The 72,089-nt window shown below is 37.6% G+C and overlaps 2 protein-coding genes and 1 long non-coding RNA gene across 3 annotated transcripts; all 3 read left to right on the top strand.

The window, feature by feature from the left end:
- Window positions 1-14,875: 14,875 nt before the first annotated feature.
- On the top strand, window positions 14,876-27,149 carry LOC116184579 (protein FAM240B-like). The gene is made up of 3 exons (XM_031507323.3): window positions 14,876-15,035; window positions 22,528-22,672; window positions 24,079-27,149. Exons 1-3 carry the CDS (start codon window positions 14,891-14,893, stop codon window positions 24,155-24,157), a joined length of 369 nt encoding a protein of 122 aa, XP_031363183.2. The 5' UTR covers window positions 14,876-14,890; the 3' UTR covers window positions 24,158-27,149.
- An 11,872-nt stretch (window positions 27,150-39,021) lies between these two features.
- On the top strand, window positions 39,022-48,557 carry LOC146763894 (uncharacterized). The gene is made up of 3 exons (XR_014951453.1): window positions 39,022-41,061; window positions 41,702-41,855; window positions 46,008-48,557. It is a non-coding gene; the product is annotated as an uncharacterized LOC146763894 (long non-coding RNA).
- Window positions 48,558-63,004: 14,447 nt separating this feature from the next.
- LOC116184626 (protein FAM240C-like) lies at window positions 63,005-71,773 on the top strand. Its single transcript, XM_031507440.3, has 3 exons — window positions 63,005-63,144; window positions 68,908-69,056; window positions 71,507-71,773. Exons 2-3 carry the CDS (start codon window positions 68,911-68,913, stop codon window positions 71,637-71,639), a joined length of 279 nt encoding a protein of 92 aa, XP_031363300.1. The 5' UTR covers window positions 63,005-63,144; window positions 68,908-68,910; the 3' UTR covers window positions 71,640-71,773.
- Window positions 71,774-72,089: the final 316 nt, after the last annotated feature.

Raw genomic sequence — 72,089 nt, 5'->3', positions numbered from 1 at the left:
ATAGACATACAACCTATGAAGTTCCAAATTAAAGGTCTGGGTCTGGCAGACTATGACAGTAATTTTCAACCTATCCACACAGAGTTTTCTGTCACTGGACAGCAAACAGTGATGAACATTAAATTCCTTTGTAGGCATGGCACATAATATCCTGCATTTCTTACCAGCAATGCATCTTTCTGCCTTTCTCTACAATGCAGTGTTTGTATCTTCCCAATAAACAGGAAGATTCCTGTGATCCATCCTACTTACAAATCATTGCAAAAGGTTATAAACAAGAATAAATCTCATATACATATGAGAAACAAAGAAACAGATAGTTCTGTCTTCTATGCTCACATTAAAGCTCTTGTCAAATTCTAGAAAGTTTTGTAGGGAAAATTGTGCTTCATGTTTTTGAATCACCAAGTTTAACTCCTTTCAAAAAGTATGAAAAGGAGTATCAGGAAAAATTAATTAAAGATAAAGTGGTACAATGCTAAAAAGACAATATTTGCAAGAGCATCTTTATGCACAACAAGCAGGGAGTCAGGATCAAAAATAAAAATTGGTGTTAAAGAACCTTCCCACCTGACTCTGCACTCTTTTAAAGAGTGTTTCTTGGACAAAAAACTTTTAAAAAAAACCAAAAGATTATCGGACTTGTCAAGTCCTATTCTTATGCATCAGTCTTGTTCTTCCGGTCCCAGCATTATATTTCCTCTCCTCAAACTTGTTTAATTGAGCACCAGTACTGAAGCTACTTCTTGCAAAATAAGGCAATCTCTCCTGGAAAACAAAGTGTCTGTACACCTTAATTAGCTTTGAAGGTATGCTATGTAGGCCATGTCATGTTAAAATGGATTGAGCTCTGTTTTCCTTTCGCTGGTGCTAGTTGCTAAATTGTGCCAATAACATTTATGATGCATTTTGGTAACAGAGACAGAAATTTCTTATTGCTTTTAGCATCAGTCTTTAGTGGAGATAAGAAATACTGCAGCATGCTCCTTGCTCTGTTCCTCACAGAGGCTGTACCCAACTCTGTGTGGACACTGTGTGGAAAAAGACTTGTACAGATATTCTGTGCAGTACATCTCCAACAGTGCAATAACCTGAAACAAAAGCCAGTTAAGCATTCTTATGTGTGTTCATCTTTTATCTGAGCATACATGACATGCCTATCACTACCAGTGCTAACCAAAAACAACTGCAAACGTTCAATTGTGTTAAAATATATGGAGGCCAAACTCTGGTCCAACAACTCAGGGAATACAGGAAAGGGAATCACCCATGCAGGTAAAACTGAGTAGCAAATACGAATTCCAGGAGCCAAGTATATGTACCCAATGCTGCAACTTTCTCAAGTCGTTTGAGTAGACAACAAGATCACAGAGGCATGTGCCTATTGTCCTCTTTGTAGTTGTATCATCCACAGTCAGACAGGTCCACTCACTAATCTATCCAAAATGTTCTTTTCTCATTCTATTGTTTAATTCCCAGATAGACCATTTTTGCTAACAGAGGGATGTAGCAGAGACATGAAGCAAAACTGAAGGGGAGCCCACAGTTATATAAACACTGCTTTAATATTAACAGCTTAGTTAGAAAGATTGTCTGTGTTAGCTTTAAAAGAAGACAATGTAAATACTAAATGCCAATGGGAAAAAAGATCTCCTGAATTTCCATTATAGTATCAAACCAGTACAAAATCCCATGGGAGCAGGAGAAAAAGATCATTATTTACTTGGCAGTAGTGACACCATTAATGAAATATTACATAGCATTTTGTCATCTTCTTTTTGTAAATTATATTGACATTTATAGAAGTCTCAGGAAAAAAAATAGGTATGATTTAACATATAAAAATAGATGCTCTAAAGAAAAATGTAGACAATTCAGTTAATTATGGAAGCAAGAATTATGAGTAACTTGTTCTCCCAGAGCATCACATGGGAAGATACTCAAGCCCAAAAGTTTATTGAATTGACAGAGCCATTTTCACTGTTTTACACAGAAATACCCCAATGCAGACAGTGTAGCTTTCACCAGGAGACAAACATGCCAGTTTAAATGTTACACTTAAACTGGTTAACATGCAAGTTAACCAGTTAACATGCAAGTGTTAAGAATTTAGATTCCCTTAGTATTTGCAGAAAAGCTGTGTGTTAAAAGTCTATCAAGCCAATGAACTGTCACTGTGGCATGACTGTTGGGGTGTGTGTGGTGTGTGGTGTGTGCTGGGTGTGTCCAGCAAATAAGTGCAGTTCTGGAGCAGGCTTTTGTGGCAGCAGATCTCTGGCCACAGGCTTTGATGTCACAATCAGTGGAGGTTCCACAAGTGAAGAAAGAGAAATCCTGAAGAAAACAAGAGAAGAAGATGAGGCATTATTAGGTAGCTGTGGGCTGATTCATGGTAAAGAGTAACATTAAAAGCCATGTACATGAATTGCAATCAGCACCATTGTGTTAAAACACAGCTGTATTATTTGCAGTGTGCAGCCTCTAGTGTGCCTACAAGCCCTGACTGAGGGTGAGATTTTTCTGTGCAGGGCTCTGTACAAGTGCCCAGGAATAATGAACCTGTCCTCAGCAACTGATACACTGATGGATTCTTTTCCTACAAAGGAACTGCCACTGCAGTCTGGCTCCATGCTCCAAGGCAAATCCTTAGCATGCATACACTCCTACTTCAGTCATGTTTCATCAGTCCTGTTGGTTTTACTGTTTATTTTCCTGATTATTTTCCTGATTTTTTTTCTTTTGTTTTTGTTTTTGTTTTTTGGTTTTTTTTTTACTGTTTATCTCCTCTTTTCTACTGCTCCTCAATAACATCGGCATAGGCACCAGTCACCAGGAGATGGCATCATTAGAAGTTAACAACACTGACTCTCAAACTTTGCAGTCAGTTACAAGTGTGAGACTGAATGTAGCACTAATGACAGGATTCCTGAGCCTCACAGTACTGATAAAAACATTCCCAAAGCAAACCATAGCAAGTATTTGAATGCAAGGTGTGAATTTTTAAAATGTAATTTTCAAAAGATGAAGCTGCTATTATCTGCTGCTTGGGCTACTAACCATGTATATCTCTGTATGAACTAAAGCTGAGCATATTGTCAACACTTGGCAAAGACTGTTCTTACGATGGAATCCATGACAGACAGCTTTTCCTAGGCAATTAAAAAAAAATCTTGGGCTTGTAAAAGGAGCATACAATTATATAAATGTTTTCACAGACAACATTTATAAAAGTTATGGGAAATAATATAAAATTGTTAAAGTGTTTTTCATATCACCATTCTAGTCATGTTAAATCAAAACTTGCAGAAAGTGAATAAAAGTTATCTGACCTACTGCAGGGATGAGTAGTGATTTTTGTATCACTGTGCAAAGTCTTAGAGAAAGTGAAATAATTGCCTTTAATCTTACTGTTCTATCAAAGAGACTAAGGAACCCACTTGCTGGGTTAAGTGTGTCAGAAAGACAAATTATACCAGCTCTGTGTGCATGGATTCCGAGGTGTTGAATACTAATTTTGAAGGAATTTTATCAGATAGCCAGATGAAAAGAAGTAACAGGGACTTGTTACTTTTCAAGAGTATATGCTTTCCCTGGCTGCTGGCAATTAAAGTTTGACAGCTTTTCAAGATAAACATATAAAATAGGCTTGAAAATATTTGTTTGTAAAATATTCTGGATTTAGGAAATTTTATAGAGTGGAGGTAGAAAAAAGAAACGATGGTATTTTGATAGCATCATTTGGAGACACCATAAATAAGTACATGATGATAGCTTAATTAAAGTGCTTCACAGAACTCAGTCTTATAGATTGATGATAAAGAGGAAAATGTGTCATTGTGTGAAATAACTTTCCCAAGAGATAAATTAGTTGTCTGTGGCATTTATTGTTTTTCCTCAACATTCTCATGCACTGACCTTGATGTTCTGCATATGTAATTATCTTAGATATAATAAAAATACTTCTTTAATAATTCAAAATATACTGAAACAGGCACTGTCATATTGGCTGCCTGGTCTCTTTTACTGTATCTTTCTGCTCCTGAATACTGATAAGAACTGCTGCTAGGCAAACTAAAGGGTTGCTTTAACCTTATAAAAAGCTATGAGTAAATAGCTCTGCCTGTGAAAACACTTTCAGGAACTAAGAGTAAAATAGTTATATCAGTTAAAATAGTATGTCAGCTATGCCAGTGTATCTCAAATCACAGAATTATTAAGGTGAGGGAAAAACATATTATGCTCTGGGTGGTGAACTTTCTTTTAGTGAGCTGATGCAATGTCTGTGCTTGATGCCCATTTTCCAACTTCACACAATATCTTTAAGGGTACAGCTAGGCTAACACCATACCTGTGCACCCATTTAAAAGCAGGCAGCACAAAAGCCTACAGGATTTTATCTGTTCTTCCAAGAATCTTTCACATACTGCTATAATACTATCTCACTACCTATTTGTTCTCTCTGTGCCACAGTCTACCTGCAAACCCACATACATCCCACAAGTGCCACCCATTCATTTCCAAACAGCATAGTCCACTCATCTTCAATTTTGATATGTGGAAGTGTTTTCTGCCCAAAATGCTTCTAGCTGTCACATGGAGCTGACATGTTCACAGGTCTGTGAAGGACCATGTCCCACAGAGTCTGCCCTCTCCTACAAATTTGGATTAAGTTTAGAAGACCCAAGATCTGATTTCTACTCATCCTATAAAGAAAAGACACCAAGAAGAGCCAAGGGACCTGAGTTTCCAGGACAGCCTGAAGATAAAGTATGCAAAGATCAGTTCTAAAAGCCAAAGAGCCAGCTCCAAGAGTTGATCAAACAAGAAATTTGAGTAACTTTTTTTTTAAGGTCAGGTTTAAGTGGCAATTTAGGAAAGAAAAAGTGCAGAAGCAATAATATATTTCTAAACCTAGTAAATGCTACTCCTCATCCTTAATCCAATCAACAAAAATGTAACATAACATAAAGGAATTTTTCAGTTATGGCTGAAAATTGCAACAGATTATTTTATATATTATAGGTAGGATGGATTCATTTTGGTTGAAGGGTCTGTTTCCCCACAGGATGACTTGCAGGATATTTCTTTGGTCCCCTTTTTATTTTTCACCAGTATTTGTGTTTCAAGAAGGAAAAAAAATCCAGAATATATAACTAATATGGTTTTTAACTATTTTTTAGTAATCTACTTAACAAAATCACCCAAATTTCTCCTTGCATAAGTGGTTGTGGTGACCATGTGCATGGAAATTCATCCCAAAGATAAATCCAGAAAGGAGAGGCCAGTTCATATGTACCTGGTACATATAGTATGTGGTGGAATTCTGAAGCATCCCTTCTTGTTTAGTGAGGTCTAAAAATGCTGAGATATACACAAAACACATAGGAATATATTATGGGTACAGGGGTGAAGTCACAGGGGATAGGGCCTATGTTACTTGAAGAAGGAGTCATTAACCTGTGTGTTAGGTTTACACATAAAAAATATTTTTTATTGCCTCACATTTTTTGCCTTGGTGCATGCAATCACCTGGGGCAGCTTGTAAGAGGAGCAGCTCAAGGACACAGGCTCACACAGCTGTTGGTAGATAACTTCAGCTCCAGCTAATGGTGAAACCATGGCAGAAAAGGAAGAAGTGGGCATATAAGAGTAGCCCCTTTGCAGATAGGTAATAGGAGCTCATCATTGTAAGGAGGAGGTACTGCATATCAAATTCCCCAAAAGTCTCAATGTCCTTGGAAATAAATGGTGAACTCTCTTAAAATCTTTAAAAATTAAGTTTCAAAATAGTGGCAGGACTATTGAAAAATACCTACAAAGGATGAAAATAAACAAGATCTGGTTTTGTGATGAGAATCACAGATGTCTCTCAACTGCCTACACAAGATCATGAGTATGAAGTCAAATGGGGGAGTAACAAGGGATTCAAGCTGCACTCTTAGCACTGGCAGTGTTCTTGTCAGAGGAACCATTGGTACTGATTTCATGGGGCTTACTTTATACTGAAGGAGGTTTCTATTTCAGGCCTATTTCTTTTATAGGGTCATTGGTTTATGTAGTTGCCTTAACACCAGCATGTAAGAGGGATTTTTTGACTCTGCATCAACAGTCTCCTTGGTCCATATGGCTTTTCATTTTCAGACCAGCTAAGCACTCGTGACTCACCAATGTGTGTTCTGGTTGCTGACCCCAAGATCCCAAGTATATTTACACAATTTGTGGCACAATTTGGAAAAAGGGCAGATGCAACAGGAGAACAACCCAATTAAGGACTTCTCAGAGATTTCCACACTTTCTTGTTTTCACCCTACTAGCCCAAAGCACTCAAGTTAACGCACTTCCACTAGGAATTTCTACAATCATCCAATACCTTCATCCATGAGGCAGCTCTCTGATAAGAAAGTCAGTGACTGATTCAGATGCCTGACATCTACTTGACAGACATGTACAGCAAATGCACAGCATTAATGGTAGCCAGAAGACAACAGATGTATTATGCAGTCCAATAGGGTCAGAGTCTCTCATCCCATTAAAAGTGATATTTTCCCAGAAATTATTGATCTGGTAAATTTTTATGTACATGTACAACATAACAGCTAGAAACTTTGAGCTAGCCTATAGGAAGGACTAAGAGAGAGAGAGAGAAAAAAAGAAAGAAAAACATACTTGCTTTGAACATAAAGCAGTACAGCAAACATATTTGCTGAGTGGTGAAGCCCCGTGGGTACTATGTTGTCCTGATCAGAAGTGACAATGACACAAATGCTGACAAGAACAATCTTCCCTTCAAGATAAAAAAATTCTAAACACAGGCAGAAAGCAAAAAGTATATTTCCTCCTGCTGGTTATAGGTCTTGTTTCAGACATAAATAACCCTTAAATACTTAGAAGTTCCTAATTTTGCTGGTTCATTTAATAAAGTTGTTAATTCTTCTGCAAATGTAGCAGAAGAAGATTGTCTTTATCCTCTATTGTTAGATGGAGTCATAGAATCTCAGAATCTTTGTGTTGGAAGGGATGTTCAAAGCCATCTAATCCTATGCCCCAGCCATAAGCACTGATACCTTTCATACTATATCAGGTTCCTTAGAGCCCTGTCCAGCATGATCTTGAATGTTTCCAGGGATAAGTCATCTACCATGTACGTGGGCAATCTGTTCCAGTGTTTCACTAACCTCACCATAAAAATATTCTTCCTGTATTTAGTTTGAATATCCTGGGTTTCAGTTTAAAACCATTACCCCTTGTTCTTCCACAACAGGTCCTACTAAAAAGGCGTTAAGGTCCTTCCCTTGCCCATTGATGTAGTCATTCCATCACAGAAGGCCACTGGTCAGTCAGGAAGGACTTGCCTTTAGTGAAGTCATGCTGGCTTTCTTGACTCACCTCCCCATTCTCCATGTGCCTAGGCACAGCTTCTAGGAGGATCTGTTCCATAATCTTCCCAGACACAGAGGTGATTCTGACAGGTCAGAGGTGATTCTGACAGGTCATCTTCCTTTTCATCTATTTTAAAGACTAAGTGCATTGTCTCTCTTCTTCCAGTTACCTGGAACTCCACAGACTGCCATGACTTTTCAAATATCATGGAGAGTGGCTTGGTGGCTGCATCAGCCAATTTCCTCAGGGATTTTCTGAGATATATCATGTGAGGTCCCAAAAACTAATGTATGTTCAGGTTCCTCAGGTGGCCATGAGCCAGAGCCTTACTTACAATGGGAAGGACTTTGTTCCTACAGACCCTCTTTGAAGTCCACTGGTGGCAGAGGTGTAGGAAGAGAGAAGGCCATTGAAAACTGAGGCAAAAATGTTGTGGAATACCTCAGCTGTCTCTTCATCCATTGTTACCTATCTGCCAGTCATCCCAGTCCCATCAGGATTGGATCCATCCAGACTTGTAGTTAGAATAATAAAAGGCAGATTGGCATCTTCTGTCAAAGCTATTCTTGAGCCACCTCCTGATTTTCCCCATATCTGAACTGTGTGCTTCATCCACCAAGATCCATTAATCTACACTATGCAGACAACGAGGTGCTCAGCTGCAAAGTAGCAGTTGACACAAGAGGGATGCAAGCACAGGCCAGGAACAGCACATTTAGTCACCACCACCATACCCCCCCACTAACACCTCTGTGTACACAAGGAAGGAAGACAAGATGATAGCCCAGGGAGCAAAGGTAAATATGGGGATGTGCTTTGACAACACACCTAAACAGACATGACTCTGAAGAATTTTCTAATATTCAATCTGTATTCAGTTCCTGGAAGGAGAAGTTATTTCTCGGTAAATCAGCTCTATAACAACTCTAGCATAGGTCAAACTTGTACCGAAGAAATTTTGTTTTCAAGTGAAAGACTTTGTAAAATACATTCTGTGAAGGTTCTCATAGTAAACACTAGGGATATAATAGCTCCTTACCTGAATTTGATTGATATGTCTGACACAGTAAACATTTTAAAATTTTATCATGAGTACCTGTGTACACAATAGACAAGGAAAGAATTTATTCTGTTCATGTTCAGAAAAATGTTGGTAGCTGATGAAACGTATCATTTCCTTTTCTTGTTGCATTTAAGGTTACTGTGGTACTCTTTCCACATCTATGAACAAAATGTTCAACTTCTGATACAAAATATAAGGCATTTAAATCCATACTTAGAAAGTAGCCTAAATGGTCTAATTTGCCATAGCAGTCACACTTAAAATTATTTATCATCGAATCTAATTTGCATTAGCTATATACGTTAATGCAAAGGAAAATAAACAAAAGCCCCCCCAGCATTTCTACTGTCTTTCATCCCTCCTTAAAGTCATCTGTTTCACAGATGGCAGATCTATGTCTTCAAGCTGGTTGACTAAAGCAGCAGAACTTCTGCAGTGTTGGGGTTGCCAGAGTCTGCTACAGTGTGATGGCCCAGGCTGTTGTGTAGTCAAATGATCTTAATCTGCCATGACCTAGGTTTTACTTAACACATACCTGGTGCCTGTGTAATCTTGCCAGCAATCTTTGCTCAGTGAGGATGTATTAGCAAGAGGCTTTTATAATGCCAGCCTCTGGCAGCTAATGGTGGTTTCAGGTGTGTGTTTTAGAGAAACATGTTGGTCATAGTCTTTCCTATCTGAATTACTTTTCCTTGCTGGATTGAGTGCAAGAGTTAAACCAGATTTCTTTCCAGGAAGCACACAAAAGACAGAATGGGCTCTCAGATCACACATTCATGCTCAAACTCTTTAACCAGCCAGAATAAAGCCTGGTTTGATTTTTTAATGGGGTGCTTTCTTTTACTGCTTCTTGGCTCCAGTTAAGAGCCAAAAAGCAGCAAAAGGCAGCCTGCTTATCATCTTGTTTAACTGTCATGGTGAAGCCCTGAGACACAGATCTCTGATACATTGGTAGAAGCAAAGTAATTACATTTGTGCTTGGTTCTAAGTAGAGTTTGAGTTAAAAATGGGATTCAGCTGGTTCACAGCAAGGGTGCAGCTACATTATGCCTGATGTATTCACAAAGAAAGTGCAACCAAAGATTTATCCACAAACCATGAAAATCAGTTTTAAAAGCCTCTATCATCCTTCTTCTTAGCTTACTTTACCTTCTTCCTAAGTAAAATAGTTCAAATTCATCCAAAGATGGCTTGAGCTTCTGTAGAGAAAACAGTGAAGTAGCATTTGCCTCTGTGACTTACAGAGTGCTAGAATCTTTAAGTTCTATGGGATATTAAAAGATTATAAAAAGTCATGCAATCAATACACTGCCCTAAATTTCTACTTCCCTATCATCAAAGTATTTGACATCATCACACAGAAATTAATACCAACAGCAAAATCCCTCTGAACCTTCGTTAATTTCTTAGCAGTAAGTTTGACATCTCCAACAGCTCCAGTTCAACCCATTCAACTATTTCTATCCAAAGCACCTAAAATTTGGATGTATATGAACTATAATGTTGTAAAAAAAACTTTTAAGATGCTGTTTACTCCACTGAGATATTGTTACTCTCCACAATTTTTCTGCCCCAACGCCAGCACAAACAATATGTGCACTGGAGCAGGATCTGCATTGGCTGATTTTAACAGAGGATCAAAAATCTCTTTCTTGAACTCATTAAACTGATGCCTGAGGGTGTCTAGAACAATTTTTTCCCTAACTCCTGTGTCATAATAAGATGGGAAATCATCCATGTCAAAATTGCAGGCAAATTCAACACATCATAGAAGCCTTTCTGGACAGGTCACTATAGAATTTCATTTGGACTGGAAGGTAGTGTCCAACACATAGAAATGCTAGGACAGAGCAGGTGATGCCAGCAGCCTTTTCCTTCCTTTATAGTAAACTTCTCCCCTGCAGAGCATAGAGTCAGGCTAATTATGCTTCCATAGGGAGCATCTGTGTATCTAGCAGCTCTACTGTCTAAACTTCAGCTTGATACAATTTAAACTGCTTGGAAAAGCAGTCCTGGAAAAAAAATAGAAGCATGGAAAAGCTTCAAGCAGGCAACTAATAAGAGCATTACGAAAAGCCACTAGTGCATCTTACATATCTAATTTTTCTGATTGCAGAAAGGCAATATCATGATTACAATACATTAAGCAGCCTCTCTAAATGTTTCGGGTGTTGTAACTGATGCCAGTAAGAAGTTTCATTCAACTAATAAAACACGTAAGCTCTTCATTCTGCCACTTTACTGACCTTGAGATTATCGTATAAGAGGTATTCATAAAGAAAACAATTGTGTGTCCTAGGCATGGATGATAGGATGCATGCAGCATTGAGAATGCACTCAGAGGAAAAATCCTGTTTAGATGAAAGGTATTCTTGTATGTGAAGTGGAATTCCTGATTTTTTTTAAATGGTATTTAAACAAGTCCCAACCACCTAATCCAAGGCTTGTCCCAAGAGAGAAAAAATGAGTTTATAAACCCCAGTGGATAACTTTTCAGTTATCCAGTCATGACAATTTTTAGTCCAACAGTCAGTGTCATACCCATCAGGCAGAGTTAAAACCTTCTAAGCAGGTGTGTTTTCTCCAGATGTACTCTCATATGCCAACACAACATAGCAGTGTTCAAACCAATTCATGTGCTACAGGGGGAAATATCGTGTACCAGGATGGTATTGGCTGCAGGGCAGTCCATCAGAGATCATCCTGCCTGCTTTTTCACTCTGGAGTACTAGACCTGGTAAAGAACTTCTGGTTATTTTCCAAGGCAGGTTTTAATAAACTCACACTGCATGCATTTACAGAAGCATGAAAATCAGTTAAGAATCAGCTTTTTTGGGAAGGTAGTGTGTTGGGTTTGTGTGGCCAGGTTTCAGCATCAGCAAGGGACACAAGGGTGGCTTCTATGAGAATTTCTATATTAAGAAGATCCAATTCCTGTCAGCTTCAAAGATGAAGGTGCCACTGGCCAGGGCTGGGTCAATTAGAAGTGGTGGTAACACCTCTGGAATAACATAATTAATGGGAAAAGAAGTTATTGTGCAGCTGTAAGTGCAGCCAGAGAAGAGCAGAGTGAGAATATATAAGAACAACCCTGTAGACACCAAGGTCAGTGCAGAAAGAGAGGGAGGACCTGCTCTGGCACCAGAGCTGAAATTCTGCTGTGGCCCCTGGTGCAGCCCGTGGTGAGGCAGCTGTGTCCCTACAGCCCAGGGAGGTCCATGGGGATGCTGAGATCCACCTGCAGCCCATGGAGGAGATTTACATCAAGGCAGGTGGGTGCCTGAGAGGAGGCTGTGAACCTTTAGAAGGCCCTTGCTGGAGCAGGGTCCAGGCAGACCTGTGGAGAGAGCAGCTCAGACTGGAGCAGGTTTTCTGGTAGGTCTGTGGCCCTGTTGCCTACCCTTGCAAGACTGCACCATGTGATCCAAGCTGGAGCAGTTTGTGGATGACAGTTTCGCATGGGAGGGATTCACACTGGAGAAGTTTGTGGAGAGCTCTCTCCTGTGGTATGGACCCCACTCTGGGGCAGGGGAATGATTACTCTCCCTGAACAGGGGCACAAACATGTGCTGAATTGACTGTAACCCCCATCCCCCATCTCCCCATGCTGCTGGAGGGAGGAAGTAGAGTTCATGAAGAAGGGAGGAGTAGGGGAAAGATGTTTTTAAGATTTACTTTACTTTACTTTACCCCTATTTGAGTCTGTTTTACCTGTGATGCTATTTGCTGAGTGATCTCTCCCAGTCTTTATCTCAGCTCATGAACCTTCGTCATATTTTGTCTACCCTGTCCTTTTGTGAAGGAGAGTGACAGAGAGGCTTTAATGGGTGTCTGGAATCCATACAGGGTCCAGCCACTACAGAAAGACACCTAAACTGATCAGACTCCTACTTTCCATTTCAGTAATAGGCTCCCTTCTAGAAACTGTGAAGTTTGAAGAGGGCCACTAAAATTTCTGTGACCTGTGCTGCTCCTGGACCAATGAGGACATTGTCCAGTAGTGACAGAAATCTCTCTTCACAGCTTTCTAGCTGCCATTGCATCAATCCAGAATAAGAGGGATGTGAATACTAGGTGCACAGTGAATACAAAAGGAAGTTACCCCAACAACATGGTGCAGTATCTGCTTAAAAAACTTACCTCTCCTGATTTTATTTCCTCTAGCATCAAAGAGAAAAGAAGCATGAGATGTTTACTTATTTGGCAAGATTCTGTGAAATGTCTTTTCCTTTCACCTCCTCTCCTTTAGCATCAGGTCTAAGAATAACCATAGAATGAAGGGTCCAGGGTGACAAAATACAGACTAAATGTAGCAGGATTACTTATGCAAGAGTAAGACCTGACTGCTGCTTTTATTTCCAACTCTCCCGCACATGAACAACAGCACACGGTCAGCACACTAAGACAGGATTTGATTCTTGCAGATAAGTGATATCTCAAATGGCCCAAAGGTCTACACTCCATCCATTATTTTGCAGATTCTTCTGTGGTCTCTGCTAACAACACTAAGCAGGTGCTTACAAGAACTTCTGCATACTAGACATGAGAGCTGTTATCCAAGAAGTTTCTGGTAAGCAGCTGTAAGATATGCTTCTGAAGTAAATAAGGGTTGAGGTGCACAAACAGCCTGAATAGTTTTCAGGCTATATATAAAAGCTGCCCTGCTTTTGAGAGTGAACTATGTTTTTCCAGTCACCTCTCACCTGAATGCTTTTCACTTATGAGTAGTCCAGCAGAGTGCTAGTTCTGTCCAGGATTTCTGGATGCACCATTTGTCTTTCATAAGAAGTCACTGTGAATGCACAGATGAAATGTTCATTGTAAAGATAATCAGCAAGTGTAATAAACAATGTACCTAATCTACTGCAGATGACCAGAGCATGTGCAATGTCTTATCACATTTTGGCTGTCCTTTACACAGGGCATCTAAACTGCGCAAATGTCAATGCTTCTACAGAATATCTGACCAGAAACACATGTTCTGGTCTGATGAAGCCTGAACATTGAAGTTCCCTCCTGAAATTTGATTTTTGCAAATGTTTGTGGAAGGTATCAACTACATTAGAAACAAAGCAAGCCCTCAAATTCATTGCAAATTTAGCAAGATCTGCTTAGTAAAAAGGAAACATTACTCAAGTTCTGAGTTAAATAGCAAGGAAGCAGTTCTGTTGGTCTGCAGCACCATGGTGGTTAGCACCACTTCTCCATCAAGTCTGGGCTTCAGCTTCTTTCTATAATACCATATTATTTTTAATATTCACCCAGCAGATTGTAATTGCTTGTGATTTCTAAAGCCAGCCAGAATTTAAGCTATTTTTCCAAAAATAGAGAAATCAGCTTTACCTATATTATGTTGTTGTTTTCTTTTTTCAATAACACAATGTATAATGGTCCTAAAGCTCTGAGACCATACTTCCATTGTTATCACATGTGTGGAGGGACAAGCTGATTTCCATGTTCTTGTATGATATGAGGTGGAATGACACACTAGAGAAAGTTAATAGATACTGTCTCTAAGGAATTATAAACAGTATTTCTATTTCCAAACATTTATTTCCAAAACCTCATCAAAATGTATTGACCAGGTTTTGGAAATAGATGAAATATTCCTTTACAGAGAAAGGCTGTAGCTGCTAGGTTTTGCACAGGGTTTTTGTGCTGTAAAGAAAACTGCAGAAAAAATACATAAGTAAATATGAGCTACAGAAAACCTCCATCTAATGGCTGCTGCTTTTGCTACTTGGGGCTGAAAAATCACAACAAAAGAAGGTAAGATTAAAACAATCAGCAGTTGCATAAGAACTTCTTAAGCCAGCATCACATATGGTACATTAGCAATGTAGATGGATTTAATGAAAACTGAGATAAGTACATGCATCTGTCACCAGTCAAACCCACAAAACATTTTCCTCAGAAAATGAAATGTAATGATATAAGCATTCATCTGTAATAGACTTATAACAACTCTAAATGGTAAAAGTAGTGCTGCTTTAATGCATTTCATGAACTAATGCTAAACATACAGGCAATTCCTGTGACAATTGCCTTGAAGAGAACAGATTTTGTGATAGGTCATAATCAAGCACACATCCTTAGATTAAACAACACCAAAGTAGCACATACTTCTGTGAGTCACCTTGTAATGCAAAACTGAGTGTGATTTGTCACACCATCTCAGCCTCCATTACAGCTAAGACAGTAGTGTGGAATTTTTCAAGCTTCATAGGAAGATTATTAAAATGGATAACACTAGCAGGCATTTTAAAGAAAATTCTCATCACTTGCCAAGTCATGCTCTTTGAGGTATCTGCCAGTGTGGGAGGGATGCATGGTCTCAAGGGGGCCTGTGTTTCACGGTCATCTCAGGCAGGGGGCTGCAAAGTTCATTAAATGATCTTATCTCACTGTTGGTTCTGTTCAAAATAGCCTTGATATGATGAAGGATTTATGTTACCCACACTTCAAATAAAAAGTACCGAGGGATGCATTTCATTACTGCCCTGTGACACTGGAGAAGCCACGGCTGCAGTGGCAATATTCCTCGTTTGTGTCACACAGAGAATTTATTTGCAAGAAGAGTACTGCTCCAAAGGTAAGAAAGTATTTGTTTTTTTAGTGAGCTTTCCCTAATAATGTCAACAATAAATGTGTTCGTTCTCTAACTTTAATTCTCACAAGTATATTCTAGGAAAGATGAGAGTGTGAGGAAAATGCCAGGGAAGAGTGCCCAGTTTAGCAGAATTCTAAGGAAGCTGAGTAGCATTGATACAGAAAAAGTATTGACAGATAATTTCCATGTCACAGTCCTGAATAAAACACCAAGAGATATAGCTGTACATTCTCAACTGATGGGCTAATGCTAGCCAAGGTTACACACACACTCACACACACACACACACACACACACACACACACTCACTCATCTATCAAAGGCTTTTAAACTATGATCTGCTGCCTTGAGGCATTTTAATTCAATGGTAGACACCTTCATAGGAATCAGGAAAGGTTTCTCTTGCATGTTTTCTCTGAACTGGATGATCTAATAAAGGACATGAGCCCTGGGCAAAATTTATCTTCTTTGATCCTACACTGAGTCTTCCTGTACTCAAACAACAAAGCAAAGTGCATTCAAGATCCTTGACCAATAAATATTAATTTATGCTATACACTTTATATTATTAATTTAACAGTTCACAGGAGCAGGCTTCAAATGTATCCAGCAGTCGGGAAAGTCTAATGATCAGAAACAACATTTGATCTCATGAGCAAACCACAGCCACTTTAAATATGCCTTAGATACTGAAAATTAAAAGTCAATAAAAGTCAAATATATAGAAAGCTCAGGAGAGGCTCTTGGATATTTATTTATTGCATACCACTTTTGAATACCTGTTCACTTATTGCTCACCTCTGTGGAGCTGCCACCACAGCCCTGTTTGTGTGTGCTGGTGACAGGATGTATGGGGAGGCAGGCAGCCACCACAGAAAACAGATGCAGGGAGTAGGAAAACCTGGGTAGCAGAGGGGGGAAGAAAAGGTAATCCAGGGATCAGTAATACCTGCATGAGTGCAGTTATGGGCATCACAATGTGAAAAAGACATTAAACTATTAAATAGCATCCAAAGGACAGCAACAAGGATGGTGAAGGGTCTGAGGGAGAAGCCCTATGAGAAGCAGATGAAGTCACTTTATTTGTTCAGCCTGGAGAAGAGGAGACTGAGGACAGAACTCGTCACAGTTATAACTTCCTCATGAGGGGGGGAGGAGGGACAGACACTGATCTCTTCACTGTGACCAGTGACAGGACACAAGGGAATGGTATGAAGTTGTGCCAGGAGAAGTTTAAATTGGATATCAGGAGAAGATTCTTCATCCAGAGGGTGTTTGGGCATGGAACAGGCTCCCCAGGGAAGTGGTCACACCACCAGCCTGACAGAGTTCAAGAAGGATTTGGACAACTCTCTCAGGCATATGATGTGACTCTTGGGGCTGGTCCTGTGCATGGTTGGGAGTTGAACTTGATGATCCTTGTGCATCCCTTCCAACTCAGCTTACTCAATCACTCTATCAAATGCAGCTCCAGCAAGAAGTGGAAAGAGATGTTCCAGATGGAACAACAGAGGTGAGGAAACCAACCAGAAAGGTGTTTGAAAGCACAAGTCCAAATCAGTCAGGTTAGGTGGGAGGACTTGCGTGGGTGATGAAGAGGATATGAGGAGAAACTCAATAGATATGGTGCCAGGAAAGGGAAAAACAAAGGGACCTTTCACGGAATCCCTTAGCTGCAGTCTGAGGGAGAAGAGACAGTGCAGAATGGAAGGCAGAAAGTAGCAAAATATAAAAAAAACAGGCATGGGAGCAGAACTAGGACAATAATAAATAAATGGATTACCTAGATGATAATAGAAGTATTGGCTCCTTAAATGTTTTGTTCAAAATCTTTTAAGAATTTTAATCTTCAGCCAGATAACTGCTAAGCTCTCTAGTACAGAAAATCAAGGCATAGAATCAGTTCCCTCCAGTTTGATAATTCCATTGCTCAGATGTCTGATATCCAGAGAAAAGTGAAAGCAGATGAAAAGAACTGAAGCCCATCAGATGAGAAGGACAGAATCAAATATAATACATGGCAATCAAATGCATTGACATTGCTACAGTGTCAATACACTATAGCAGTATGAGATGCAAAACCCATGTAGCTACCACAAGCCTTCTCTTAAAATGTTTGTTTGTTCAAATTTGCTACCAGTGGAAATAATTTGAAGAATAACTCTTCTCCCTATTAGAGAAAAATAGGTTCAGATCCATCACTTCTCACAGAAAAGCAGTAAAGGATTGTGTGAATTAGGAGAAAAGATAATGGTTGACTAGAGATTGCTACATACTGTTTAAGTGAAATCATTTTCAAATATTAAAACTGTTTCATTTACCTGTTAGAAATAATTTGCTAGATGCACACCTGTAACTCCTACTAGCATTGCTCAGTCATGTGTCAGTATGGCTGTCATTTTCATACACAGAAAATTCCCAATATGTGGAGAAATCAAATTAAATTGATTGAAATTTATACCCAGAGAATAACTCCCTGACTGAACACACTCTGGTAAGAGCATGTGTTTCAAATTTTGCCAAACTAGGAAATACTAGTGGCAGAATAAATAATTTACCTAGAATTCCCTCACTTCATAGCAAACTCCAGATAACACTGTTTGTGAAAGAAAAGCACAGATTGGTAGCAATGCTGAACTGCAAATGAAAATAAAATTGTGCAGTACACATGGGAAGTCACACATTTTTGCTGTTGAGATACACTAGTGAATTTTTGGAAGAGACTGGTACAGTTGGGGACTTGTGAGCACCAGAAGACCACAGCAGCCTTCCACATCCTCAGGCTGGTGCTCCAGACCATCTCCTCCCACACCTGCTCACAAACGAGGCAGAAAGGAAGAAGATGCTGTGACAGCAAGATGTGGGAAACCTCTCTCACAAGTTGCTCACAAGTGGCACTCATAAGATAAACTGCACTGTGCAGCATGTCACACAAACAAAAGGGTACAGGGCATTATATTTAGTGCTCTCTTCTGCCTCTGAAGAGTTTTAACCAGAGTCTGGAGACCCAAGTTAGACTTGAATCCAGTATGCTTCCCTAGGCAGGATCTCAAAGGAAGCATCAGTCAGTCCTTTGAGATGTGAATTACAGCCAGCTGCAAATGCAGAAAATAAATGACATATCCTAGACCCAAGGAAAAAGAGGGAAATCATGAAAATGATCACTAGTCTTCTTTTCCAAAATCAAAACATATTTCTGATTGGTTTTACATCAAACAGTACCATTAGCCTAGACAGTATTCTTTCCTATATATATAATTCAATTTTTATCATTCTATGCATATATAATAATAATAGTCACAAAGCATGGTCCAAGTAAAGTCAAAACAATAAATTATATTATTTCCAGGGAAATGCATAAGACCCTGAAAACTCTGACTGTGCCTTTTAAGAAACACCAGAAGGAGGAAAAATATCTCTCCTGACTCATTAAAATTTTTATAAATTTTAAAAGTACATTTCATATAACAATGTGTTTTACTAGAGGAAGAAAATCCACACTTTTCTTTACATTCTTTCTTCTGGATAAGAAAGAATTTTCAATTCTCTACATGAAAAAGTGTTTCTGGTGGTGTAGTATTTTCTCAAAAAACAGTGAATTTTAGCCTCAAACTATTGATATTTTTTCTTTTACATAGAAATTGAGATGTCATATCAAATTGATCTTACATTCCTCTTTTGTTCTACCAATATAATTTCTGAGTTCCAGCTAATAGTACTAGTGTCACAGCTTCCCCAACTTTGTAAGACCTCCTTTAACTAATTGAGGCTAGATAATAAAAACCTGCTCTAAAATTATTAAATCTAAAAATAAGCAGTCATCATTATCATGCATTGGACAAAGCCTTCCTAGAGGTTATCATGTCATTCCTTTCATTTGAGAGTGCCTACATGTGTCCATTGGCTTGCAACCATGCCTCTGTCAGAGAAGCTTACCAGAAAAAGCCTCTCATTATTTGTCTCTTGAAGAATTGTCACTGGAGGCTTAAAAAAGCTTATTTAGTCCTAGCTGTGGCAGGGCAGTTTAAGTCAGAACTAACTTCAAGGTCTATAAAAGTGCATCACAACTGCCAGTGTGTTTCAATAGTACATTTCTGCTCACCTGTTGCATCTGACTGAGATTATTTCTTCAGGCTGCTTTGGAGGCCACTTCCATGAAATCTTTTCCATTTTTCTCTTTCCCTATTAAATGAGGCACCTTATCCTAACTATTCTGAATGAGGCTTTGAGGCATGAAAGTAAACTGCTTCCAGGTGATAACTGCTGCTGCGAAGTCATGATACAGGTTTAAGTCCTGTTACATTCTGAAAACAGCTGAAGTAGGAAAGAAAAATATGAGAGGTAGAGAAATAGTGATAGACTAAGTCTGATATCCCTGACTGCTCACATGCACTGAAAGTTTATGGTTTATATAATGGATGGCAGGACAGAGGTGAATTCAAAAATCTATGCAGGTGGTGCATAAAGGCAAAAGAAACTATGTGAGTTATTTCAGTGGAGGTATTGTGCAGTTCCTACAATCACCATGAACAGACTCAAACAGATAATTCAAAATAGAGGTAATTTAGTATAAGGTGATTCTACAGTTCAGAGAAACAAATGCTGGCATTTTTACATATTGTGTTTATCAAGGACATATAAGGACATATAATGACGCAGAAATTCTGATGTGTTCAGTAATTTTGATCCTACTTGTACATATTTGAGAGTTCTCCAGCCACAGGGGTAATGAAAACAAAGAATATTAAAAACTAAGGAAGAGAAAATTTGGCACCAATATATCTGTATGTTAAGCCAATTTAAAAGATTAGGAAAGAAGAATGACTTGGGCAACGGTGTGCCTGATCAAACACACATAAAGAAAATACCACAGATCACAGACAGAGAAAAGTAGTAATTCCTGTCCCTGCCCCACCTCACACACCTGCAAAAAAAAGGAAAAAAAAAAAAAAAAAAAAAAAAAAAAAAAAAAGATGCCCCAAAAGCTGTAATGGGTAGTATTACACACACTTTGTCATCTCAACAGAGTTCTAACATTCTTGTAAATACTGTCAGCACCAGAGGTAAGTGAATAGCAGTGGAAAGTACTTCTGAATATCTCTTTTAGTGGCTTTAAATTTTTTCCTTGTGATTTTTTTACTGTGGGGGAAGATGTTAGAAAGGCACATCTATAAAATGCATTAAAACCAGTACCGAGAACATATACAATCAAATCAGAAGGCATAATATTAAATACCAGTAAAGTATATGTGTATTCTGAAAATATATGCTTGAGCTCAATTACACCTCATAGCAATGAGTTCCATAATTTTGACTTGTTCAGGAGTTATATTTACCCACATATATCTATATAGATGATATAGATATATAGATATATAGGATATAGCTATAGATAGATATAGATAGATATAGATGAGATAGATAGATATAGATATAGATATAGATTAGCTATAGATATAGATAGATATAAATATATATATAGATATAGATATAGATATAGATAGATAGATATAGATATAGATGATATAGATAGATGATATAGATATAGATATAGATATAGATATAGATATAGATATAGATATAGATGATATAGATAGATATAGATATAGATATAGATAGAGATGATATAGATATAGATAGATTAGATATAGATATAGATATAGATATAGATACAGATATAGATGATAAAATATGCATTCACAGTATATTAGATAGGAATTCATAATAATTCAGAAGGCTGAAGGTATTATGCTTTGCTACCTCTTCTGATAAAGAACCCTGAAGACATTATTTCCTGGCAGTTTATATTGGAGCCCCAGGTATATAGGGGAATTTTTCTTCCTGCACTCCAGAAAGAATTATTCTTAGAGATTAACTCCTAGGTTGGAAAGTCCTTTAGTTTTACTTAGATGGCTTTTACCATATCTTTCTCATATCACTGAAGATTACTGCTAGTACACAAAAAGTTTAAAAGCATAGAACTGCCACCTGGGAAGAAATATTTGGGTTGGCATTGATATATATGTGGATATTTATAGAATACATATATTTTATGAAAATATGCACATGTATCAAGTGAACTTTTTGACCTGAAATTGGTTACCCCTAGCACAGGTGTAGGTGTTCAGCAACACTCACAATTCCCATTACAGACTAATGTCAACAATTATACATCCAGCTATAATTTGTTCAGGACTGGAAAATATGCTCAGTAATTCCTTTTTGCAGGAGTGGGGCTCAAGCATTGCGCTTCTATTATTTGGAGGCCATGAGCTGACATATGAAGTCTTTACAGGGAATCACAGGGGAGTTACAGGGAAATCTTAGCAAAAAGGGGACCTCTTCAAAGGCATTGATTTTGTCCTCTGCTCACGTAGTTTTTATAATGTGTCTGTCAATTTTTCACAAAACAGCCAATTATGTGAAGATTATCAGTTCCCAGTTTTGTTTTTTCCTATGATGCCTGGCAGGGGGAAGGCAGCAGTTTCTTCAAGCTCTTCCAAGCTAGTCTTGAGGGGCTTGTTTACTATCTCTCTATAGCTCTGATTAAAATAAATTACAAATAATTTCCATGAATTCAAACAATGCATGAGAGAGCCCTAAATACTTGTTAAAAATTTAAATTATCTGGAAAATATTATAATGGGATGTTCATGCAAAAGCACATAGCAATTTGAAAGACAGCATGGATATACTAATTTCATATTTAATGAAGTTTTGAAAGTAATGATATAATTTTTTGGCTGCAATGTGGCATACAGGGAATTTACTGTTAGCCCACAAAGAGTCATTCCGAGGCAAATATTCTTTCCCTAGGATAAAATTCACTCCAGAATTTATTTAAGATAACATTAACTAAAGATGAAAGTACAGAATCCTCACAGATACAAGAATATATTCAATGAATTTGAATCTATTTGAAGAAGAGGGGAAAATAATTAGTAAACAAAGTGGATTTTGCAAGTCAGCATCTTGTGAAATTATGTACATACTTATATATATATAAATTTTCTACATTTCCAAATAAGTCTAATCTTATAATAAGGCAAATCATCAGAACAATAGTTACTTTAAAATTTTAGAGACATGAAAATAATGGGCCAAAAAAATTCTATTTAACATGGCATTTTTTTTTGTTTGTGGGCACAGTAAAAAGTATTCTAATTGCTAAATTACAGAATACAAGAGCACTGTCCTGATTGTGAACATAAACATCATAGTCAGATGGAGGTGAGAGATATCTTAGGTACACAAGTAAGAATTCAAATCACTGTAGACAGTATATCCTCAAGTGTCAGAGCTAGGAAAGAAAAGCTTAAATAATGAGTCATGCCCACAGTTATCCTGATCCTACAAAAAAAAGGACTGTGTGACCCTAATGAAGGAAATCCAAAATATCAAGAATCTGCTTTAGCATGAAAACAGATGAGGAACTGGTACCTTATCATAGAGTTGCTTCAAATTTTTCCTTTAGTGAAAATGAATAGCCAATATATGCGTCATGAAGTGCGGGGCTGTGAGACCAGTGACCTGAGGAACTTCTGGGAAAAAACCATCGAACAGCAAACTCAGTATCTGCAAAATGAGAAGGAGCGTCAGCGGAGAAGCGCTCTGACAAAGTGGGTACTCTGCGTCCAGAAAGCTTACTTGAGTTTGCATTGCAATTATTTTCTTTAAAAAGTAATACCAATACGTAAGTCATGCAATGAAATCTGAAAGTAATTTAGATTTATAGAAAATAATAAAGCTTCCCAAATTAGGATGTAATGCCAATGTGTTTAAGCTATGACTTCATACGACAGGAGAATAATTTACTCTTGTTCCATAAATGAGTCCAAAGCATAGAACTTTCTGAAATTACCAGGGCAATATTTAACAGTTCAGACTTGTCTTGAACATAAAGGCTTCTGTTCAGGGTAAAGCTAGCACAGATGTTCACCTGGCCCACATTCTTACTCTGTGGCCTTGCTTTCACTAGCAAGTAGTTTGAATTATTTAAGATTGTTCAATTTGTGTACGGTAAATCCATTATAAAGCAGATAATCCAAGCACACTGACGTAGGCAGCCACCATTCACAGCCATATCTCCCTTATTCAGTCACATTCCCCTTGATCAGTCGCTGTGAGAAAGAGCAATCTGCAGCAAGATCAGCACAGTTTTACTGCACATCAGCTCTCCATAAGTTGAAGGCATATGTGAAGATATATACTTTTGTTATTTATTATATTTTGTTCTGAGGTCATCCAGTTGGAAAGCAATTTTCCAAAGCCTTCCTCATAGCTTTCCTTGCATTGATACTTGAAAAATTAAGAGCAAGGACAGCCTTACATTACTAACCCTGGATGAAGGAGCACTAGAATTATTCTCCAGCATCTTCTATCCATTTGTGACTAACCTAATCTCAACGCTTCAACTCCTCAGCTGGGAAATTCCTCTTTTCTAAGTCTTTCTGTGGTACCTAGATACTATCAAAAAGAAAATAAAGGGGTGCATATTAAAAAAAGCTACCTGGTATGGATCAAGCTGCAAGATGTGCAGTGTCTCCAAGCTGATCAGGACAGAGGAGGAAGGAGGCTGGGGAAGAGCTGGGTGATGTGAGCCAGGGAGGGAGGCTGGGGAAGAGCTGGGTGATGTGAGCCAGGGAGGGAGGCTGGGGAAGAGCTGGGTGATGTGAGCCAGGGAGGGAGGCTGGGGAAGAGCTGGGTGATGTGACCCAGCAGATGGCAGCAGGCAATCTCCAGCGCAGGTAACAAACCACTGCACAGGCACTCGAGAGAGGGCACACTGGAGGTGGAGATGAACCACAAAGCTCCAGGTGATCCCTCACTGGGATATAAGAGCTTGTCCTGAAGTATCTGAAGCACCTGAAGCTTGTCCGGAAGCAAAGAGCTCTGAAGGGGAAGGAAAATTTGCATGACAATTGGGAGAAAATACCAAAGAACACCATCAGTGGAAAAGATGAAGAGTATAAATCCATTCCATGTAAAATTATGGGGAAAAGCTGATCCATGTTTCTGTCCCTAGGCTCAGAAATGAATGGATGGAGAGACTGGAAAAACGGATAAAGATGTTGAGGACCCAATCTGAAGACTCATCCAGCTGAAGAGCCCACTCTCATTACACATTTGGGGGAAGATAAATCTGTTTTGTAGGAAAGTATGATGTAAAAGCCGAAATCAATTTTACTCTGTAGCTTAAATGAGTTATCATTAATTAGCTGTCATTGTTTGAAGTTACATATGTGAAATGTCAGTTGTTGCTTTTAAGATTATGCATCTGTCCCTTCATTTGATAAATGGCGAATGTAACACTGAAGTATTTAACCCTAATAAATCATGGTTCACTGAGACATAGATGCCTGGGAGAAGAGTTACACAGCTGTGCTCTGCAAAAGTACTTTCTCAACATTTTAGGTTTCTATATGGACTGACTGTAATGTAATGAATTTAGATGACTTAATGAATAGTAGAGATTTTATATTTTTTTTTTTTGACAACATAGCCCAGTGCAGCCTAAGGAATATGGGACATGCACAATGTTACCACATCCCACAGCACTAGTGAAGCCCAGACTGGTGGGAGCTACAGATCCTAGATGCCATGTTAGAAGTCACCTGTTAACTTGTTACCATATATGTATTGATAAACAGACTTTGCAAGACAGCTACAAGAGCTGCCTGATTAACCCACATTAACTTAGTCAACCCCTATTGGTTAACTTGAGACACTCTATCAGCACTGGTAGAATGATTTTAAGCTCTGACACTGTTTCTGGTACCTGACCTGGCTTGTCTAGAGGTGGATTGATACCTCTGTTTCACAGAGCAGCTTGGTGCCCTTTCACAGCTGTCAGTCATCATAAGAGACAAGCAAGTTCTTTCTTCTAGAACCTTTTCCCTCTAATAAGTATTTATTCCTTAAAAACCAGCACTTTCAGAATTTAGCCATTTTCCTCTTCAACATTTGTCATTAGTAAAATATGGTTTTTGTTCCCTTCCTAATGCTTCATTACGAAATGTGGCATTTCTTCCAAAAATATGAAAACATTTCATTTGGCTGGTGTAATCGGATCACTTCCTTTTTAAGGTGACTGCCTTATTGTCACCAAATGATTAGGGTAATGTACTGCAAGATGGGCTAAAAAACTCTTCCCCGAATCACTTAACTTTTTAGTCCCTTTTTATAAGACTCTGGTAATTCATATTGTTTCAAAGCAAAGATTTGAAATACCAGGGAGGTTAAAAAGAGAACAGTAGAAGGACTTGGATTTTTAAAATATTTAGAAAATCTGCTCTTCTTAGAAAAACAAATTGAAATGTTATTTTTTCCTTCTTTATCTATCACATTTAAATCCACTTTTGTGCATCCCAAGCCCAAACAAAATTTATTATGTGAATTTGATCATATAAATAATGTTTGGAAAGTCTGAGGAATTCATAAAATCATGAAAAGAATTATGACTGGAGCACTAATTCAGAAATCAAGGTGTTAGCAGGTATGTCCCCAACCTTAAGAGCAAAGTTTGCCAAATGATAGAGAAAAGCTGCTAAGCCCATGTTCTTTGGCTTATTTTTATTCTTAAACAGTTTTAAAAGTAACATCAACTGTGAATATGAAGGATCACAGCATAATTAAAATTAAGATGTGCTAAACAATCATCAGATAGCACCAAAACTTAATATCAGACTTTAGTAAAAAAGTAGATTTCTTTGAAACTGTCATTTAAGACATTTCAATTCCCCCATCCCCTGTCTATGCTTGGTACTTACTGAAGCTCTAGTCCAACTCCATCATGAAACAGTTTGGGGGTTTATATTATTTTGGCTAAAATTACAGCTTGAACTGAGCTAAGGGAAACATTTCCCAGTCTCTCATTCATTGTGTAAGTTATGGCACAAACACGGAGGTGCAAAACAGGGAGCCAGGGTTGGTTGTTTAAAAATTAAAGCCATAGCCCTGGAATAAGCTTTTGTTTGCTTCTTACATAGTTTAGATCCTTCTTACTATTCCTCTCATAAAGAAAATCAGAATGAGGAAATACCATAGACAGCTGGGAATAAAATGTGCCAGGAAGAGACTTTCATCCCAGTTCCTCATTGTGTATGCATGGTTATGTGTTCACTTAAGAATGCTCTGGAATAAGTCTCTATCAAGCTAGAACACCCTAAAGTCCTCTTTAAAATTATGAAAGGGGACTTATTTTTTACAGGACACATCTATTCCAGCTCAAAGCAAGAGGAGTTCTGAAAATATGTTTCCAGAATTAAGCCACTTTCCTTTGAGTTTTGTAATTCCATCTCCAGTGTTTGGATTAATTATTTCAGGCTCATTTTCCACAGTGCTAGGTTCAGGACTTTGGGCCATGTTATCTTCATTTACTTAAATACTAACAACATGTTTTGATACAAAACCCACCAGGGTAATGTAGGGGTAATTACTTAAGAGTTTTGTAAGTTACCACACAAAAAACCAATATGTATTCAGAAAATAAATATAATCTAGAGTTAGTGAGAAAAAATAGTGTGAAAGCATAAAAATTTAAATCTAAATGTCAAGTAGAAATCTTAGCAGAACTTGGAGCAGACTCCAGGATAAAGTGGTTCTGGCAATTTCAAAACAAAAATATTAATCTTTTCTCTACCTTGAAGGTCACAAGAAAAATTTAAAGGATGCAAAAAACAAAACAAAATAAGAAACCCCAAACCACTGCAATATCTGTGAGACTCGGAAATAAGCCATGACATTATAAAAAAGGACTAGAGAAACATCACTGTGGGACTGGAAAAGTCATAAACTAAAACCTGATAAAATCAGCTGAGTTTTATATAATCATTATGGCTAGAGAGAATGCTTAGATGTTCTTCAGACAATTTTCCACCAATATGCAGTTTCAGAGCAGTGCATTATTCAACTAAACAGTTTAAATTTAAATGCTTATAAAATAGCTTCTTGAATACACACTTCAAGTTATTTGATTTTGTTTTTTTTACCTGTCCAGATTTTCACATTGCTTTTGAGTGTAACAGCAAGAGATTTTGAGTTGTACCAACCTGATTTTATTAACTTTGCAATTAAAATGTGGTAGATACTTGCTTATCTCCCTAGCTTTCATTATTTTGGCACTCCTTTGCTTCATCCTGACACTGAGTAGCAAGAAAATGCATGTTACTTTCTCATTACAAATGTATGATACAGAACATTTTGGAAAAGCTTGCAACAGTGACAAAAATTAAATGCAGTACAACTTTACCATTCTCTGAAGTAAACACTAAACACTCACCACCCAGCTCCCTTTAAATAGAATTTATGGTAAGTATGCTCCATGTTAGCACAAGAGTGACAGATGCTCCATTTTAGTCATATTAATGATCCTTCCAGTGTATGGATAAGGCTGACAGCTGTGAAGAATGACTCTGTCAGTAACTTAAAACACTTCTTAGCAGTTTAGCCCAAACTGAGATAGCTTAAATATAGTTCTTCACTCAGGAATCCTTTCTGCTCAATGTCTTCCTTTAACCAAGGATCTCCTCTCTGTAGGCCTCTAATTAAGGAGCAAATAAGCATGGCACAGCCACTGCAGCCAGATTTTGATTTTGAACAATTGTCACAGGTCAGGTAAAAGAGAGATGGTCCTACAGCCCAATGCAGCATCACCTGGTAGGCTGTCTTCAGCATGACACCCACAGGTTTGGTGCTTCCTATTACACAGCCACTTCACATCTGTGCAGCAATGCCTCTTTGGGCTTCTAACCACATTCATTGGAGAGAAAACTGATAAATTGGCCAGCTCTGAGGTGCCTGAAGTGGCCAGCAGTGAAATAAATCCAGCATACAATACCAAGTTCACCTCCAATGTTCTGTGTTTAGTGTAAATTAAGTCCAGCCGAGTTGTTTTGCACTCTAGAAAAGCCTACAGGTTACCTCAGAGACTTTGATCCCATACATAAGCAATGTGAAAGATAATCCCAGGCACATAGAGCTCGCTGTGTAAACAGCACAGAAACAGTGGAGAGGGAGTGGAAAGATGGGCCAGAGCCAGGGGTCAGGAAAGAGCCATGGTACCCATGCTGGGTACAAAGTCAAGTCCAGTTGCTCTACACAGATAACATGATCCACTATGCAGCACAGTAGCCCAGCGCTTCAGCTAGAACTGAAATCCATAGATAATTTCCTCTAACAAACAGTTCTGAGAAACAGAAGCATCTTGCACTGGTCCAGGAAAGATGCCATAGCTGTGGTAAAATATACTGCATGTCAAGGGAATTCATGTAACTTGATTCTCACCTCAAAAGTGCGGAGGAGCAAGATAGATATCATTGGGAAGAGAAGTTATGGACTTAGATGTAATGTCTTAAAAGGTTTTGAGGAGATTTGGTGATGGCCTAATGTTCATTGCAGCTTTTATTGTTTCAAACTCATTTCTCACCCTTCCAGGTTCCACATGGAGCCTCTTCCAGGTTGGTGTCAGCCAACCCATGTGCATGTTAACCACACATGATCTGCATCATTGCTCCACAGAAGTTACTTCAGAGATGGGTGTGGACACTAAGTCAGAGCATGGTGTGAGTTTCCCTATACTCAGATAAGACATTTCCACATGATAAAAACTGTAGCCACTCTCTTCTTGCATGAAGACAACTTGGTTTGAGTCAAACTGACTTAACAGCCTACAAGCAGGACCGATTATGGAGTTCTGAAGTTTCAAGGCTGATGAGAAATACTCATATACATTACAATATGTGTCAAAAATATAGATAGCTTTTTGAATGGCCTTTGGATTTATGGGTCTGACTTGAATTCCCCTCCAGATGAGAATCCCATCATTCTGAGAATTGCCCTGTATCAATACAGGCTGGGCGCTGTCATGCTTGAGAGAGGCCCCACCAAGGAGAATTTGGGGGTACTGGAGGATGGAAAAATGAGTCAGCAATGTGCATTTGCAATCCAGAAAGTCAGCTGCAGCAAAAACAGCATGGTCAGCAGGGCAAGGGAGGGGATTCTGCCACTCTCCTCATTCCAGTGCAAGCCTACCTGGAACACTGCATCTAGCTCTGGGGCCCCAGCACAGGAATATATGTTAGAGTGGGTCTAGAGGAGGCCACAACGATGGTCACAGGAGTGGAACACCTCTCCTATGAAAACAGGCTGAGAAAGTTGGATCTGTTCAGCCTGGAGAACACTCCAGAAAGAGCATATGGCATCTTTTTAGTATTTAAAGGGAACTTTTGAGAAAGATGGAAGGAGACTTCCTACCAAGGTCTGTAGTGACAGGACAAGGGGCAACAGTTTCAAACTGGAAGGTAGATTTGGATTGTACATGATAATGATTTTTTTTTTTTTTTTAGTGAGGGTCATGAGGTACTGAACACGTTGCCCAGAGTGGTGGTGGATACCTCATTACAGAAAGTGTTCAAGGTTAGGTTGAACAGGACATTAAGTAGAAGATGCCCTGCCTGTGAGAAAGGAGTTAGAACAGATGATCCTTCGAGACCAATCCAGCCAATCTATGCATCTATGATTCTGTGATTTTCTGATTCTATAATTAGAGCAAAGACAGCAGAGTGCCTGCAGGAAGAAGGGAAAATCAAATTACAGTAGCCAAAGACTCTGTTGGTGAGCCTCCAGAGAAGACAGCTGTGCTGCACTTATCTCACAGATCTTTATGTTTAAGCTTGCATTTGCAGGGCCATTCTCTGTTGACAACCTGCTGTCTATTGCTGCTGGTAGCCATTTGGAGAGTGAGCCCTTTACAGGAAGGGTATATAAAATGCTGTCAGAGGATACCCTATTTACACTTCATAACTTACTCTGCTGCCAGCACAATTATTTTCTAATGAATAAGTATGATATCTTCAACCAACCCTACACAATTCACCCTAGAAAATTCATCCAACTTTTAGGATACATGTTACTAATATAAGCTACCAGAGCATTACTCACAAGTGAAAAACTCCCTCAGCCTTTCGTCCTTTTCTTGTAACCATTTTCTTTTTTATGAATATAGTGCACAAGATCTATGTAGCTGCTTTAAAAGCACTGAACCTTTCCCAGAGGCTTGTTTTTATTCCCATCTCACTCCTTGCACATATTCCTTTTTACAATCTCACCACTGTTCTGTGTCAGAGGATTCACTGCAGTAGCCCTGATGTCAGAGGTCACTGGAGAAGTTTACTCTGAGATTTGAGTGCTTTGTATTTGTGACCCTTTGTGCCTTCTCTGCTTCAGGAAGAAGAATGAAAAAATCCACCAAGCAGACTAATAGCAACCTGCCAACATTCACTGTAGGAAATAGAGCTGGTTTTGAATTGCAAAATTGGTAGAGACTTTTCAGGCACTGACTGACTGCTTTAAAATGCACATACTATCTCTAAAAGCAGGAAGCAGACACCAAGTGTTTAAACAGTTTTTCTTCTCTTTATCCTAGGATAAGGGTTTAATACCAAATTCTATCCGAGAACAAATTTTTATGGAGGAGTAATAAAATCTTTTGAAATGATGGGATTATAATAGAAATGCTGACTCAGCCTTACCCATGGACAGGAAAGAACACTGCTGGTGTAATTATTGAACACAGCCTACCATCTTCATGGTGCTCTAAGTCAAAAGGAAAATGAGAGGTTTTGCATAATACTGAAAATTTATAAGGGCTTTGCTGTTACTCTAATCCTACACTAACTAGTAGTTCATTTAATGTCCAAGTAATGTGAATGAAACTTCATAAGGTGCTTAAGGTTATTATAATTAGAAAGTTAAGACCAGTAGCCAGGTGGGGGAAAATGCTATCTCTATTTGACTTGATTTACCTAGATTAAATCTGGTTATCAGAATATTTAAGCAGTGTTTCATGATTGAGATAGTCTTTTAAAGCAAAGGCATGGGCAGGCTATTGAAAAAGAAACATGAACTGAAATCAGCCTATAAAATCCTCATATTGTTTGCAGGTTATTAATAGGCAGTACAACACTGAAGGCCAAATCTTGGGATAGTGTCTTTGCCCACAGTGAGCAGCCTCAAAGATGAGGATCAGCTGAGTCAAAAGCAAGAGCAGTGGGACTCTGTGGGTTGTGGAATGGTCCCATGAACTGTATCGTCTGTCCCCCAAAAAAGGATCTGTGCAAAGGGTTCTTCAGTGATCCCTAGAGCTACACATGCACACTTTTGCATACTGAAATGGCACCAAAAGCCCTGGGCACCTGCATTTGGAATTCATATATAACACAACAGCTCAAAGTCTGTCAGATTAACAAGGACAGATGAGTTAGATATACAAAGGCTTTTATACAGCTCTTGGGGACCTCCTGACCTGAGAGAATACAGAGACCTTTTATCCCAACCAATATACAGTGTGAAAAGGAGCAGCTGGACTCATGAGGATGTTGTACAGCACAGCCCCTCAACAAGTGAGCCTGTTTGCTCCATGAATGTCTCTCGGTTCCCAGATATTTGGTTATTGCAGGATTCTCAAGGAGAGCTTTGCTTTGATTCTTAAGGTTTCACTTCACTGAATAGAAATCTTGGAGAGCCAGAAGACCAGTCTTTTCCTGAAAATTCCTCAAAGCAAACTCACAGGATGATCCATGGACTGCAATTTAACAAGTGAGCAGGCAACCACTACTTGACATGAATCTTGCCCTCCCCTCTAGTCTACTCACCTCCCTCCTCATGCTGGCAGAGCTGCTGGGGAGGCTGTGCACTGAAGCAAGCCAGAGGACACATCCAGCTGAAATAAACATATATACATATATTTCTTCTCATGTGGTTTATGGCAGATCTGCTTCCTGATGCTATTCTCTCCCTCGTCACATATTTGCACAGGAGATAGAAGAGTGCCAACAGCATGGCTGATGAAGACCAGAACTGAAAAGTAAATCCTGGCCAGTCAACACCAACTCTGATCTGCCCATGCCCAACCTATTTAACATGTTAACTCACCAGTCTGTTTCAATAAAAAGTACTTCATTAATAACTATTTCAGATCCACCCCCCCTCAAAAAGGTCTCAAACTATTCAAAATGAGAATTGTCACCTCATTCTTTTACTGATAGGGAAAATAAGGCAGGGAATAGTTGTGTTTAGGGCACATAACCAGCTGGTAGTGTAGCTTCGATATAGCTGAAGTTCTGTAGAGCACACCAGCCTTCCATCCACAGGAAACAGAGCCTGTTTGCTAAACACAATCACAATGCATAAAAATGGCCAAAACATTGCAAACTTATAGCATGTATGGCTTTGGCTCATTCTAAATCACATGTCCCAGAACTATGGTTTACTCCATTCATTGTTTCCTAGCAAATCTGTCCTGGACAAGTTCTTCAGTTCTCTTTAAACTTATGTTTCATTCCCATGCTTAGATGGGGAAAAAACAGCATCTTCACATTATTGTTTTGCAATCTAAGTCCTCCAGATTTTGCAGGAAAAAACAAATAAAAAAATAAAATCCAGCATATATACAACATAGAGCAAACAATTCTTTGTGAAAATTGATACAGGGTGATTTTTTTGAAGACTCTCTATGGAACAGCTTAGTTGGAAACTCATAGTTTTGGGCACCTTCTGTATGAAGAATTTATTTATCCAACACCTGTTCACATCAAAATTCAAGAAAGTAGCCATCAAGTCAGAGATTATTATATTAAACAAAACAATCCTTCTTTACATAAAAGTTATGAACACCACACATTACTTTTATTACTATGATGGCATTGATCTCTTCTTCTATAATTTGTTTTGGTTCAAGAGCAATATTTTTTCAAGAAAATGGAAATAAAACTTCTCAGCTTCACAGTTGAAATTATCTGAAATAGTCTTTGCTTTACCTGAGTAGCTTGGCTCTCAGGAGCGAAATAGTCTTTGCTTTACCTGAGTAGCTTGGCTCTCAGGAGCAAAAGATTGCCTTGTAGTGTGATACTAATGTAAGGGTTTTCTATTTTCATAGCTTCAGTTGAGCTGGAAAAGTTATTTAACTAAGTATGATGTTACTAGTTTTTCCTCAGAACACTGAAATGTTCTGAGGAAAATGCTGAAACTCATCTTGGACTTCTATCTCATTTAATTTGATCTTTTTTTTTCCAAAGGCTCAGGAGACCCAATATGCTGAACCAAAAAATTAGATTAAGACATGTGATAAAACACAGCAGTTACATGACCTGAGCTGTTTCCAAAACCTTTGTCATTTTAGCCTAAATGTTCCCCTAGATGTCCAAAGCTCTTCTAATGGACTGCTCAGAATTGGCCCATCCTAAGTCATCAGGCACTTCACTCATGCCTCAGTCAGGCATGAATACAGGCAACACAGTAAACAGGACCAGTGTGAGCAGCATATTTCTCACATGTGCCAGAAAGAGCCCCACTCCTGAAGAACATAGTGGAGACACAATAACAGCTTGGATAGAAGGGATTCTGAACAAACATACAAAGAAAAACCTGTCCATTTCATTAGCTGAGGGCTATGCCTAACAGTTATGGCAAATTCTCAAATATGAGAAGATACAGATTTTCCTCACCAGATTCCTGACTACCTCCCTGTGGGGGAAAAAAAAAAAAAAAAAAAACAAAAAAAAAAACCTCAGATGTTTCATTGCATTTGATTTCAGTTTTGAAAAAAAACAGATTCACTGCCATGAAACTGAGCATAGGTATCTATGAGAAATATGTGGAAGGAAACAAGCTTTCCTAAACCTATCAGTTGCATTAAAAAAAAATCTTTGCATCATTATAATATACATACTAGGAAATTGATGGAAGAGGACTTCCAGGATCTCCTAGAAGTCTCACAGCTTAATTTTAAAATGGGTCACAGCAATTTTATGTCCCTTACAGCCAAGAATCCACCCTACCCTTCTTCCCTTCTAAGCACAATCCTACCAATAGTGGTATGACAAAACCCCAAAGAGAGGTTTAAGCTATTTCAAAAGTCCAGGCTGAGATCAAAAAGTATTAGTATTAACAATCTATGATGGTAGTGTTTCATATTTCATAGGCCATTTTCTTTCATTTTGTCCCCTCTTCATACAAGTTTTCAGCTCACTTGTAACAGCTGTTTTTCATTAATGGGTAAACAGCAACTTTTTAATCAAACAATGTACTACTTCCCATGATAGCTTAGCAATAAGGATGGTGACCCAGTTCAACATTCTGACATGAACTGCTTTCTTAGAAGCAAACTCCAAACTCACTCTGAAGCAACTAGTAAAGAACACCACAAATTAATGGCTAGAAGCTTCCTAACATTGCTGTCCAAATTACACTAACCCCCCACTGTCCCCCCACAGTTTCTCCTCAGAGAGAGGACCTGCTTCTGCTGTAGGATGAAGAGGAACAGATTAAACTGAACATGATCCTGATTAATGCAAAAGCAAGACAGAGAACAGTACCTGTGGCTTATGCATTTGAGTCATTGAGCCTCTTACACCATTCTTTTTTGTGAGTTTCTGCACAGTTGTGTCCTTTAGCTCATGACTACCTGGCTGTCTTCACTAAATTACAGTCTTTCTTTTTTCATCTTCATGAGAGGTCATGAACCTATTCCCGTCTTCCAGCAAGTCTTTGAACTACAACCTTCTGAATTTCAGATGAAAATTAGGTGAAATCCTCAGCAAGGTCAAGCTCACCCTACCTCAGTCCTTTGGTGGCTGTCCTCTCTCCTTTATACTTCTGAAATTTTATCCTGTATGGAGACAGGATGATGATTTACCAATCCATTTGATATTGAGAGAGTGTCATTAAGGCCATGGCTCCATGGCAATACTATATAAATCTACTTTCCTCACTTGCAGGAAAAAATTGAATGATAAAGCATAGTAGCATCCACCACACCTTATATTGCTATTAAATGTGTTCCTATTAAATCATTTGTCTCTTTCAAGTTCTGCTTTTGTTCATACTAGCTGGTTTGGACTACAGGCAGAATTCTCAGGTGGGAAAGCCACCTCTTACCATCTCTCTCTGCATGATTTTAGCACATCCACAAAAAATATAAAAATTTTATGAGAAGTAAAACTAACACATTCCTCTGATTAGCTTCTTTGGATTCATTATTTTTCCAGTGCCATTTCTGCACAGCTTCTTTGGCAGTGAAGTCCTAGTTCTGGATGATGTAAATTTGACAACCTTTAATAAGAAACAGATGGTAAATGTATTTGCAGTGATGCAGGTGGCTGGTTTGACTCAGCTGTTTCATAAGGATGCAGATGCTACTCTGACTCAACTAATGGAAGAAGAAGAGCAGGGGATTTAAATTTAATATTTACTTTGGCAAACTATATATCTGGATCAATCTGACTTGGAAAGTGGCACATTAGGACCCTGTCATCTAGAAGCTATTTACACAAAAGGGTAGGGTAGTGATGAAGAGCTGGAAGAGCTGCAGAAACAGAAGAGCTTCTAGATTACAAGGGCCAAATGGAAACGTACACCAGGCTCAGCCTGGAGATGTAGCAGCAGGATGCTTATCATGAAACCTCTCCTTAAATGAAATAAACACAAGGACAACCTTCTGCCTGTAACTCAAAGTAGTGCAGACTGGCTGCAGCTGCACTATAGAGAGCTCAGCCACTTTGTCATGTACTGTTGGTTTTAAGGCATAATAATTGTTGTAAGGTGGGGGATAGGAGGGAGGGATTGAGCCCCTCATTTCTCTGTTGAAGATCACTCTTTGCAGCCAGTTGAAGGGAGGTTTTCCTCATTTGTCAGAAACATTGTCTTTGCCTGCTCTGGATAGGGCACAAGAGTAGCGTGGGAGTATCTGGAGAAATGAAGTCTGTATGGACAATGCTGGAAAGCTTTAACCTTAAAATAGATAAATTTACAGACACCTTGTCAAAATGTTGAAAAATCCTGAAGATGGGTAAGATTGCTCTGGAAGAGTAGTATGTGTCTTCAGTATGGGTAAGAGAAGCAGAAGAAAAAGTGGCTGCATGTTCAGTCCCAAAGATTTTCCTTTCACAGTTATGAAAACATAAAACATTGTTATCAGCATTAATAAGCATAATTCCTTGATAATTTTTCAAAGCTGAAATTACCTGTAACAATATTGACTTCAGAACTTTTTCATAGAATCTTAACCACTTTAAACACTCTGTACATTAGTCATATTTGGGTACTTTTGATGGCATTATTAGCATTTAAGATCTTTCTCTATGTCTGCATCATGTTCTTTAAAGATAGTGCCAAGAGATATATTTCATTGTCAGGCCCACTAATACACATTTTTTGCACACATGTGGTCAGGGATACAGTGCATAGAGTGGAGGGGTCAGAACAGGAAAGACAAGAAAGAGCAAGCAAAGGCCGCAAGTATAAACAAGGCCAATTAGATATACCAGGGAAATAGGTATAAAACTTCAAGACAATGATGGAGATTCTACTGGGGTTTATACAGTGAGAGTTCAGACAAATGTTCTTACTTCCATCTCTTATAGCAGAGTATAATTAATCCCTGAAGGAAAAGTCTGAAAACCTCAATTTTACTTGAACTGTAACATTGCACAAAGCACTTGGAGGAAAAAGTTCCCACTGTAATATTTTCACACAGGCTGTTAGTGAGACCTCCTCTACGTTCTCTTCTTTCAGAGTATGTGTAAGATTTTTGTGCATGATCACTGTGTCACATCATATACCCCTGGAGAAATGCATTTACATGTTCCTGCCAGTCACCCTCACAGACAGAGATGAAGGTGGCAGCAGCTTATATCAGACATGTAGATATTCTTTCTGCATTCTTCTGTCTGCACAGTGGTATCAGTAGGGGCCACTTATGATGTGGAGCTGCAGAGTATGGGGTGGTGTCTGGATCTTTTCAGATTACCAATACAAACATTTGTGGGACCAAATTATAACACAGATCACAGGAAAAAAAACTGCATTAAAACATTAAAAAAAAAAAGTCCTCTTATCTATATTTTCAAATAACAAATTATTTGTTCTAGAAACAGCATGTGGGAGCCCAAAAGACTTCAAAAAGAGGCATTTATTGACATTTCTGTGATAAAACATGACTGGGTAGGGAAAAAACTGATTGCTCTTCACTCTCATCTGCTTCTACAGAAACATAATTGAGCCCTAAAGTTTTGTCCGTTTGACATCTTTGACAAGAAATTAACTCTCACTTTACTTCTGTCAGTACCATGCATGACCTCTCCTTGAAATAGGCAGCTCTTGAAAAATAAGGCATTATATTCTCATTCTGAACTTGACCAGGAAATGGATTTTTCTAAACACCAGCTAGTAAGTTTCAAATCATATTTGTTTGAGTGGACAAAGCTAGTAACCTACTGCAGTAGTGTGGTACAAAACAATGAAACACCTGGGTTTTACCTGCATTTATAACAGATATACTCCAAGAAAAAAATCACAGAAGCACCACGTTCAGTTTTACAAAGTGAGGCCTTGCAAGGTTGAATGTATCACTTGTTTTCATTGAATCTGTTCTTTGGTCTAATCATAAAGTCCTGTTGGATCAAACACAATGACTGACTGAGCAGTGTTGATAGAAACTTGCAGTATGAGCCAAACCTGAAAAAAACCAGTGAGATTCCTAAGTATGCACAGAAAGAATCTCTCCATAATTAACTCCCTGAAGGGACATTTTTCCAGTTTATCTAAAAAGATTTGACAACAGGAAGAGTCATAAGGATATATCTTAAGTATTAACTTAATTTCCACATAGCTTTACCTGTCAATTTTAACCTTAACATTTTGGGGGTTTGTTGTTGTTTTCTTTTGCTTACCTCCTCCATGAATTTACCCAGCACAAAGAACTTTCATTTAGACAACTCCAGCCTTTTAGAATTTTTTCTACTCCCTCTCTTGAACCCCAAATGATTCCAGCATCCTAGGAGCCTTCATCACCTTCAAAAACACATGTAGAAATGCCTAGATAATGGTGCCACTGGGCTGCACAAAATGCAGTGCAGGTCTGTAAATTATCTCTAGCCAAATGTAGAATATGAATTGGTATTTGACATCAGAGACCCAGGTAAAATTTCCATCAGCTTATGGAGAAGGGAATTACGCATGATCTTCACAAAGCCCAGACGGATGCATTTTCCTGGTATAATACGTGTATCAAAAAGATGAAAAACATAATCCTAGAAGCTGTTTTGAAAATGGTTTTATCCATTAGGTAGCAGTCCCATTATCCTGAAGCCATTTATAACACTACTTTCTCAGCAATATGGTTATGAACATCTCTATGTAACTCATCGTGTTTATGAATGAACATAGGCTCATAACATTTTTCTGTTGTGAAGTGCAAGGGAACACTTCCATCTGTTTTTCATAAAAGGTGAACTGAACCACAGACAGAGGTATGGAACAACATGCAGGCAAGAGAACATCAGCACCCTCTGAATTATGTCATTGGAAGAGGTGCAATTTAACAGCTTTTCTCACCTTACTTATGCTGTTGTGGTTAGAATGCAGCTGAGGGGTTTCAATCACTACTGAGCTACAGGAACACCAGATTTGGTCACACCCTTGGCATATAAATGCACCAACAGAAGAGAAGCTGCAAAATTCATGTAAGAATTAAGCAAGTTAAGGAAATTTGTGATTTATATGGATAAAACTGGAAAAAAATAATATGTCTACCCTATATTTTAAAGTTCTTGATATTTAATCTGTGGTCCTGAGAAACCATGCTGACAAACCTTAAAAATAAATTTTATTTTTAAGTAGATCTCAATTGCACCTGTCCAAAACCACAGCCTTTCTATTTTGCCCTGCTGAAAAATAAAAAACAATCAAAAGAGTGAGCAGGAAATAATTATGTTAATTTTAACATGAAATAAAAAAAAACCCACAAACTTATCTTTGAGATTTGCTGCTACTTTTTTTTTTTTTTAAAGGAGAGTTTAAGACAGTGGTTAATATTTTGAACAATGTTCAATATCCTGATCTTACAAGAAGTTTTCTAAGAAAATAACTGGTCAATATAAATTTTTTACTAACAGGCTTTAGCTATAATTTTTAAGAAATTATAGCTATTAGAGAAAAATTCAATTCAATTAGTGTATCAAGGGCTTTGAACTTCTTCATAATGGCTGGTAACTACACAAGCTCATTTTGCACTTAGTATTCCTGTGGTAACCATAAACTCCTCAGGGCTCACTGCAGCAACTGCATATTTATCCTAACTTTTAATTAAATATTAAAAATAGACAGATGTTGCAAAGAATCAAAAAGGAAATTTAAGGGTTTGAAATCATTCCTCTATCAAACATGCTGCCAGAATTTTCATCTTGAGAGGTGAAATGGTGAAACAGTAATTCACATAAGAGAAGTGTGATAAGAGGGCAGTGAATCACTTCTAGGGATTATTCAAAGCATGAAAAAGGCCCTGGATTTCAACCACAAATCCTGCTCATTTGCCTTGGAATAGGTGACACTGTTCATCTAAACGACCTACATGTGCTGTAATCACTGGGGAGTTTTCAATGATAATGTGTTCAAATACCAACTACTAATTATTATTTGCAATCATTGAACTAAATCAAAGTTGATAGAAATGACCACTATTTCAATTTGCAAGTCTTATTCTCTTTAAATTGTTCCAGGATGTTAAGGATGGTAATTGCTTCAAAGTCCTTTGTATGTGGTGTATGCAGCAGGTATGGTGGGAAGAGATAACATCAGTTTTGGGGAGTAAACCCTTAGAGGAACAAGGAATTGCTCAGGGAGATTATTCCAGTAGAGCAAAGATAGTCTGTGCTCATTATGTGTCCTAAATAGGTGCTTTTTTCCCCATTCAACTCCAAGGGCAAAACCAAACAATGAGGAGGGCTGTTATCCTGGTTCTTTCTCTGGTCAAGTTTCCAGAGTCCACCCAAAAAAAAGAGTCTTTTTAACGTATTTCATAAGACTGTATGTAAAGCTCATGTGCCTTTTTCCTGGGTATGTCAATCTAAATTCCTGGTATCACGCGGTCATGTAACAATCCTGTTCTGTAAAAATTCAGTGACTGGTTTTTCTGTGAGTACAGAGCAATCTTTGGAAAAGTGAAAAAGAAAAGAAAAAAAACAGTACCAATAACCAGAATTCAAACAAAGATGGACTCTCAGGCCTAACTCAGCTGCTTGAAGAAGGTTTTGGCTTTAGAAAGTGGAGATTTTTCATTACTGCAGGTGATACATGAAATACATGCACTTTGAGGCGTGCAGATATCCAGGAAGGTAACAGTTTTCATTGTGTTCCTTTCCCCAAAAACTTCCACCGGCTTAGAGACATTTGTTTAGCAAAAGCATAGCCAGTCCTGGGACATAATAATGTCATTTTGGATTAGATCACAATAGACTAGGTTCAAAATTCCTTTTTAAACCTCCCAGGACAGTAATATTCAGATCCTAATATTATCAAGCAAAAATAAAGAAATCTTAAAAATACTGCAGTAACATAAAAAATATACTCTAAACCAAGAAGCCATATGGAAAATAGACATTTTAAAAATAGAATCTAATGTAAAATATTACCTTTCAAATAGATTCATTATTTATTCTAGATATCATAGTACATTGACCATGTAGCCATGTCGTTAACCAGACCTGAGTCATGGCAACGATATTACATTACAAGAGAAAACAGAAAAGGGAAAAAAGAAAAAGATACTTTCACACGAGAAATTCAATTTACTTTAGGCTCTGTTGCCACCAGAGACCAATTTGGAGCAGGTCCTGTGATAAATCCACCACCCAATGCCATTGCAAATTGCTGGGTTAATGAAGGGAGTTCAAGTAGGGAAATGAGAGGCGAGAGTAGCAAGGGGCTGATCATCTGTAAATTACTTGCTGCAGGGCGTGCTATGTTAAAGCTCAGAGAGTGAAATACACCATTTTTTTTCTTAGATGATAAGAGGATTTACTTCACTTTCATTACTATATTTCACCAAAACTTCCCCGTCAAGCTAATTCATTTTTGTGTACCCAGCGGTGTAAGGTTATGGCAGAGGAAATTCATGTGCAAAAAAGGAGTGAAATAAAGGCAGATCAGAGAGAAAACATATGAAGCTTTTTAGGTAAGAAAATACTTTTCTAAAGTAATGAATATGCAGTTTTAAAAATGTTTGATACTATTCGCAGGGGAAAAACAACTCTGGTAATTTTCTTTAGTAAATTGTATATTGTACCTTCACTCTTCCTCTCCTAGTAGTTACTTAAAACTGGGGGAGGGAATCACTTATGCCATCTATAGAGAATGGTTTACTTCCCTTCCCCACATGCTCCAAAAACTATACTTATAATTATCTTTCACTAACTTCATAAGACGATTTCATTTTTTTTTTGTGAATTCATTTTTCCTGTAACTTTATCTTTGCAGTGCAGAGTTCTATAAAGTACATCAATATCTTTTCAAGTGCACCAATTTGAAACTAGTGAGACATAATCTTTATTTCTTGATTTGGTTTTTTGGAGGTGGGGGGGGTTGTTTCTTTTATTTGTTGTTGGTTTTGTTACTGTTTTTTATAGGTGATAATTCTATCAAGTGAAGAAAATAGTAAAGACTGTTCCCTCATCTCTTAATATCAAGCATTAAATTCACTACTCTCTTATAGCCTCAACTGCCATGTATTAATGGAGTTACTTTTGTGAGTGGCATTGCCCTCATGTTCATAGGGTTAGTATTTTCTCTAATGCTGCTCTCTTTGTCTTTTTCAGGGAGACAGGCTCCTCTACATGAAGAAGGATGCAGGATTTCCACATTAAGCTTCTGAGTGGGCAGGATTCATTATGGTATTTCTCTGCTGCATGTTTAGGAGCCACAGGGTCTGTCTTGACCCCTTGCAACTGTCCTCTTGCAAATAAAATAAAGGTAAGAATCTAGATATTTCAGTGTTTTTTATTTTACCATTCTATCTTCTGAACCGATATAACAGTGCTGGTTTGAACTATGAAGCAGAAAGAAAAAAGCTAATGTAAAGTATAAATAGATATAAGGTTCTCTATCACTTTCTAAAATTTCAGCTTTGATGCTCATTACTTTTTAGAAATAATTTTATGTTGTCAGTTTTTCTAAGTAGTGTCATATGTGAATTTTGAGTCTTAGTCGTTCCCAAGAACACTGCTGTACTCTTTTATTTTATGTATTTAAAGGATGTAAAGGGGAAAGCTGTAACAATTCCCCAAACCAAGAAAATCCGAGTACACCTTTAAACAATCTTAAGGAAAATTCCTCTGTTCCAAGAGGAAAAGAAGAAATCCTTCTGACATCTTCCATTTTATTGAGTTAACCATAGTAAATTGTTCATCATGAGTATGTAAGTTGATTTTTCACGTCCACTGTGAAGATGTTTCTAGCAGGGAAAAAGGTCTTGAAGGCCATGATAGCCTGGCGCTGGTACATACTGATAGCTGAATCAGCCAAAACCCAATAGACAAAGAAAAGCCAAACATGTTAATGAAAGCATGCAGACCCCGTGCAAAGGACCTTGACACCACAGTGCGGCTTCTTTAGCAAATAGCAGGGAGCCCTTGAAGCCTGATAAGAGTGCAAGCAGCCATCGGCATCATAGTTAGCAAATCCTTTTATGAACAGAAGGGCACTAATCTGCGCCCCTGATGTCAGCGCTAATACCAGCTAAAACATCCGTCGAATTACTTGCAATATGTTGGCCCTATGGCAAAGATGGGAGATGAAACATCATGATTTTCTTATTTTTGAAAATTGTGAAGAAAGTTAGAAAGGGCTGACGATTTTGTTAAAAATCAGGAAGCAAAAGAAGAGTTCAGAAACTTTTGTCAAATGCTCCCCACTTCACGGGTGATGCACTTCAGGTTGCACGGCCAACAAAGCCTGATTAAAAAAAATATATATCTGATCAAAAAACCTGTACCTGATCAAAAAAACACTTTTGACTTCGTGCTTCTGTTTTGAGATGTGAGGGCAGCTTCAGACTCTAGAAGCTGCTAAAGAACTGTTACTTGTTTTTCATACACAGGGCCCAAAATGCCAGTCTCAGAACCACCCCCCCCCCCCCCCCGGGTCAGAGCCTATTGCCTTGACACATGTGCCAGCAGCATTGGTTATCACCACCTATAAATAAAATCTCTTCTTCCCCTCACATGGAGAGAAGATAATTTCTAAAATTCTAAGGTTTTGATTCTAAATTTCCAGAGGAAAAAAGAAAATTGCAGTAATAGAGATTCTCCCACACCTGCTCTCTGTGCTATTACCATAGGTGAGCCCTTTATTTGCCATTGGACTATGAAAGGATCTATGCTGAAAGCTACTGCCCTGCTTCAGAGAGAGCTATTTCATTTCATTTTTCCTAAGATTTATCCCAGCTCCCATGGAGAGTGTAAAGAACTGATGCTTTTATACCCGAAGCAAGATGCGTGTTACCAGCTTCAGCTGCAGATGTATGACAGTGCCTACTCCCCAGATACATATGACTTTTGTCTCTCTTCACTACCTGGAAGCATCTTCCAAATCATTTTTGAAAAGACACACTAGTAAAGAGAGTTGCTAGCCCAGAATGGATATAATTGAGTGCTATAGCCATCTGTTCAGACACCAGGGTTTGCATGCCTCTCCAGACTTGGTAGCCAGAAATCTGGATCAAAGAAAGTAACTCCTTCTGTGTTTTTAGAGAACATATGAAAGGTCAGGTCCTTGAATGAGTGCCTCTACAAGCTTTAATCTCTGATTAAGCACAGGAACAACAAAAGCCTGAAGGCAATTGTATTTCTTACTGAAAGATTAATTAAAACTTATCGGAATGCTGGTTAATTTAGTCTTTGACCTTTTGAATGTGCTAACAAGTCAGAATAACTGTGTAGAATCTTTGCAATAGACAACCAAAACAAATTGTAAAAGCATCAAGTTTAAATTGCTGGCATGTCTGTCTGCAGCTAAAGTGGGTACCTTATTTGCTCAGCAAATTTTCTGCAAGAACTTCTAATTTTTGGCTGTAGCCTGTGAGAAAGAATGCTGCCAAAATGGAGGAACCAGTTTCCTGGGGACTTGTAGCATACATCCAAAATATTTGACTGGTAGTCACTGGGAACATGAGAAACATTTGAAGTGAGTCAAAATGTGGAGGGGATTTTTCCCTCAGAAATAGTAACAAGATTACTTTCGAGACATGTAATTCTACTTTCTAGGCTATTATTATTACTCTCATCTTCATTATTTTTGTTATTGCTCTAATTTCCTATCTCTTTAGATTCTGGCATGGTGAGCTTGGGGAGCAGACCAAGGGCAGCTGCCTCCTCTGTCAGTGTGCCCAAGGGGTGTTTGCTGTTTTCTTCATGGTCTGAGAGATGGCTGTGGTGAGAGACACAGAACACCCCTGTACCATGGAAATCCTTAAACCAGCACCCAGCAGTCCTTTCGTGCTATTCGTGACTGAGTACCTCTGAGTCAATTCACCTGCCTAAAGCAATAACAGCCTGTTTGTGGAGATTCCTTCACGTCAAAGCATTAAATGGATTTAAATTCCTCCCCCACACCATACCCAGGTGCCTCTGACACTGACCACCAAAATGATGGAAAGCTATAATTCCTACAAAAGTGGCACTCACAGAAGAGTGTGGATGTGGCTTGGGGCAGATGGGGTTTGGGGCTTTTGAGTGTGGGTGGCAGAGAGCTTCTCAGGGGTGTGAGGACACCTGGGTGTCCATCATCGGTCCCGTTAAAGACCAGCTTGTCATTAATTACTTTAGGTTTTACAAGTAGCCAAAACCTTTCTCAATAGGCCCATTTGACCCATCACAGTAGTGTTGAAACTCTGAAAAAACAAGTGCAGTCTCTTCTGCCCTACAGTGACCTCTTCAGACCCAGATTTGAGGCACATGCAGGACATTGATTACATAGTTCCTATTTATTGTGGGAATTTCAAAAGAAGTAGATGTTTGGGGGATTTTTAGTGGTTTGTTTCCACATTAAATTCACCATGAAGTTTGAAAGGCTTGGATAAATCATATAATGAGTTTGTAGATTTGTCCAAAGTTTGAAACTTTGAATCCTTTGTTGGAAGGAAAATGGAAAATACTTCCATTTTCCCATGTTCATTAGTGAATAATTCTAATTTATTTGGCCTACCAGAAATTTGAGAATGAGATCTGATCAGCATGTTTGTGTTCAACAACACATATAAATATGAAAAAGAAAAATACATACATATGCAGACACATGTATAAAGTTAGTTTGTATTTACTTCAGTAGATAGTATATATATACACACAATATACTCAAATGGGATATACTATATCCCAACATAGTGATGCTGAACAAATTTGATTCATGATCAGCATAGTGAGCTTCTTTCAGAGGTTCTTCAATTTAAACAAAAGTCTTCTAAATGCATGAACTTAAATAAGTGTGATGAAGAGGGCTCTTCTTTGTTGAACATGTACCATGTTAAGCTATTAGTGCAAGAATTAAGCAAACAAAAACCCCCAACAACATTCTGATTACTAAATTTGCTAATTTACTTAGTGGTTTTACCAGGTTAATTGTATTTTGTTAATCTCTCTAGAATTAATTTTTCTATCCATGTTCCCTTGAGAATTTTTCTTGCAAAGGAAGAAAAAAGCCTGAGAGCTTTAGTACTCTGACATTTTTGTTTCACATTAAAACAAATTTCAGAGTCTCTGGAGGGAACATTACCTCCAGCTACTTACTCCATATGCACTTGCAGAGAAAAATATGGCAATACTTAAAATGCAACATTCTAGTGAATATCTGAGATTTACATATGAATACTCAGATATTTTCTCTCTTAAGCACCCTAAAATCTCATCAGTCATTTCTAAAACGTTCTGAGTGATGCTGTTTGCTGCTCTTTCAAAATTGTGAACGCTGTGTTTAAGGACCCTCCATCACTGCCTGTTCTCCTGAAGTATTTTTTGTGAGGGCTGAGAGGAAGCAGTTTAGAGGAATGAAGAACATGAAACACAGGCAAATCATTCCTGTTTCTGCTTAATTTAAGATGTTTAAATTGAAGGTTTTTTGTTTGCTCAGGTCTCACAAAAAGAATCCTCTTGACTGGATGCAGGTTGGAAACAAGTTTGAAGGACTGAACCTTCAGCAGAAATCCTGTCTCCTGCTGCACCAGCTCCCACCGCTTTGGCAGCCCCTCCAAGGAACGACAGACACAAACAGAACCTGGTCCTTGACCTGCAGAACGCTTTGTACACGGAGCTTTGAGAGCTGGCAGGTCCAAACCTGACTGACTATCCGGTCGGTGGTGAGAGGATTGCAGGACACCTTCACCTCCATCTTCCCACTAATGGCAGGGCTGCAATACCGGAGGGCAACTTTCCTGGAAACTGAAATAAAGGTGCAAACAGCGTCTCCCCTCCCCGCTTCTGTGCACCTTGAAATGGCCTTACGGCATCCAAGAACTTGTGTGTTGTTCGGAATTGAAAGATCAGCTCTTCCAGTGGAAGGAAAAGAATTCATATACTCGTTATTTTTATAATTTACTTATATTTAATATTTAGCTTTAATTGTTGCCTATTTCAGCCTCTGAAAAGGTGACCTTGAAGATGTTTTCATAGTGTTTTGTGAAGTTTTTGTTGTTAAAAATTATTGGCTTGTTTTGTGGAGATTTGGGATTTAATTTTTGATTTATTTTCCTAGGGGAAATTTTTCTTTTGAGTCATGGTTTTTAAAGTTTGTATCTTAAATATTTATCAGACTTTTATGTCTGTATTTCACCCTTTAGTTACTTTTGACATGTGCAAAGAAATTTTTATTTCAAAACTAATTCCAAGATTTAGCAAATTCTATTTCTTAAAAATTAAAAGCATCATGCACTTGTCAGTATATTTAAAATGCATTTTCAAAATGTGAATCATGTAAAAACCCAGCTTGTTTAACTAGACAATTCAGAGTACGGAGATTCTGAGCTACCAGAACTTTCTTTTAAAAACAAAAATAACATTATTGATTTTTTTCCTTGAACATTTTTCTCTTGGGGTCTCTTCTCAGTAACACTTATTTTATTTCTTCAGAGCTAGAAAATTCACAAAATAAATACTTACACCGTAAGATAAAGATGTATTTATTCTTACTGTGCACACTCAGAGGCTTTTCAATTCTGGTAAGTAATTAAATGATCAAATTGTTTACCTTCTACCTTAGAGAGTTTCATTTTAAACTAAAAATGGGACAGGAAAAATCACAAAATTAAATCTTATTTCCACTTTTTGTATTTTTTTTTTCCTCTAGGGAAGAGTCAGGATTTATTGCAGAGTAGATTTATACCTATGCCCATCACAACAGAGCTAGCACATGATTGATGTCAAATGCTAAAATATATGACCAATGACAGTTTATTATCATTTGTTTATTAAGTCTGATGTCTTCAAAACTGGCACCAATTGAATGAAAACCTGATCTTTCCATAAATCTTAGGAATGTGTCCTTGTTGACACATAGTTAGTATGCAGGATTCATAGTATTAATATTTATCTAGAGCATACACCTATCCTTGAGTCCTGGCTGTTTCATTAATTCTCAGCATACTCAGTGACTGATTTATTTACTCCCAAGAACAGGCTTTTATGGGGGCTGGGGTTTGTTGCTTTGGTGGGTTTTTTTTTCCCCTTTTTTCTTTCCCAGAAAGGAATCAAAGAAATAATAAGACATCTCTGCCAATCCTAACAGAGATAGTTCAAGGTACCTTACACGGTTCTGTATCGCTCAGTACAACTTTTGTACACAATAGAGCTCCATGTTTGACAGCCTCACAGTCAGTGAGGGAGGTGCAAGAAAAACAGCCTATGTTCCTGTTTCAGGAGGGATTTCTGCATAAACAATGTTTTCTCTTCCAAAACTCTTCCCTACATGGGTAAGTTTAGTCACATAACCACTCTTGTACAGGCCACCAGGAACACAGGGATAGCCTGCAGCTGGGAAAATGGATTGATGCACAGTTCCATCAAGCACAGCAATAGTCATTTTGTTCCTAATGTGAACTGCAGAAATCTTGTTTAAGAACATGTTAGATGATCTTGATGGAGCTGGTGTAAAGAAATTAGGTCACAAATGTCTTAACCAATATTTTCGTCAAATATTGTCTGCCTCCCCATAGGTCTTAAGAGTCTTTAAAGAGTGATTTTGTTTTTTCCTCCATTAAGTAAATGGATTCAGAAATTGATTCTGCCCTCTCCAACCCAGCCTAATGTAGGATAACTTCTATGTTTGTGTGGGACAAGTTCTGTTTTAAGCCAGATTTTCAGACACACATATACAGTTGCACTCAACTAACTTTGCTGACAGTTTCTGGCTCTACACTCCCCATCCCCAGCCACACAAACATGTAGCAATATTCCCAATCTTACTAATCTAATAAATGATTTACATTGCTTCAGGCTAAACAAAACAAGCCAGCACCCCATGAGGCATCCCATAAAACCCCAGCTGTCCATCCATGTCTTACCTTGTTATAAGATAGCAAACACTGACATGTACTTAATGTAACAGCAGAAAGTTGTGTTAACTCTTTTTCCACCCTTTCCCCCTTCTTGTTTTTGTTCTTTCTAGTAAGGCTTAAGTTCTTAAAGGGTTATATAAGTTCTTAAAGGGTTATACTTGATGTATATATTTTCTTATAATTGTATAAATAAGCTAAAATGTGAAAGGAACTAGAACACTTAATTCTCCACCCAGTGTTCATTAGATGTAAATGTGGGAAGGGCAGTTCAGTGGAGTCTAGTCTCTGATATTTTTTCTCATCACAGAGAATTAAAGTTACCAGAGAGTAAAAATGTTGTTTAATTTAGTTAAAAATTAAATTCATTTTCACACTATACATAATACACTATTCTATCATGGAAGTGATCATTCATTTTTATTAGACAACAGAAGGGGATGAGACAGAAGTTCACAAGATTAGGAGAGTGCTAGTCAAAAGACAGCAAGTAATGCACTCTGACTTTTCTCATGAAATCTATTCATTACAACTGGTATTCCTTAACATTTCTGTTACCAAGGCCAGATTTCTTATTCCTTTGAAAGACATTTATTTTTCTATTCATTACCTTACTTTAAGTATTAGTTATATTGAAATAATTTTTCAATGTCTTTTATTCTTCTTTTTTTTTGTCTCTGGACTGTGAGAAAAGGCAGATTTCACTACAACAGTCACAATCAAAGGCTTATGTCCTCAGCAGAAAACCTATCCTCCTTTTCTCTCAGAGAAGCACAGAGCCCATTTTGTCTGTGCAGCTTATCATTCTCTGCACAAGGTTAGAAAACTAACAGGCTCAGATCTGGGTTTAGACCACAGAAACATCTGTGTGTGTCTTGCCAAACACACAGACTTATGCCAACTCCTGCATTCTCTAGCAGAGAATTTTGCCATAATATTTGGCCACAAAGGTATCCCAAAGCTCCTGGTTTGCTCAGTGAGCCTGGAACAGATGCATCAATAAATTAATCTGTAATTTTACAGCATTTAGAAAACACCAAATAGCCCTGCTCAGTGCTGTCTGCTGAGACAGCATCAGAGACACAGTCTGTGGTTAGATGGACAGTGTGGGCAGTGGTGTACAAGATTTGTGTGCTACTGATGTGTATAGAGAGTGTCCATCTCCTGGACAGACACAGGAATGGCTGCCTGGCAGCTACAAAATCCTGAATGGGGACCCAGGGTTTCTGTCTGACTTATGTTCTTTCAATTTTGTAAAAATATTGATTTGTAAGAGAACACACACTGGAGCTCTCATAAAAAAAGCTGTTGAGAGAACATCTCTCTTGCCTGACACATCAGGAACTCCAGAAATTTCAACAAAAAAATTAGTTTCACCACATGAAGAAATCCGGGACATTTCTTCTGAAAGGGGGTCATGAACTAACAGGACTTGGGTTTCTTATGTCCTTTATGAACATTTAAAACAACCTGTGAAAGTTATTTGAGAAGCCACCCTTAGGAGTGAGGTCTCCTATCAAATTTTTATTGTGCAGTTGACAGCTGCCAGGTGTTGCAGACATCACATTTCAAACCCCCGTCTTTTGAAATGCCCATCTTTGAAGAGGACAGCTAATTCCCTGTACCAGGATATACTAACTCTCTCTGTTTCTCTTTGTATGCCTGCATGTCTGATTTCATGCTGTACTTGCATATTGTTGCAGTGAAGGTCAAGCAGAATACCAACCTTATTATAGGTCTAAAGGCACAGCCCAGCTTCACAGAACTTCCCTGTTCAAACTCCATGTCCTTCAGCAGGACTTTTCATGTCCTTCAGCAGGGCTTCTGCAAAACATACAGTTGTAGGTTTAGACCTCAATAAATGGTACTGTCATTATTATTTATATTATATCTGTGCTATTGGACCCTGCGATAGCCAGAATGAACAGATGCTCAGGAAATTATTCAGTGGCATATGGCTGACCTTGTCATCTCATAGAAGGTTTTGTAACACTGCTTATATTTCTTTTTTATATAATTATAGAAAACTATTTCATGTTTGCTCATGCTTGCTGAGAGTAAAGAGGGCAATAAATCTGGATTACAGAGGAACATGAGGACAGCTTACAGCAACAATGTGGTTTAAATGAAATGTCTTATCATTTGACTTGAAATTACATTATTGTAACATTTTGGAGGCTTGAGTGAGCAATTATAGAAGTAATATATCTGCAGCACTACAGCAACTTAAGTATTTACAGAAAACTAAAACTAAAAACCAGAACAATTTTCCTGAAAACCTTGCCCTGGAAGTATTGCATGTATTTTCAATCACCTCATAAAATCTGTTTCTTATGGTTGAACTGAGTCCCGAACATCACCTTAAATGATATATCAAGTTGGACTAGATAAGAAAACTATCTCAGCTTTAAGCAAGGACAAGAAATTACAGTGGCAGAAATCACAAAATATAGTACAAAAGTCTCTTCAGAGAAAAGGTAATAACCTACACTACTGGTATGCAATTTTTTGACACCCATGAAGATAGTTTTTCTTCATGGACATAGGACAATGGATTATTTCTCAATCACAGAAATGTTACTATTTTTATACAAATTATCTTTGTCTGTTAGGCTTTAAGTAATTCATCATTTTTCTGTTTCTCTGTCAAGCCTTGGTCATTTCATCAAGGAACAGATAAAGAGTTTGGAGAATTAGATCCCTAATTACATGACAGTAATTAAAAAATTAAAACTAATAACAGTAACATTTCATATATAAAGGGCTGAAAATTATTCACACAAATGGTTTGGATCTCTTAAAAAATTGGCAACACAGCTGGCCACTTCTTCATAGTTATTATTTCTGCCTGAAAATTAGCACATTCTGAGATGGTGATGAGTGACTATGAAATGTGAAGGTTGCCAGCTGTAGCAAGATCAAAGATCTCTTTCCCTGCCTATAAATTGCCACCATAAATGTACTGTCACAAACCACAATGCTATAAGACGTGTTGGCATTTCTCTGGTCAAGAAATTATATAACCTCATATTGGTTTTCAACACCTGCACTATTTACAAGCATTTGAGTCCTTGCCGGCTCAGTCCCTGAGGACAGCAATGCAGTCTTATGATCTGTTAACCATGAGGATTCATATCTGTTGTCATGTTTTGCTATAATTAAAACTGCCTGTTCAGTCATTTATAGTAAGCCTGAAAACCCAACTCAAAACAGAGGAGCTGGGAACATACACTTTCCAAGCCATGCATGGGCTACTCAGGGTGTATAAATAAAACACTCCCTTCACTTTTTCCACTTTCCACATGGTTTTCTTCCATCTCTGTGTCCCATTCTCTTCCATCCTCACTGCTCAAATATCTTCCAGCATGTATGGCTTTCTAACCTTTTTTCTAAACCCTAGAAATTCCTCTTCTAAAGAAAGAAAAGGAGGATGAGTATCTCCTGCCTATGGTGGGAAGTGATAGAGGATTTGGAGTGGTCCAGCAAATTTGTAAGAGATGGTTTCCTGTTTTTAAAACATTCAGACCAAATTCATTCACATATTCACACAATACTCTGCATTGAATCTGGATTAAAAAATGAATTTCAATTATAACAATATATAGTGTTGGATTCACCTACTTCTAGAGTCTTAGGGCTGGGCCTTTAAGAAGATCAGGAGAGGTCTGGTAGAGATTTATTTACAATGAAAACCAAGTAAAAAAATGCAGGCAAGAATTGCACATTTGTGGACATCAGACAGATAAAAAAGCCTCACAAAACAAATAGAAATGTGCAGATTTTTTTAGGAATTAAGTCAGGTACTATCAGGAATATTTAACAGGTTAAGTGAATTTCTTTCATTGGATTATTTTGATTAAGATCATTAAGACTGCCTAAAGATACAGGAGAGGAAAAAAAAGGAAAGTAAGAACATAAGAACACACTAAGAAAAACTACAGAAAATGCCAGTAACTTCTCATGCAATGTCTGTAGAAGATATATAGTGACAATAATATGTTGTTTCTTCCATGTCCTGACTTTTGTTGGTAGAGAAGAATAAGGTTGCTTTAAAATACACATGAAAATTCTCTAAAATACACACTGAAAGTAGTAAAGGCAACAGTCATTGGAGGCAGTCAGACATTATGTTGACAGGGTTTGTGGTTTTGTTCTCTCTAAAACAGATTATCAATATCTAATTATGGCAATTCATAAAATAGTAGACTGAATAAGATTAAAAATAAAAGAAGAACTAGAGAAAAATGTCATTACTCACTAGTGACACAGCCACATTAGCCTATTTTTACAGGGATACTGAACATCTTAAGGCAAAAGCAGAACATTAAAGATTTCTGATGTTTCCTGATTTGTCCTTCATTAGAAACATCATAACAATGTATTTTATCCCAGTATTTGTTCATGCCCAATGGTGGCTCAGAGAAAGCATGTTAAGATGAAAAAGCAGATGCAACTCAATAAAAGTTTGTCTCAATCTCAGTATAAGCATAGGATAATGCAGGCTCACTGCAGCTATATAATAAATGGATTCCTGGATCAGCTATAGAGCTGCTTTGAACAAATTACTTTACTCCTCAAAGTCTTGTTCTTTCCATCCATAAAATGAAAACATTAGCACTTACATTCCATATAAAATGCTGCTAGATTTGTAAGTAAAAAGCACTCCTTATGCTTTCACTACTGATGTGTCAGTCTTGCTTTCTGCAAATTTCTGAAAAAAAAAGCCAGACCTCTTCTGGTAACACCTCAGCAGTGTTGGCTTATCTCTTTTCTTAGCTTTATTATTTGAGTTCTGAATGTAAAGGGCAAGTTTTGACTTGATATACAGTACAGTGCTTTCCAGGTCATCTGGTCATATGTGCTCAACATTCTTTCAACACTGACAATTTCACAGGATGGTCTTAGTGAATTTGTGCACATTCAGCTTGCAATTATTTAGTCTAGTAATCATAGTCTGAGCAATGAAATAAAATGACAATAAGAATTATGTCAATGCCAGGTTTTTTCAGCTAAAACTCAAAATTACCATTTTTCAATAAAATAAATAGACATGACATAAATATGAACTCATAAACAAGCACAGGTCCAGTGCTTTTCCAATAGAAGCAAAAGGTGATTTTACTTTTTTTTTCTTTTTACTTTTTTTTTTTCTTGCTTGAGAATCCCTTATTAATAGGCTTCAGCTACTGAAATCCAAGGCCTTACAGAAAATATTTCAAGACATACCTTGACTGAAAGAAACAAAACAGATGAGGAATTGAATGGTACTCTATATTTTACTACTGAAGAAGTTGAAAACTGAAGGGGGAAAAACATGTCTTTTACTGCAAAAGAATTATGTATATTCAATGCAATGCTTAGAACAAACTTTCTTTCATGTCTGCTTAGATATGAGAGGAGATGTGTGTCTGTCATACACTTTTCACCAACTTAGTGCAGTTATCTTTGATTTATGCTGGTTTCATGAAGATTAAAATTTGACCCTTTTCTTATACTTGTTTATATAAGACATGAAAAATGACATGTTTTTCAAGTAATTAATAACTGAGATACCAAACTAATAATAAAGAGCTTGTAAATTAAAATGTCAAGGAAACTAATGCAATATTTGATAAATTACTATGTTGTTTCTGAGGATTACATTTTAATGTCATTCTAATAGCTTGATTATAAAGGGCAATTACTGCATTTAAAGTAGGCTGGGCAGAACATAACCAGACTCAGACCTAATTTTAAATTAACCTGGATGTAACATCTCAACACAAATATTTTCTTACCCAACCAAAACTGAACTTAATTATCAGAATTACTTTCCTCTTTTCTACCATATATCTGCTAATGTAATTTCCTTTGATTTTTTTTTAATGCATGTTTTTTTCCCCTCACTGTGCTTCCCAATATAACTGTAACCTTTCCCTTCTACATCAGTTTACTAATTACTGGACCACCTCTATGGAAATTAGTTAGAAAAACTGACAGTCACTGGCAGCTGATGAGCTCTTTTGCTGTGAAAGAGGAGTCCCTAAAGGCCTCACCCCCTGCCTGCAACCTTGCACCTGTATTCCAAAGACATAGGAAAGCATTAAAAGTGAGATGAATGAAGAAAAGATCAAAAGTTAAACCTGTTTTGTAGAAAATGTATTTTCTAGAAAATCTCTTCTAAACAATTATTTGTCCCCTTTTGTGGCAACTTTTTTTCCTCACAACAAAAACTTAAGGAAAGAGATTCTTTAAAATAGCCATAGGGTACCCAAAACAAAACAGTGTACCTAAAATCCAGGAGTCATTTCATAAGACTAGTAAAGTCTGAAGAGTAAAGGCAGTTCATTGGACTGTCTGTTCAGGACCCTGGAGTTTCCCAAGTGTAAGGTCAACATTGATTTTTATTTCTGTAGATACCAAAATATTTTTATTTCTCAAAAATATCCTTACTTTTCCAACTCAACTCTCCTATACTTGTGAAGACATCATTTCTTACTAGCAATTTGTGCCTTGAAAGAGAATAAATGTATGATAACACTTAAAATATATTATTAGACAGCATCTGTACTTTTGGAAAGCACACTCAGCTGTGTGATTTCATCTTTATTATCAGCCTTTAGGCTATCACTTCTTTTAAACTAAAGATAGTTTGGCATCTTTTGAAATGAGTGTGCACAAACCCCAGTGAAGTAAATGCTCTTAACCCATATCCTTTTCCCCACCTAGAAATGTCCATCACCATGATGGATGTTTGGTGTTTCTAAATGTTTGTGAACGGTTTTATTTGTGCCCCCTTCAGATGTTGCTTTTCTCATTTAGAAAATATTTGCCACTTTAACCATTTTATCCAAATCCCTGGAGTTAAGTATTTTCTGAAATAAATTTTAACTGGGACAAAAGACGAATATTTGAATATTTGTTCATCAATGTAACCAGAGAGAGCAATTGAGAGCATTAGTGAAATCTAGGCTTTCCTTGAGATAACACAGTATAAAAATGGTATGCTTTGGCTACAGTGAGCTGTGAGAGTCCTCAGCATTCCTCTTGTCAACCTACCACCTAAGTTTCTCGGGAGATCTCTTCCCAAACCATTTCCCCAAAACATCTGTATGAGCAGGGACCTATTCTTCTGACTCTTTGAACCTCTGGGGTGCACTGGATGCAGAGCTCAGGAAATTTCTTCAGCATTGCGTCTGGCAGAGCAGAGGAGCAGCAGCTAGCTGCTGGCATGGCACAAGTGGTAATTAGTTGAGGCAAGAGTTGCTGCCCACTGCCTCAGACTGTGCAGCTGCATCCAGGGTGTGCAAGTGGTGAGTGTTCATAACAGGGTGTCAGAAGGACCTCTGACACTGATGGATAACATTAAATCAAATCAAAAAGGTGCAATACTCTAAGAATGAGGCCTAGGAGCTATTGAATATGTCAGGAGAAAGCTCTAAAATGAAACATTCTAAGATTTTAAAGTGAGCCAAAAGGCATGGCAGAAAATTTAATCCTCTGCTGGGAGCAAAATGTCTCCTAACTTGAGACATCTAATGCTTATTTAGAAAGGGATAGAAAGCTATTCTGGTATATTTTGATACTTGCATGGCAGCCAAAAGCAAGAGTCCCTACTGTGACATGCCTCTCTTTATGGTGTTGCCATAGAGGAAGAAGGGATCCTGGTCCTTGATAAAACATGAGAAAATCAGCTTTGTTTCCACCAGAAATTTCAACATTGTCCAGTATCTGTTTTTAAAATAATTAGCACCCAAGTACCCAGACAATGTTCATTAAGATGGGTCTTATTTGCAAGAAGTATTCATTAGGCCTCATAAATAAACTATGCAAATTATGGCAACTGGCAGAATCACTGTACAGCTGTGCAATACAGTTACAGAAAGTACAGCAGCTTTACCCAGGAGGCCTGCTTTTTGAAAGTAGCACATTTTCCCCAGATCTACAATTTCAGTTTCTTGATTAGTTTGTTTTCAGTCTTACTGTTGTCATTATTTCAGGTCAGAGATTACCTTCATCAAATCTTGCACCAAGATTCAAGATCAAAAACAACAAAAAAAAATATTTTTCATCTGCCCAGTTGTGAAATACTGTACCTGGTAAAAAGCCTAAACTGCTGCTCCTTCCATTACTGAGTTTTGGGCCTCATGGAGTGGCTTTTGTCTCCTTCACATGAGCCTATCTGTCATTAAATAAAAGGTAAAAGGAAGACTAATTGGGTAATTTAATAATTTTTCTGCCATTTTACTCAGATTCCTCAGTGAACTTGGTGATGCTTTGTCCAGTCTGACTTAAAATATCTGAGGCAATGAGGTTTTGGTCCTGGGTTCCCATAAGAAAAGAAATAATTCCCAGGAAAAATAAACATTAATTGTAAGTCAGAAGAAAATATTTTTGCATAATTTGTGTTCTTACATATTTTCATTAACTCAGTTTATTATTGAAAAAAAGGAAGAAAATGTTTCAATACCTTGGATACATAAACATACTGCTATGGGCTGCAATTTATCATACATCTTCTCAATCATGTTGTGTGAGTCCTCTTCCTTACCACAACAAACAGTAATTCAAATAACCTCAAGTTGCTTATACTTCAGCACTGGTTCTTGAAATGAAAGGGCACTTATGAAGAATTTATTTTCAGGTAAATTCAGATTAAAAAAAGGCATGCTCTAAGATCCTATCCAGAACACATCAAATAATTGCTGAGAGAATTTCAGACCAGAGTAGAACTAGTCTGTCATAGAGATACAAGCCTGCTAAAGACCCTGAAATGCACAGGCTGAACTTTAGGGCCTCACCACCAATTGCTTTCCCTTAATGCAGTTTTTTTATTATGCATTCCTTGTTACAGTACAAATTGACTTAGACAGCCTTTTGCTCGCTAAGCAACACTGTGGCTCTTCATTCTTGCAGCAGATTAAAATAACAAGTGGACAAAAATTACCAGAGATCATGGGTGATTTGTCTGTGTATTTAAACTCTACGATATTCCTAGACAACAGTCAGCAATTTAGCCAGGTTAATTTAAAGTATTTAAAGAAAATATTTAAATATTTAAAGAAATAAAATTTTAAAACTGAAATATTGCTTATTACTCTATCAAGCAATAAGCAGCATATTAGGACTAAGGATGGATTTTGCTACATTCTCTGATTTAAAAGATGGTGCCCTAATAACATAGGTAGGGTATGATAAATCATTAGAGGAACAAATCAAAGTAACAGCTCAGTACAATAAATCATAAGTAGTTGGGAATACCTCAGTTATTTATTAGAAAGTATTTAAAATTTAAATGTTCAAGTCCATGAAGTGACTATAATGCTATCAGAACCTTAAAAGGTTGCAAATACCACAAAGGAAAGTTGTGTTGAATTCCATAAAGTACTAAGAGAATTTATAATTAATTAAAAACACAAGGAAAACACTGCACTACTTCCTTAGCAAGTCACAATGTAACTAGTAGATCTGAACATGTTAATATGAATAAAACATGAACTCATTCTTATATAAATCCTTTCTCACTGAAATACACCAGCTCTTTTTCCAGACTTTATGAGTATAATAACCTGCTTCTTTACTTTGGAGGGTTATTAAGAGTGTATCTTGAACAAACTGGGTACCCTGCTACAACTTGTAGGGCAAAGCATTTCCAAACTCCTTTTCCTTAGGATAGTGAATTCAGCTTTTCAGGTCCAGTAATACAATTCCACAGTGCATAGCACTGACCAGCTGTAAACTCAGATTGCAAAATCAGACTAATCTGAAAGAATTTGACAGGTTAATTTCCTACCCTAAGTAGATTTTATATTGGTCCCGTGATGTTTGTTCATGCCAAATTTCAATTGGCACAAATATTGATTTTATGGACTTACATCTTTTTCACTCTCCTCTAACCTTCCTCACATAGGACTCTCTAACCTTCCTCACATAGGACCACTGTGCTGTCTTCCATTCTGGACTTTTTTTCTGTTCCTAAACTTCTGCTGCACATTTCACAGACAAACCTTTCTTTAAGCTGTAGATCAAGCAGTATTACACCATACAGCCCTAGTGTTCAAGGTATCAAGCTTCTCCAATTGCTAATCTTGCACAATAATTTTACATTTCTTCAGGAAATGTGACAAAATATAGGACTTATGACATAATACAGCTGACTTTATTAGAGATAAATGCTTGTTAGCTTAGAGTGATACAGATGACCTAATATCACATTACCTAGCATGATGTCTGTTTACATGAGCTTAGCCATATCATTCACAGGGCCAGCTGCAGTGCTTTCACCTTGACTACCCTACCTTTTCAGTGTTTCTGGCATGTTATCCTGCAAATTATTCATACTATGTCTCCCTATCTGGTGCAGATAGAGAGCATTCAAATAAGCCCTACCATTAGCAGCATTGTCCCCAGACAATGTCTAATAAGAACCCTTACATCCTTGTGGGTTGTTTTTCTGTCTAGTTGAAGATCATTCTGATTTTCAAGGTTAAGGAGGCTTGACCCTTCAGGTTAAAGTCAGACAAGTAAAGACAATCAGCCTAGCATAGGTGAAAGTGAGGGCAACAAGATTCAGCAAGTGACCACTACAGAAATTTCCTGAATGTGTAATTGGTGCCTGCATTTGCTGAGCAGTAAAGATAGAAGAAAAATGTTGAGACACTACATTGAATACTAAAATATTATAGCTTATGACTTAAACATCTTCATGAAGGACTTTTGCCTGTTTTAGCATAACTGTATTACAAAAGCTGCAGAGAAGACCACCCACACCTGAGTGGGGCCCTGGCTGAGACCCTGCACTGCTCACTGATGAAGATAAATAAAGTGACAGTGCAGGGCTGGGGGAGAAGGATAAATTCACAGGGCACAAGTTCAACACTTTGGGAGTGAGGCCACAGCTGGGGAAATGGCCCTGTGAGAGCAGTGAGGCCATGCCGTGCTGGGCACGGGGCTCATGGAGCGGCCCCTTCACCCCGAGCAGCCTCAGCCACACCAAAGACATGGGGCAGCCATGGCCATGGCCCTCGTTTTGTTTTTTTATTTCTCTTTGCCTCTTTTAATATTAAATAAAACATCGATTTTTTGAGAGCAACATCTAACTTCGTTCGGTTTTAACCACATTTTTCAAGCATATTTCAAGATTTTCTGGGTTTGATCCATTTCATTCACAGAGGTTTAGCTTTCTTCGGTCTTCTGTCTTAAACCTTCTGTGTTAAACCAGTTAAACAGGAAGAACTCTGTCCCAGAGCCTACAAAAACTGCAGTACCATCTACACTTCATCATGACCTCCCATATTGTCCTGCTTTATGCACCTTGAATCCACTACAGAGCCCTTCCACGAGGGACCCTATGTCACGTACAGTCTCTGCAAGCTGGCAGTAGCTTTATGTCAGTCAGAATCAGGAATCAGATGCTGTAGTGCAATTTAGCCTTCATTTCTTTTGATGTCTGCTTCCCCTCATGCTTGAAAATAATGTGCAATAGGCAAAAAACAACTCCTGATAAGGAAATTTAAGTCAAACAAAAATCTGAGACTAGGCCACCTCCTTTTCTGGTAGTTAAGTGTATATGGCCAAGTAAAACGGGGAAAGAAATACATGTTTTGTAGAGTGTTAGACTATATGGACATCACTGTAGTTAAACATCCACTGAAATCTTCCACAGACTTCAACAAATTAATTCTGTTCCTTTTAATGAAGGATAAGTTTTGGTTAAAAGGCAAACAAGCCTTTTATTGACATCATCAATAACTCACATAAAGCAAAAGGAAGTTCCATATAAATGGAATTTGCACCAACTGCCAAAAAAATACAAGGTGGTGAAAGGGTAGCAAAGTGAATTACGGTAATAAAACATCAAAAACACTGTCATTTATAACAAAGACTGTGTCAGTGCAAAACAACATTACCTGAGACGTATAGATTTAAATCATTACAAATGAGCAAAAGCTACCGTCAGAGCCTTACTGTGTGAGCTACACTGCAGACTTGTCAAATTCTTAGGTGAAACTGTCAAGTTAGGCTGTAAAATTTCAAACATATAGTGGTGTCTATGTGCTTTATAAACTTGAAATAATTTACTCAAAATATTGATTTGTCTGACAAGTCTATAGAGAAAATCTGTGCTACTTCTAAAGTCACATAACAGAACTGACTCTAACAAGAAGGCTGGAGTAGACTATACTGATCTCTACATGGTATCAGATTGATACTACAGTGATCAGTCTTGCTTTCCATGTCTCAGACACTTTATTTACAATGATCAAAAGTCTCTGATTACTTCTCTGTTGCAGCCTTGTTGCAGCCTCATCCTCTGTCTAGTGTTTCTCATGCTTTTTTACTATTAGGCACCACTGATATTACACAGTGGATTTGTGTGTGAGTTCTGAAATGTTGAATTTGGGCAGTTTCAGCACAAGAATATAAGCAGGATTTCAAGATCTGCTTTATGTCTGGGCTGTAGTGAAATTCAGGTTTTTCAAAACAAATTCCATAACTTGCTTGCCATGAAAAGGTATACCTTAGGATACCTAGTAGACAAAATGTGAGCAATATATTTGATAATCTGGGAAAGTGAAAAATGCACCTCTGAGACATACAGGAGATCAAACAAGCATGCTGTTGGTACTGCCTCTCAAGCCCAGAGTTCTGCATTATTTATATGAAGAGGAGCAGCTCCAAGATGAGAAACTGTAAGTCTGACACAATCATCAGCAATTTGGGCATTTGTCTAGGGTTCAGGATCAGCCATCAGTCAGAGCAATCTGTCTTGGAACAGTGATTTACCAGCTTCATGTTACATTTCATGGCTAACCTACACTAACAGTATCAATGCTGAGGTTTTACTGATTGATTAGTAGAAAAATTAATTTAGCTGTTCATCTGAACTAATTACAGATTATATAAGGATACTTAATGATACATTGCAATCTCCCTCTCTCTTCCTTTCTCATTGCCTACTAACCACATCCTGCAGACAATGAATAACCTGTTACTCTTTATGTTAGGAGATAAGATGGACTTCATGCCTCTTCTTTGCTCCACTTCCCCATGGAAGAACCAGCTTTTATTTCATTTTTTTTGACCTCACCAGGGCGCATCTATTTAAACTTAGAAATTGTGAAAATGAGCTAGCATCTTTTAGTGAAAGCTCCTTAACTGTAGGAAGTTTAAAAAAGGAATTAATCCAGAGCTGTCTTAGAAACATTTTTGAGCAGCAGTATTTGGCACAAAATAAAGCAGTGAGTTAAAGAAATTTTCTAGAGAACAGAAATGTTGTCATAAACATAGGGAACTGAATTTCAAAAATGAAAGAAATTACTGGAAGGATTGAAATAGAGAAAATGGCATAAGAGCCAGTTTGTGAACTTGAGATCTAATTAAAATTTCTGTCATAAGTTGGACCTTATATGTTGCAAAAAATAAAAAGAGAACTAGGTGAGTGCATGGATCAATTAGAAAGTTGTAATGAGCATTGTACTTCTCTGGAAAATATGAAAGTGATTCTAGATTCCAATTGTTATAGCCAAACAAAATAAGGAAGGATACAAGAGACTAATACTCAGCTGGAATGCGACATACAATTCTCATTACTTGTGTTCAATGAGACCACAGAAACATAGGTATCATGACCTATCTCTCTATCGAGGGAATGAGTACAAGAGACTCCAGAGTCCTTAAATGCTATAATATCAAAACAAGGAAGGAGCGGGGAGGGGATTTCTGCCCTACACAACTTGAAGACATGAGAAAGATAACTTGTCTCTTGAATACCTTCAGATTTTAGATTAAAAGAAAACTTACAGTTCTTGGCACAGAAAAGTGTGAGGCAAGCTTTCACTGGAAATACCTGAAGTAAGAAACATAATTCACTTCAAGGTGGAACTTGCCAAACTACCAAAAGGTTATGCAGTCAGGTTGCCAAAAAAAGCTGAGAGCAGAAAGTCTGTCACTATCTGCTCTCCCTTTGTTAGAGTAAGTAGCAAATTATTTGCTTGTGTTTTTCTGTTCACCCAGGAGTACCAGTGGAGGGAGGAAGAATGTCCAAGAAGTGGAAGTGCTAAGTTCTGTAACAAATTATATATGCTATGTTTCAGCTTGCAGCTGGTCAGATTCCTACACTATTGAGTGTATTAACAGCTTAGCTGGAATCCTGTCATGTAGTCTACCAGGTGCTTTTACAGACCAGCACTTCAACAGGGCTGAAAAAGAAATCTGTTTATCTGTCAGTCACTCAGAAGAACAAATGTGAAACAAGATGTGTTATTCAACGTGTTCTTCTCAGATCTATCATTTTTCTTGGAGGAGACGGTGCTGAATTCTTGCAAGTTGTATGAAGTTATGCTACAGTGATCCATGTGTGAGATCTTACTTCAGTAACTCTTTCTCCAGAGCCAAGTTATGACATCAGTGGCACCTGACAAAATTTATAGCACAGATTAAACCTGGCATTCAGAGTTTGTGCCATGTAACTGTCTGGTCATTCCTTGTGGTGTGTTGCAGGCTTCACAAAATGAGACTGTGGGTTTGGGGTTTTTCCCCCCTGCCATTAAGCTAATTTGTAATAGCAGATGTCATCACTACTAAATAAAAATGAGTGACGGATGAATAGATTTCCTCAGTTATTCCTGGCAGCTGAAGTTCTCTTGAAAAGGGCAACCCAGGGGTAAAAAACTGACATGATTCAGTAATCACTCAAGAAAACCATACTTTGACAGAAGAGGAAGCTACTATACAATCAAAGTAAGCATTTATATTCTTGTATTTTGGCCAAAATAAGATTTTCTCTTCCTGTCTTTATTATTAAACCTGCCTATATATACATGGGTATACATTAATTTTATGTTTTGTTAAATCATGCGAATTTGAACAATGTTTTCTTCTTGCTCCCTCCATGACCTGGAGTTCTGTATATTTCAGTATGCCTTTATGAAAATTATTCTGATCCTATGTGATTTTTAAAACATAAGAGGTATACATCCATTGTTTCATTTTACTCTAATAATAACTTCTGTTATTAAGAATTGTTTTCTACTATCTTTTTTGGTATTACTAGAACTTCTGTATTACATACACTTCAATTGAAAGGAAAACTACCATAAAAGGAACATGTAAGGGGATACTCATCAAAATTATTCATTCTTTATGTGTAATTTAAAACTTTTCAGACCTTTGAGAGTTTTTTCATTATTATTATTTTTTTTAAGGAGCACTATAAATGGGCTTTGAACTGTACTATAATAGTTATATAATGCTGGAAAACATTCCATGCTTAGGCAAACAAACCCTGGTGAAGGGCAAAAGGAATAGGATATTTTAGTGTCCTGAAAAAGATAAACCAGCTCATGGTCATGATATGACCCAAGGGACTGAGTCTTGTTAAAGTCAAAGATAATCTTTCCTTTGTTTACAATGGCCACCAAATAACCTCTGAAGTGATTGTGGAAATTCTTCCAGAAATATGCTTGTGTTGCATATTAAAATTGGCTGAATCATCAAATTAATTGAAAGAGTTAAAATTAGACTTATCTCCAACTTTTAGAAAGGAAATATTCTTAAGGTATATATATATATATAACATATATAATTTTTGTTCAAGAATGTCTTTCAGCAAAAATTTTGGAAATAAACTTTGGAAATATTCAAATATTATTTTATATTACTGGTTAAAATACTTTCCAATAAGGGAAAAAAGCATAAAGTGGCTTTCTTTTTGTTAGCCAAACCAATTATTCTTTAAATTATGTATAATTCAGACTAAAAATCACATTGATATATTTCTCCAAATATGTTCAACTGACAGTTTTACTGAATATATTGAAATACTTCTCACTATAAAGTAAAAGCACAAATATTTTGCCTACAAGTCTGTCTGTATAAAACACTGAATTTTTAAGACTGTTTATATTAAGAGACATGTTAAATAGAAAGATTGAAAAAAGGTAAAAAATGGCCCCTGGGACTTTAGACAATATTTTCTTCTCTGTTTGTATATTTCACATACAGATAACTCAAAATAGCAATTATGTTTAAAACACCAAGAGCCATTTTTGGCTCTTAAAATTTCTCTACAGAGTCCAAAGTAGAAATTACAAAGTATGCAAAGAGAAATTGCTTGCATTGAATATTTTTTAAAACTCCTTTCTGTACCTCAGCAGAGGTAGACTGAGATTACATTAATTCAATATATGCAGACCAGGCAGGGACTAAGACCAGAGCACTTGGGAATCTATTAATTTAATGCCTTATGAAAGTACACTCAGATGCAGATCAGATTAAATGAGAGAAGGTTGTACCCCTGGCTTTTTTCTCTACTGGTTTTGTGTCAATGAACAAAAGTTGTGCATATGACATAACAACTAGAAGCAAAATTTCCTGCCCCTTTTATGGGATAGATCTGTAGAGAGAAAGCTGTTGATCATTCACAATTCAAACCTCTTTTAAACTGTGTCTGGGACACGACCTCACAAGGAGAAGCAGAGGGGCAGGTATTGACCTCCTCATTCTTGTGACCAGTGAGAGGACTCAAGGAATGGTTGGATGGAGGTTTGGGCTGTATTGTCAGGAAAAGATTCTTCCTCCAGAGGGTGGTTGGACTCTGGGACAGCCTGACAGAGCTCAAGAAGCATTTGGACAATGCTCTCAGGCACAGGGTGTGACTCTTGGGCATGGTGCTGCGCAGAGCCAGGAGCTGGATTCAGTGATCTTTGTGGGTCCCTTCCAATTCAGTATATTCAGTGTCTCTACAAATTTATGAGTTTAAAACAATGTATTATATATAGGTACTGTGTTTCATGAGTGATTTGCTGTCTTACAGATTGCTTCATGGCTCTCTGATTTATGGTTTGATTATAAATGTAGGAGATTTTTATTTTACAGTGCCATTAATTTTGTTTTTACAATTACTTCTTCTTGTGGACATTCTCCATAAATTAATAATATGTTAACATATATATTAATTTCTGTAAATGATGAATGCCACAAAAACTATTTTGTACACAATTACATGTTTTTGAGAGTTGAGGTTCAGAGCTACCAAATGCATAATCCACTTTAACCAAGATCTAATGTCATCCTAATTAAAATGTTGTTTTATCAACTCAGGTCTCTAAAAAAGCAGTAAACTATACTTCATATGGGCAGGTAGGATTGCAAAGCCCATATAATCATAGTTCCTCCTTAACTATCTTAGTTGAATATTTAATAGGGGACTCTGTCTTGCACCAATATTATGCACATTTTAGTAATCCTTCATAGAAAATATATTGCAGAAAATTTTATAGCATAAATTTTCAGTTCATAAATGATACTTACAATATTTCAGGTCTTCTGAATGAATATTTTTAAATTAATATAAGTGTTTGCTCCTGGTTATTTTACATTCACATCAGTGGATAAACATGTTAAAACAACCTGCCATTAGGAGTCAGAAAGACACCTCCCTTACTTTCCTTTAATATCTCTGGAATGATGAACCTATTTTCTTTGCTCACTGTCCACCCAGACAAAACTGGTAAAATGACTGTAAGAAAGTGTGTTTTTTATTTACAGGGAAAATCTAATTGTTCTATTTGTTACTGAGCTCTGAGTTATCTGAGTGAAGGAAACAAGAACAACTTTGATGGCATTAAGTCCAGTTGTCGGTTTAAATCCAATTCATGTTATTGGGACATCTATAAAAGAAAAAATCGCACATCAACAAAACATGTTATCTAGAGCAATAATAAAGATTTTTATTTTTTTATACAAAGAGTTACTCAGAAATTCAAACCAAGCTCCTAAGAAGAATGTTTTAATTAGCATAAAGGAAAGCAGGCATTACAGTACACATGAACCCTAGTCTCTACACTTAGATGTCGTAATGCCAGGCTGAAAAATACAATACTTTCACACATCATGCCATGAAAGAGGGTCTGGCCAGCAATGCAGACAGTACTATCTTCAAAAGTTTTGCATCAAGAATCTGTCTTAGCAAGGACCACAGCAATACCATGTGAAATATGAACTGTCACTGACATAGCTAGGAACTAATAGCAAATGTTCTTGACTTGCAAAAAGACCCACAAACCTAGCAGATTAAAACTTGCAGAACTACCTCTATCTTTTGGGCACCTCTCTGTTCACAGCATGTTCTTTTGAGTGGAGCAGACAAAATTTAAGCCAGCCAAAACCCTCATGAACCCCCTCAAAATCTAATAAATTTAAATCTCAGATAAAGACTTTAGACCCTCTTTGTACCATTTGGAGAACATCAAATAGAAGTTTAATAATCATAAAAATTTAATCTCTAATTAAAGGTTAATGTGTTATGTCAGATTCTTATATGAGGCAATGTATAATAGGGTTTGGAGGGCACATTGATTCAGTTTGTCAGCAACTTGCACTTGGCTTCTGAGGCAATGGGATAATTATCTGTAGAGTATCAAGTGGGCAGCTGCTAGTGATAGAAGAGCCTCTAAATGGTGCAAAGACCCGTGTGACCTGCTGATCCAGGAATGATGAAATAATCAGATTCCATCACTCGCTGTAACAAGCTATTACCAGAGCATTCATTTTAACCCTGCTCAAGGCCTATGGAATTAGGACACAAATAGGGCATGTTCCAGTGCATCCGTGACATGCATATTTTTTGCAAGATGAAGCCTCAAATAATACTATTATTTTGGGGCCTCAGAGTGAGACAAAACTTTATTAAGATTACTCATATTCCCATGTAGACTATATTAATTGCCAAACACAAGATAATTAGCAAAAGGTATAAATAGAACTGTTCTACCCACACCAATGCAATAATTCCTGCTGTATCATACTGTGCTACATTCACAGCATCCCCAGTCATCAAGGGAAATACTAGAAAAATTATGTTTGCCTTGGAGAAAAATACCTGGTTGTTTTCATGGTAGTGCAGCTCTTGCTAAACTTGCTGTGAAGAGAACCAGTGTTGTAACCCCTCAAGGTAGTCCATCACACAGAAGGTTATATTACATGATCTAATGTTCATGCTTATCACTCCGGTTGAGCTGTGCTGGTCTTTAAGCAACTGGACTTCTCAATAGAAAAATAATGTGTCTTAAAGTAATTTTTCTTTTTGTTAAGGAGTTTTCCCATTCCAGCCAGACTTTGCATCAAATTTGGCAAAATTATTTGTTATTACCACTCTTTTTTTAAAAAAAATATTCATTAAAATTATGATATTCAATTTAGGAAGATGCCCAGAACTTAGCTTAAAACTTACTTTTAAGGTGCCAGGAGTTTCAAATACTGTATATGATAGTAACCTTTCAGAAATTAGCATTAACTGTATTACATCTGACAGTCCTTTACATTTACTCTGATCTTCCACTTTACAGCATTGTACAAAGAAAAAGTTTCTTAAGATTGGCCTACACTGGCCTTTGTTGTATTTATCAAGAATAGCTCCTAAAGTATGAAATCATCAAGGAAGAAGACAGTTTATGAGGGTCTATGAGGCATTAATTCATCACAATTACAGAGTGGAGTGCTGGCAAAAGTATCTAATGATAGCAGAATACAGGTAAACACAAGGAAGCTAAAGGATTTATTTCAGAGCAACCCTCCAAAGCCCCACAGCAACCACAGGAAATTAAGTGCTGATCTAGTCATAGAAAACTCTGGAGTTTAGGTTTTTGGGTTTTTCTTTCTTGTATCCTCCTACTTCCTGGTGGGGCTTAGTGGAGGAGGCCAATTCAGGGAATAGGCAACAGAACTTAACTTTTCAAAGTACCACCACGATTTGATAACCAACACAATATAGTAATATCATAAAGGACATCAGACATGATGAGAATTTTAATGTTTCAGTAACATGCATTTAGCAAGGACAAAGTCGCCTATTTTCCGTTATTCTCATAATTTATTGGATCTGGTCCCTGTATTTCAATGAGCTCTAGTTTTAACAGTATTTAAGACTGATTTTTGATAAAGGATAGAACAAGACCATAACAAGCTCCCCAGGGGTTTGCACTCTGCATGTTTCAATTCAGATTCATAATTCCCTTGCATATTTTGTACATGACATCATTTGGAGTAGCAAAAGAAACCATTTAGGAGCAATGCTTGTCCCTGAGATAAAACATCTATGATCTGTTTTAAGAATATGGGAGATAGAAAATAGGAAAGTCCTTCACATCTAATCTGAACTCCAGTGACAATGGCACTGTATTTGAAAGCATTTTTCACAAGTTCTTCTAAAATTACTTAAAATCTCACATATACTGAAGCATCCACAATTTCAGTGAACTGTGCCATGCACAGTCATTACTCAGTAGCAAAAATATCATTGTGCCATTCAACTGTCACCCAAGGCCTGTTTCAATGCCTTATATTTTGGTTCAAGGCAGACTACACACCAGTTACCTATTCTTTTCTGGTGACATAATTTATTTTAATAGCACTTCCTGAGAATGAAATTTCAAGGGGCTAAGTAACACAGTATCTGCCTCAGGAAAGGCTTTTGACTGCTCTGACCTCCAAATTGCTTTTCAGAAAATGAGCAAGCATACAAACTTTAGACACCATAGGATGGGTGGTCATGATGCGGAAGAGCTGAAGAACTTCTGGGAAAAGGTCATCCAAGAGCAAACTAAGCAGCAAGAAGCTGAAGAGTCTAGGCTAAGCAAAAGTGCCTTGAACAAGTAAGTGGTATTTTTTCTTTTCCACAAGACAGCAAGGCACGTCATCACGTGTTTTAAAATAAGGTAACCTGTTATTGTACTGCTTTATTCATAGCACAGATTGTGTTCTGGATCTTTGGCACTTTTCCTCTCACAGCTGCTTGTCTCATATTACCATGGCTCTTCTGCATGGAAACTCAGACACCCCTCACCCCTAAACCTCATGAGCATTCTTCAAAGGCCTTGGAGCATAGCCATGAAAAAATAAAGCACTTTGGAATTATGGCTTGTGACAGCCAGAAAATAGCAGGAATTTTACCTGGAACTGGTAGAGCTACACAAATAAACAAAACAGTATTACATTAAAGCAACAACCACCCACCTAATCTGTAGAATAAAAAACCCAGAGCACCTTTGTCATGTTTAACAGCCCTTCAATTCATATAAACCCAAAGGTAAAAATGACACAATGAGATTTTCACATTCAATGGAAAATGCTGTGGGCTTTTTGTTGTTGTGGGATCTAATTGTTTGTTTTAGTTCGGGGCAGGAGGGGGAGCTTTACAAAGCAGAATAAAACAGCAGGGATTGCCTACAGAGAGAACTATATAGCTGTATTTTGGTACAGATAACTCTGCACAAGTGTGATGAACTGCTTCAAATATTTGTTCAACTTGTGAAAACTCAGAACTTTGAATCAGGGTCTCCTGGACACTAAATGAAACCCCTGACTACTAATGGGCAGAAACTGAGGACAAGAAATACTATGTCTCATGTGGTTTCCTTTTGTGCTTTCCTCCTGAATTTAACAAAGGTCTTCCTGCATAAACTTTTCTCAAAACTGGGACATTCACATAAACTAATTTGACTTCAACAAACTGGAAGGTGCTGCCAAAGGGCTGTTTCTTGAAAAAAATTCTAGGTAATTTGACCCAGTGCCTAAGAAGAAAGTACGGTCATCATTTAGATACTTGGAAATGAAGATCTCAGAAAAGTTAGATGTGGACAATCCTTCTTCTAGTATCCTGCTCCAGGTAGTCAGTAGTATTTTCAAGTCCCAGTCACAAAATTGGAAAAAAGCCATATGATAAAATCCAGGAATGTGCTCAGCTTCACTGGAAACATTTATCACCCTAGATCACAAAAGTCTACCAGGCAAGACAGTGAAAATGCAATTTGTGGTTCAGATAACATTTTTGACTTCACAAAGTTGAAAATGTTAAAAGCTCTGCTATGAGGAGAAGAAATGTCATTAAAGAACCTTAGCTTACATATTCAATACATCTTAACTGACCCATCATATCTGAAATAGACCCAAGCAAGTTCCTTCAAAGTCACTTGCCCAGACAAAGCCCAGAGTGTTCACAAAATGTTCTATAATTTGAAAAAAAGTCATATTTTCAGGAGGTAATAGACAAAAGAAAATATCAATGCAAAACATACATATTCACTACCTCACCAAAGAGGCACTTGGGAGAATGGTGTGGTTTTAATAAAGGTGAGTGGTCCTTTTTTGACATGTAGGACACTGATGAGAAAAAAACAGTATTTTCAATGGCAATTTTTTCCTAACTCACTGCACCTTCTTTTGAGGATTATCTACATGCACAAAAGAATATTGAAGACTAGGTAGTTTAAAACACAATATAAAACCAAACTCAGAATCAGATAAACACAAACATCCATGTGAAAGAGCCACTGCTGAGTTATTCTCAGATGAAATCACTGGCTAATGTTCTTTTCACCACACCAAAGGTCATTTAAAACCCCATATATTCTACCATGCATTTGGCATCACTATATAATATCTAATCTTATAACATTGCTGGGTCAGGTGTTTCATAACATTTCCTTCAAAAAACAACCCAGCCAACAATATCTTGCAGTGGTCTCTAGAGATTTTATCTTCTGTTTTTATTAGGCAAGTGTCTTGAAGCTATGTGGCTCCTCTTGCATGTGACATCAATTCCTTTCATTTTACACATTCAGGGTGCACCCTGTAACAGGGTCTGTAAACAGAGCTGTTTCTGTTTTCTTTTTTACCCAAAAGGACATATTTTAAGTTCAGCCTGCTCTTCTCCACAGCATTTTACAGCAGAACTTGAGGGGTTGGAGGAAAAAGTGTATTTTTTAATTTACACATTGAATGACCTTACTGCATAGGCAGTACTTCTGTGTGGCTTTGAGAATACCCCAGAGGGAAGAACAGAGTTCTTCACCGTGACAGTATTTCAGCAGTTGTTTGACTCATTCGGAATCCAGCAATGTCAACCACCGATAGTATCAGTACTATCCTTTTCTCCCCTGCATTCCCGATGCAGCAAGCTAGAGGGATGTGTAATTGGTAAATAAATACAGGACAAGTGCTCTGGTGATGAAAGAGAGGAAAGCTTCGACCCTGCTGAAAAGCCCTGGATACATTTGAAGGATTTGGCTCAATAACTGCTAAGCACTTTGTACTCTCTTTGCAGACTTCGCCAGGAATGGACTCTGCGGCTGGAAGGTCGAGTCAGGCAGGTCCAGGCGCACATGAAAACACAGGAAGAACAAATGACACCACTGTCTATCGAGGCTCTTCCCTCACCAGACAAAACTGTTGCTTAAAGGTGCTGGGCAAACACAGCGAGCACTGGGCCTGATTCTGACCTTGCATGCATCTAGAAACCAGCAGTTACACTGCTGAACAACCAAAAGGTCAGATTCTGCCCTTTTTCCAAACTATTTACTAGAGCTACTATTAAAGTCCTATTGAAATTGAGTGCAAGAATAATGTCACAGGGGGGAAAAAAGCACAAAGGAACAGATGAGAAGCAGACAACTCTAATTTTTCTATGATATATTATTTCTGTGATGTATCTATTTAAGTGCATTTCTAAGTGACAACAACATATTCCTAGGAAAGAGTGCAGCTTGTTTAATAGGAATAATACTTTCAGACAGCTGCATGCAAAATTGCACATTTCCATTTACACAGCTCACAGAGTCTGTCTTAATGCAGACATAATATGTTCTGTCTGTCTTGATGAGCCGTAGTAGAGGGAGTTAAGGATTAGC

This window comes from Lonchura striata, chromosome Z (genome assembly GCF_050655825.1).
Source record: "Lonchura striata isolate lonStrDom1 chromosome Z, ASM5065582v1, whole genome shotgun sequence".
Lineage (NCBI taxonomy): Eukaryota > Metazoa > Chordata > Aves > Passeriformes > Estrildidae > Lonchura > Lonchura striata.
The sequence above is the reverse complement of the archived record's forward strand: the minus strand, read 5'-3'. Positions and strand labels throughout refer to the sequence as shown.

Bases quoted from the DNA above. Each gene is read 5' to 3' on its own strand.
- LOC116184579 (XM_031507323.3), top strand. From the start codon at position 14,891: ATGTTACCCACACTTCAAATAAAAAGTACCGAGGGATGCATTTCATTA. The intron at 15,036-22,527 runs GTAAGAAAGTAT...TTTTTCCTTTAG, and splicing joins AGAAGAGTACTGCTCCAAAG to TGAAAATGAATAGCCAATAT. The intron at 22,673-24,078 runs GTGGGTACTCTG...TTCTGTCCCTAG, and splicing joins CGGAGAAGCGCTCTGACAAA to GCTCAGAAATGAATGGATGG.
- LOC116184626 (XM_031507440.3), top strand. From the start codon at position 68,911: ATGAGCAAGCATACAAACTTTAGACACCATAGGATGGGTGGTCATGAT. The intron at 69,057-71,506 runs GTAAGTGGTATT...CTCTCTTTGCAG, and splicing joins AGCAAAAGTGCCTTGAACAA to ACTTCGCCAGGAATGGACTC.